The sequence below is a fragment of the Bos indicus x Bos taurus genome, chromosome 8 (assembly GCF_003369695.1).
Source record: "Bos indicus x Bos taurus breed Angus x Brahman F1 hybrid chromosome 8, Bos_hybrid_MaternalHap_v2.0, whole genome shotgun sequence".
In the NCBI taxonomy this organism is placed as follows: Eukaryota; Metazoa; Chordata; class Mammalia; order Artiodactyla; family Bovidae; genus Bos; species Bos indicus x Bos taurus.
Genome location: NC_040083.1, coordinates 63,035,916 through 63,092,881, shown reverse-complemented (window position 1 = coordinate 63,092,881; position 56,966 = coordinate 63,035,916). Strand labels below are relative to the sequence as shown.

Below are 56,966 nucleotides of genomic sequence, written 5' to 3'. Positions count from 1 at the left end.
AATGTAATATGACTCAGGAATAAAAAAGAATGAAACAATTTCATTTGCAGCAACATGAATGGACCTAGAAATTACCCTGTTAAGCCAAGTCAGTCAGAAAGACAAATACCATTTGATATCACTTATATGTGGAATCTAAACTACCACACAAATGAACATATCTATGAAACAGAAACAGACATTCATAGAGAACAGACTTGTGATTCCCAAGGGAAGGGAGGTGGCGGAAGGAAGGATTTGGAGTTTGAGATTATTAACAGCAGATGCAAACTAGTAGTACATATAGGATGGATAAACAAGGTCCTACTGTATAGCATAAGGAAGTATATTCAATATCCTGTGATAAACCAGAATGAAAAAGAATATGAAAAAGAACATATGCTGCTACTGTTGCTGCTAAGTCACTTCAGTTGTGTCTGACTCTGTGGGACCCCATGGACTGCAGCCCACCAGGCTTCTCCGTCCATGGGATTCTCCAGGCAAGAACACTGGAGTGGGTTGCCATTTCCTTCTCCAATGCATGAAAGTGAAAAGTGAAAGTGAAGTCGCTCAGTCGTGTCCGACTCTTAGCGACCCCATGGACTGCAGCCTACCAGACTCCTCCGTCCATGGGATTTTTTGGGCAACAGTACTGGAGTGGGGTGCCATTGCCTTCTCCCAAAAGAACATATATATATATATGTATAAAACTGAGTCACTCTGCTATACAGCAGAAGTTAATTCAATACTAAATCAACTATACTTCAAAAAAGTTTTTTTAAAAAGAGGAAACCCATGCATTGAACCCCTTCCCTCTCACAACTTCATGCTACAATGGCTCACCCAATAGGGGGAAATCCATATAACAATTCTACCTAGACCATTTCTTGAAACTAGAGAAAGTGTCTCATGCACATTTATCAAAACTCAAGCAGTCTGCACTGTATGGGAAGAACCCGGGGAAGGGAGAAAATCCAGGCCACCCTCTTCCCACTGTTTGCAGAGGTTACTTCAAAGTAACTTCTAACTTAGCACTGGGAAAGCATGGTGGAATGCTACCAGCATTTCTGGATTTGATTTTAGAGCCTCCATTCCGAGTTCAAAGGGCCACCAGATGTGAGGCTGTTATCTTAATGCAGGGCCTATACGGAGTTGTGATTTCATGTGATTTCTGCAGAGCAGGCCCAACATGCACGTTCACTCACTAATCACTTCTGACCCCATACATACAGCCTGAAGGATGGTGGAGTGCAGACTGGTGGTCAAAAGTAGAGGAAGTAAAAAGTGTAGAGTTCATGGAGCAACAGCCATCGCTTTCCCATGCCCTAGGGAGCAGGGTGGGCATTAGACATGTTCTCCTACCCCTGTAAGACTAGGGGCACCCGAAGTATTTGTACATACCTTCTCCCCTTCAGCAATAAAGGACTGGCAACACTTTTTACCTTCAATTTCAGAACCATTGGACTGCCCAATGCCTAGAGCTGGTGCTGCTAGAGTGTGGAGAAAGGGGCTAGAAAAGATGGCCCAGCCTGAGGGGAGGAGGAGGGCCAAGGTAGCCAGTAGCATTCCCATAAAGTGGATTAAAATAGGATATAGGTTTCCCATGGGCTGAATGGACACTGAGGAAGGTTCTGGGGGTTTCAGCTATCTTAAGAGGCTGAGGAAAGAGGAGAAGGCTGAACTTCCAGAGTAGGCTTCTGTATCTCCTTCTGTTCTGAGCATCTCAGGGTCCCAGGGTAAACACCTATCAACTTCAAAGAAACTCCTTTCTCAGTAAAACCCCTCCACTTTTCCAGATGGCTTTGCAAAAGTGAGATCTTTCTTTCCCCATTCTCTGATGGACCCAAAATATGTCAAAGGAGGAAGACAGGACTTGGCAGGACAGATGTCCCTATTTGCTTGGCCTCTTAGAGATCAAAGTTCCAAAGTGTGTACAAGGGCTGCCTTACCCTTATACCTACAGTTCTCATCATGAGGCTTCTGGACAAGCAGCTCTGGAGGACAGGAACCAGAGAGTGAGGCCCAGAAACCATGTCATGTCACAGCTGAAGAAAGACGGGGGGAGCGGGGAAGCCCAGCATGACAACTATTACCTCCTGTGGGAAGTCATCATCTAGCAAAGATGTGTCTTACTCCTCATCTCTACAAAGGGACAAAGGAGGACAACCTGCAGCCAGTTCAAAGAGACAGTTTCGGTTCAGCAGAGAGCCTCATGAGGAAGTGGCCACTCTCCGGAAGTGTTCAAATAGGGAGGCTAGACAGGGAATCCCTATATCAGGTGAGAAGTTGGAATGCGTAAGCCCAAAGACCTTTGTTTGGAGGTTGCAAACTGGTGACATGCATGTCATATGGGGCAAACAGATGCACTTGCTCTTATTTGTACACTGTTTGCCTTCAGAGTGTTTTGTTGTTGCTATTGGAAACAGAGCTGAGCAGAGATGCCCCTTTCCACAGGTCTTATGTTCTTTAGCTCATGGCCAGCACCACTCCCCACTCTACCCAATAGCACAGCCAAGTGTCCACTGACATTTATTACTCTGCCTGCACTACAGGGTTTTCCCCTTGTACTCAACCCACTTAACCCATGTATATTATTACTTGCCTTTTCTCTGCAGGTGAGTGATCAAGTGACTTTGGCTGTATTCTACTCTCAATCTTCACTTGAAACAGTAGGATAGAGCTATGTTATCTCAATTCTCCCTCTCCCCCTGTGCTCCCAAAGATTTGCAGTGCATGTGAACAGCAGAGAAAATCACCAAATCGCTGTTTGCACTCAGCCCTGGAGCGAGATTCCCAATAACCCAATGGAAAGGAGAAAGGCAGCTCCTGAAACGTGCATGGACTAACGGGTCATGCGCCCATCACCATGCACACCACCTCCAGGACAATGACCACTTTATGTTTTTCAGTTCAGTTCAGTTGCTCAGTTGTGTCCGACTCTTTGTGACCTCAGGACTGTAGCACGCCAGGCTTCCCTGTCCCTCACCAACTCCCAGAGCCTGCTCAAATTCATGTCCATCAAGTCGGTGATGCCATCCAACCATCTCATCCTCTGTTGTCCCCTTCTCCTCCTGTCTTCAATCTTGCCCAGCATCAGGGTCTTTTCCAATGAGTCAGTTCTTCACATCAAGTGGCCAAAATATTGGAGCTTCAGCATCAGCCCTTCCAATAATATTCAGGACCGATTTCCTTTAGGATTGACTGGTTTGATCTCGTGCAGTCCAAAGGACTCTCAAGAGTCTTCTCCAACACCACAGTTCAAAAGCATTTACATTTTTAAAGAAACATTATTCCTCCTTGAAGGGAGATTACCATCTAATTGACTACCTTTTAAAAGAGTTCAGAGCACCCTGTTAATGACCTGCAATAAATAGAAAAACTATCTTATCTGCTAGACTGGAATAAAAATTAGAGATTTTGGACAATGATCTGGATCAAATGAATGTTGAGAGTCCTACTAGCTCAAAAAACCTATGATTCCTAAAACTCATACTAATAATAGTAGCCAACACTTACTACATGCTTTCTATAGGCCAGACACTGTGTAAGCACTTTAGGTGGTTTATCTCACATGTAAAAACACTACAGAAGAGGTATTAAGATTATCCTTAGTTATAACTGAATCATTTTGCTGTATACTTGAAACTAACTCAACATTGTAAATTAACTGTGAAAAGTGAAGTCGCTCAGTCGTGTCCGACTCTTTGCGACCCCATGGACCCTCTGTCCATGGGATTTTCCAGGCAATAGTCCTGGAGTGGATTGCCATTTCCTTCTCCAGTGGATCTTCCCGACCCAGGGATGGAACCCAGGTCTCCTGCATTGTAGAGAGACACTTTACTGTCTGAGCCACCAGGGAAGCCAAATGGGACTCAGATGGGCTCAGACGGTAAAGTGTCTATCTACAATCCGGGAGACCCAGGTTCGATCCCTGGGTTGGGAAGATCCCCTGGAGAAGGAAATAGCAATCCACTCCAGGACTATTGCCTGGAAAATCCCATGGACAGAGGAGCCTGGTAGGCTACAGTCCATGGGGTCACAAAGAGTCAGATAGGACTGAGCAAATTAACTGTACTTCAAACAAAAAAATATACTTTTTAATTTCTTAAAAAAGATTATCCTCAGATATACAGAAGAAGAAACTCAGGCACAGAGAGGTTAAGTAACTTGTCCAAAGTCACACATCTAGTGATGATAGGGCCAGAATTTAAATCCAGACAGTCTAACTCCAGAGACACTAGAGAAGAAATGATGACAGTGCCAGATTTGATAGTTTCCCATAGGAATTTCTTTTCCCTGCCCATTAACTGATGTGGCTACATTTCTGGCCAAGCCCACCAATAACACAAAATACAAGAGGTTCGGATTTTCATTTCTCTGGTTTACAAATCTGTGAAAATTAAACAAAAAATACTCTCCCACATTATTTGATTCTTTAAAATATAAAACAATTAAAAAGGAAAGTTTCCTTGGAACTGAAGTTGCTTTTCCAGAATCTGGTTTACATTCAGAATTCGAAAGGGAATATAAAATAAAACTGTTCAATGTCAGGTCATTTCTTTCAAGAGTCTACAACTAAATGCTGTGCAGTGTGGGCTGGACACATGGAACTGAGTTTCCATTATGTTCAATCATGCAAAATTTGATCAATGTAGTGGACATTTGTTATGTTACAGTGACCCTGCCAGGTAGCTGGGAAGCCTATCTTAACTTCTGAGATCATGTGACATTATGAAGTATACATCCAAAACTAAACATTGTTTCTCTGTCTGCCTACTTCAATATTTTAATAGGAAAACTGTCAGTGAGAATCTTATTTGCAAATGATTTGTGTGTTTAAATAAAACTAAAAAATAAATTTAAATAAAATTCCCTTAAAATTATGTATTTGGGAAAACTAGACAGCTACATGCAAAAATAACCAAACTGGAATACTTTCTCACACCATGCACAAGAATAAACTCAAAATGGATTAAAGACTTAAAAAAACATAGGCAGTATGCTCTTTGACATCAATCTTAGCAGCATTTGTTTCTTTTTTTGGACGTTTCCTTAGGCAAGGGAAACAAAACCAAAGTAAACAAATGAGACTACTTCAAACCAAGAAACTTTTGCACAGTGAAGGACACTATCAACAAAACAAAAAGGGTGCCAACTGAATGAAAGAAAATATTTACAAGCAACTTATATGATAAGGGGTTAAGATTCAAAATACACAAATAACTCATACAACCCAACATTTAAAAAACAAGCAATCCAATTAATAAATGGGCAGCAGAGATCTGAACAGACATTTTTCCAAATAAGACATACAGATGGCCAACAAGCATATGAAAAGATGCCCAATATCATAATCATCAGGGAAATGCAAATTAAAATTACAATGAGCTATCACCTCACCCATAGGAATGGCTATTATAAAAAAGATAACAAATAGTAAGTGTTGGTAAAGTTGTGCAAAAGAGAGAACCCTCATGCACTGTTGGTGAGAATGTAAATTGGTGCAGCCACTAGGAGATTCCTCAAAAAATTAAAAATAGAACTACCATACAATCCAGCAAACACTAATTTGAAAACAATACGTGCACCTCTATGTTCACTGCAGCATTATTTATAATAGCTAAGATATGAAACCAAGCTAAGTGCCCATCAACAGATGAATGGATAAAGATCTGGCATATATACACAATGGAATATTACATAGCCACAAAAAAGAATGAAATCTTGCCATTAGTGACAACACAGATAAAGCTAGGCCATTATGCTAAGTAAAAACAAAATCAGACAGAGAAAAGTAAACACTGTATGATTTCACTTACATGCAGAATCTAAAAAAAGAAAAGTGGGACTTCCCTGACAATCCAGTGGTTAAGTCTCCTAGCTTCCACTACAGGGGGCACAGGTTTGATCCATGGTTGGGGAACTAAGATCCTTCATGCCAGGTGGTGTGGCAAAAAAAATAAACTAAATAAAACAAATTAACAAATATAACAAAAGAGAAACAGGGTTTTTGAAACAGATGCAAAAAACAAACAGGTGGTTGCGAGAGAAGAGGGGGTTGAGGGGGGGAGAGAAATAGGTGAGGGAGATTTAAGAGGTACAAGCTTCCAGTTGCAAAATAAATGAGTCACAAGAATGCAATGTACAGTCTGGGGGATATAATCAATAATTATTTAATCTTTGTATGGGGACAGAGTATAAATAGATTTACTGCAGTGATCATTTTGAAATGTACTGAAATATCAAATCACTATGTTGTGTATAAGAAACTAACAGTTTCTTAAGTCAATTATACTTCAAAAACAAACAAACTCATAAAAAGAGATTAGATTTATGGTTGTCAGAAGTAGGGTATGGGGGGGAATGGACGAAGGAAGTCAAAGGTACAAAATTCCAGTTATAAGATAAATAGGTACTAGGAATAAAATGTCCATGATACAGATAATTAATACTGCTGTATGTATGTTATATATGAAAGTTAAGAGAGTAAATCCTGAATTCTCTTTACAAGGAAAAAATATTTTTCCATTAAATTTTCTATTTAATTCTGTAACTACATGAGATAATGGATGTTCCTAAACTTATTATAATAATAATTTCATGATGTATGTAACTCAAATTATTATGCTATACACCTTAAATTTATTCAGTGCTATAAGTCAATTATATCTCAGTAAAAGGAGAAGGCAATGGCACCCCACTCCAGTACTCTTGCCTGGCAAATCCCATGGATAGAGGAGCCTGGTAGGCCGTAGTCCATGGGGTTGCTAGGAGTCAGACATGACTGAGCAACTTCACTTTCACTTTCATGCACTGGAGAAGGAAATGGCAACCCGCTCCAGTGTTCTTGCCTGGAGAATCCCAGGGACGGGGGATCCTGGTGGGCTGCCGTCTCTGGGGTCGAACAGAGTCGGACATGACTGAAGCAACTTAGCAGCAGCAACAGCAACACTGAAAGAACAAAATCATAAATATATTTAAAAATAAAAACTGTCAAATAAACATTAATTCTCTGGGCTTATTATCAATTGAAAATATTACTCAAAAATAAATGTTAGACATTATATGATGACATTTTCCTGACCAGAAAGCCTAAAATTTTTAAATCATATTTTAAATAAGACTACTCCTTCCTTAATAAGAGAACTGAAATTGTCCCAAAGTATTAATAAATAAAAAAACTCAATATTGAAGGCAACTCCAAATTACTTAATAAAAAATGTTCATTAGTGCATGTAATAAACTCTTATATTGAATACAAAGAAATACATGATTTCGTTAAAAGAAAATGTTTCACTACTCTTCACTAAAAAACAGGCTGAAGGAATATGTAAAGTATATATGTTTTAAAGATGTCAAATTATTAACCTTCCTCTTTACAATATATTGTGGGGAAAGGGAACATGATTTGGTGCCTCTTTTAAGCCCTTTGAGGCTTCCCTTGTGGCTCAGCTGGTAAAGAATCTGCCTGCAATGCGGGAGACCTGGGTTGGATCCCTGGGTTGGGAAGATCCCCTCGAGCAGGGAAAGTCTACCCACCCCAGTATTCTGGCCTGGAGAATTCCATGGACTGTACAGTCCATGGGGTCACAAAGAGTTGGACACCACTGAGCGACTTTTACTTTACTTTAAGCCCTTTAGCAAATGACCCTGTTTAGTTCAGTTGCTCAGTCGTGCCCAACTCTTTGCAATCCTATGGACTGCAGCACGCCAGGCCTCCCTATCCATCACCAACTCCGGGAGTTTACTCAAATTCATGTCCATTGAGCCGGTGATGCCATCCAACCATCTCATCCTCTGTCATCCCTTTCTCCTCCTGCCTTCAATCTTTCCCAGCATCAGGGTCTTTTCAAATGAGTCAGCTCTTCGCATCAGATGGCCAAAGTATTGGAGTTTCAGCTTCAGCATCAGTCCTTCCAATGAATATTCAGGACTGATTTCCTTTAGGATGGACTGGTTGGATCTCCTTGCAGTCCAAGGGACTCTCAAGAGTCTTCTCCAACACCACAGTTCAAAAGCATCAATTCTTCGGCGCTCAGCTTTCTTCACAGTCTAACTCTCACATCCATACATGACCACTGGAAAAACCATAGCCTTGACTAGATGGACCTTTGTTGGCAAAATAATGTCTCTGCTTTTTAATATGCTGTCTAGGTTGGTCATAACTTTTCTTTCAAGGAGCAAGTGTCTTTTAGTTTCATGGCTGCAGTCACCATCTGCAGTGATTTTGAAGCACCAAAAGATAAAAATCTGTCACTGTTTCCACTGTTTCCCCATCTATTTGCCATGAAGTGATGGAACCAGATGCCATGATCTTCATTCTCTGAATGTTGAGTTTTAAGCCACCTTTTTCAGAGCCTGGGAACGCCCAATATACCCCAGGATAGTACACCACAGAGGCCACAAGGTGTCGCTTTCTGACAACCTCTAGCTTTGCAGCATACACTATTCTTCAAGGGGAAGGATGTTATTAAATTTTGAAGGGGAAGAAGAGGAAGGATGTTACTATATTTTGATGCAATAACCAGAAGTGCATCCACTAGAACACACAGCAATTAATGCATCCAGATTAACAGAAGTTTCCCTCTAACATCCCTAAACCTAAAACTTAAATCTATTTTTACCGTCTTCATCTTCTTTTCCCCTGGAGCAACCCAGAGCATGTTTTTCTGTTTTTTGCAACTTGAGGGATCCAAGTTCCTTGACTGGGGATGGAACTCGTGCCCACTGCTGTGGAAGCACAGAGGCCCAACCACTGGCCCACCACGGAATTCCCACCATGAGCATGTTAACATTACTGCAGATTAGGGATACCAACCCCTAAATTTTCCATAGTTACTTTTTAGTCTTCACAAACACTCAATGGGATGCCCTGAGGAGGAATTGTTATCCTTATTTTACTGATGAGGAAACCAAAGCCCAGAGAGGTTATAACGGGCCAATGAAAATTCCAGTGACCAGGTTTCCCGACACATAGCACCCCAGCTGGGGCCTGTAACCCTGCCTCTCCTCCATCCCTCGGCGTGGAAGTGGTTGGGAGTAGGGTTCCACTGTTCAGCTTTTTAGAAATTAATGTAAAATACTTTATATTAAACTGATATGAATTTGCAGGTATTTATGTTTATAAAATAAAGTTTCAGAGGGTTTTCATGGCTGCTCTAATTCATTATGAACTGTGCTGTGATGGGTTTCCAAGGAAGCTCTCTGTTGTTCAGGGGATGTATTAGTTTGCTAGGATTGCCCTAAAGAAACACTGGGCTTTAAACAACAGAAATTAATTTTCTCACAATTGTGGAGGCTAGAAATCCATCATCAAGGTGTCAACAGGGCTATTTCTTTTGAGGCCACTCTTCTTGGTTGGTAGATGGCTGTCTTCCCCAGATCTTAGCACCCATGCATGTGTGGGTGTGTATGTGTGTGTCAATCTCTTATAAAGACATGAGTCAAACTGGAGTAGGGCCCACCTTACTGACTTCATTTTACCTTAATTACCTCTTTAAAGGTCCTATCTCCAAACACTGTCACATTCTGAGATACTGGGGTTGGAACTTCAACATACGAATTTAAGGGTGACAATTCAACCTGTAACAGGATGAAAAAGTTGAGAAACGTGCAATACCCCTTCCAACTCTTTACCCACAAGAATGGCAGTGTTCTAGTCTATGTCCCAAGATCACACGATTAATAATCATTGGTGCTAGAATTCAAGTACTGGAGGTCCATATGACACCAGTGACTAAGCATTCAAGCTGAATATTGATAAGCACAGCTTTTACTGCCTTTAACTTCCTCCACCAAATAGTTCATAATGGCAGCTACTTTCCTTTTTACCCAATAGCTATTTAGAAAATTTGTTTTTACTTCCAAGAGATTAGATTGGTTAACTTTGTTATTATTTTCAAATTTTCATGACAAAGTATTTGCTGGCACGAAATCTTTCTAGATAACAAAAATGTCTCCATGTCAAAATGACATGGAGCATAATATAAAAAAACTAAGTAATCCCTATTTAATTGATTCAACCTTATCATTGCATTCTGATCTCTGTATCTTTGTTTTTTGTGGCTGTCTTCCAGCAAATCTCACAAAGGCTAAAAGTGGTGCTAAAATCTCCAGTTGTAATTGTAGTATTTCCAAGTTTTAAATGGTGTGAATTCTACTATATAATCTAACATCCTGTCTGTGGTTTACTGCCTTTTGCCTAGAGGTCTTCTTTACTGAGTTTTAATTATAGTTAACATTTACTGTGTCCCACCCTCTGTGCTTGTAGTTTCACACAAATTACTTTAAAACCAAAGTAACTCTAGCAAATATTGATCATGTGGATCCAGATTTATGGAAATTGGAATTTATACAGTATTGAAGAAAAATATGGTAATCCAAATCCTGAAGGATGACGCTGTGAAAGTGCTGCACTCAATATGCCAACAAATTTGGAAAACTCAGCAGTGGCCACAAGACTGGAAAAGGTCAGTTTGTATTCCAATCCCAAAGAAAGGCAATGCCAAAGAATGCTCAAACTACCACACAATTGCACTCATCTCACACGCTAGGAAAGTAACGCTCAAAATTCTCCAAGCCAGGCTTCAGCAATACGTGAACCGTGAACTTCCAGATATTCAAGCTGGTTTTAGAAAAGACAGAGGAACCAGAGATCAAATTGCCAACATTCGCTGGATCATGGAAAAAGCAAGAAAGTTCCAGAAAAACATCTATTTCTGCTTTGTTGACTATGCCAAAGCCTTTGACTGTGTGGATCACAATAAACTGTGGAAAATTCTGAAAGAGGAATACCAGACCACTTGACCTGCCTCTTGTGAAACCTGTATGCAGGTCAGGAAGCAACATTTAGAACTGGACATGGAACAACAGACTGGTTCCAAATAGGAAAAGGAGTACGTCAAGGCTGTATATTGTCACCCTGCTTATTTAACTTATACGCAGAGTACATCATGAGAAACGCTGGGCTAGAGGAAGCACAAGCTGGAATCAAGATTGCCGGGAGTAATATCAATAACCTCAGATATGCAAATGACACCACCCCTTATGGCAGAAAGTGAAGAAGAACTACAGAGCCTCTTGATGAAAGTGAAAGAGGAGAGTGAAAAAGTTGGTTTAAAACTCAACATTCAGAAAACTAAGACCATGGCATTCGGTCCCATCACTTCATGGCAAATAGATGGGGTAACAGTGGAAACAGAGGCAGATTTTATTTTTCTGGGCTCCAAAATCACTGCAGATGGTGACTACAGCCATGAAATTAAAAGACGCTTACTCCTTGGAAGGAAAGTTATGACCAACCTAGATAGCATATTAAAAAGCAGAGACGTTGCTTTGCCAACAAAGGTCTGTCTAGTCAAGGTTATGGTTTTTCCAGTAGTCATGTATGGATATGAGAGTTGGACTATAAAGAAAACAGAGTGCCGAAGAATTGATGCTTTTGAACTGTGGTGTTGGAGAAGACTCTTGAGAGTCCCTTGGACAGCAAGGAGATCCAACCAGTCCATCTAAAGGAAATCAGTCCTGGGTGTTTATTGGAAGGACTGATGTTGAAGCTGAAACTCCAATACCTTGGCCACCTGATGCGAAGAGTTGACCCATTGGAAAAGACTCTGATGCTGGGAGGGATTGGGGGCAGGAGGAGAAGGGCACGACAGAGGATGAGACAGTTGGATAGCATCACCGACTCGATGGACATGAGTTTGGGTGAATTCCAGGAGTTGGTGATGGACAGGGAGGCCTGCCGTGCTGCAGTTCATGGAGTCACAAAGAGTCAGAAACAACTGAGCATCTAAACTGAACTGAATTCAGAAAAGAAGGGAGATCTGTTCCTAACCTGGCAGTGCTAGTCCTTGTAGGCAGGGGCACAAGCCATGTAAGGGTCCCTGGAGGAATAACCTCGGGAGCAACCTCTACCAACATTGGTAATAGGTCCTAACCCTGATACCCAACTGGAAGGAATGACTGACTATACCAGGAACCAACTCATAGAAAGGTACACCTGAACTAAATTTGGATTTTATTGCTTTCAAACCCCCCTTTGGCTGGAACAACAGTATAATTAACATATCACTGATTTTGTAACTGAAAATTCAGTCCTCCTTCCCAATACAGACTGAAGATAATGGGAAGGTTCTAAGGATAAAGGAAAACGAAATTTATTGATTTGACAGCAAATGAGGACAGTAGCAGACTAACTTCCTGAAAATTACCGTCCTGCTTTCTGGGAGAAACCAGGAGTATTTAAGGAAAGTCTTGAGACTGGGGTTAAAAGGAACAAGCAAAACTAGCAAGAAGGCCCGCCAGCATTAATCAGTAACAAAGAATGCAAATTTAGTTCCCAGCAACACAAGGGGAAGATAGGAAAAACAGTTTTAGAAATCATCTATCAAAACAGTTTTAACCTTGTGGCCCTTTTACAGTTGGGAGGATGTTACTTCTTTTCATTTGCTTATTAAGAGACATTATCCCGTATACTAGGAACTTGGGAAATACTGTTACTATAAATTATAATTTCTGCAGTGAACCTGTATTTAAAAAATTACTGTACTGGCAAATTTCTGCAGTGAACCTGTATTTAAAAAATTACTGTACTGGCAAAATTACAGTCTCAGTCTCTGGGCATAATTTACCCGGAAACGAGAATTTTGTTAAGGATTGGAGAAGGCAATGGCAACCCACTCCAGTATTCTTGCCTGGAAAATCCCATGGATGGAGGAGCCTGGTAGGCTGCAGTCCATGGGGTCGCTAAGAGTCGAGGACGACTGAGCGACTTCACTTTCACTTTTCACTTTCATGCATTGGAGAAGGAAATGGCAACCCACTCCAGTATTCTTGCCAGGAGAATCCCAGGGACAGAGGAGCCTGGTGGGCACAAAGTCGGACACGACTGAAGCGACTTAGCAGCAGCAGCAGCAGAGAAAGAGAAGCTAAAGGGAGAGGAGCTAAGAAAGGGCTAGGGCACCGTGATGCCTCGAAAGAGGTGGACAGAAATGGGTTCTACAGCCTAAGAGAAGAGATGGCGCCTGACAGGAGGGAAGGGGAAAAACTTTAGGTCAAGTGGTAGAATGAGACATGAGGTTGAACGAGTTAATCAGGGCCTATTTGTCTGTGTACACAATTTGCTGAGTCCAGCCCCAGTCAGGCACCGGGTTCCGTCAGGGTAGCAGCCGGACCAGGCGCCCCAGGTAACGCAAGCAGCCAGAAAAGGAGGCTGGGACGGAGGGCGGAGAGGCCGCCGCGGTCAGGGGTGAATCACGAATAAACAGCCGCGGGTACTGAGCCAACAAGCCCCACAAGCCGAGAGCAGTGCCGGATGTGGCGACACTGAGCAGGGCGTCCCTTTCAGCCAATAGCCGCGCGGTCCGCCGTCCGACGGTGACCGGAGCGGTACCTGGGGAGAAAAGGCGGGAGGCCCATGAGGCGCGAGAAAGGACCACCCTTCCACGCCATTACGCGAGTTACCAGAGCAGTGTACCGGAGGACCCGCGTCTCTTTCAGCTTCCCTTCCGCAGGTTAACTAATTCAGAGACACCACGCCTTCAACCTGTGGACTGCCTCATGCCGGAAGCTGCCCCCAGTAAAGATGGCGCAGAGGCAACGAGGAAAAGCCTGAAGTAGGCGGGAAAGGAGGAGCCGGCAGAGGGCGTGCCGGGGCGTGTCCTGGCGGCCGAGGCCTGAATGGGCGTGGCCATCCGCCCCTACTGGGCTTTCGATCTATGAGGCTCACAAGCTGCAGCCAACCGAGTTCCTCCGTCGTCTCCTGGAGGCGGGTCGCCACTGGCCCCGCCCCCGCCGGATCACTCCCTTTTGGAAGGTTATCACCTGAGTTTTCAAGATTTGAGTGAGGTTGGGCCACTAACCTCCAGTCCCTCTGCGATGGAGGGCGCGCAGGAGAGCCCCGCGGAGTCTGGTTCCTCCGTCCCGTGGTCCGAAGAGCCTGCTGGCTCGGCCAAGGTTCCCGAGGTGTCGCTTTCGGAGGAGTCGGAGGGCTGTACCCGGCCCCTGGAGGCGACCCCCCCAAAGCTTTGTGGATATTTAAGTAAGTTTGGTGGCAAGGGGCCCATCCGGGGCTGGAAATCCCGCTGGTTCTTCTTCGACGAGAGGAAATGTCACCTGTATTATTCGCGGACCGCGCAGGATGCGAATCCGTTGGACAGCATCGACCTCTCCAGTGCGGTGTTTGATTGCAAGGCGGACGCCGAGGAGGGGACTTTCGAAATCAAGACTCCCAACCGGATAATTACCTTGAAGGTAAATGGAGCGCTGTTTTCCCTTTTTGGCCGGGATGGGATCCCAGGGCACCGCCGAGCACAGGTGGGTGGTCACAATAAACTTATCATAATCACCGACCCCGATCACCTCAGTGAACCCTGGGTGCCCAGGGTTTTGTGTTTTTCAAAGCGCATTCACACCCATTTCCTCATTAGATTCCTGCAGTAAAGGCCGGGATGATGGACCTATATTACGGATCAAAAAACTGAGTCATAAAGGGGTAAAGGGACTGGTTTGAGTCACACCACTAAAAAGTAGTGTAGCCCACACTTGGAATCTCATAGCTTCCCTACTTCTCAGTACCTTATCAAAATTTTTAGGATACAGTCCATTGGGTTGCAAAACAGTCAGACAAAACTTAACCAGCTTAACAACAAAAAACTAGGCAGTTACCATAACTTTCTTACTTAGGGCTGAAGTATAGTCAAGATATGAGCTTTACAATCCTCTTTCAAGGCCTGGATTCTGAATTACTTTTCTTGATGTTGTAGCCAAGGGGAGTGAATGCTGAGAAAACATTGGCAGAGATTGGGAGATAAACACTTAGGTTTCACTGATCAACCTACATTGTTCATTGAAGCATAGCCAAACCTGTTTTCTCATCAGTAAGTTCTGTTTTATTATCATATTTAACTGGAAAAGCCTGAAGCATTGCAAAGGCCATGCGCTTTGAAATCAGACAGGCTTGGATTCAAATTCTGCATCAGCTACTTACTAACTGTGTGACTCTGGGCAAGTTAACCTCTTAGTACCGAGGTAGTTTGTGAGACTAAAACAAGGTATGTAAGCACCTGGCACATCACAAGTTGCGGAATTAATCTCAGCCTAGACTACTGCTGGCATCTAGTGGGTGCACAATACGTATTTGTTGACTGAGCACACATAGTAACAGAACCCAAGGTCAGAAACTTCTTGTCCAGTGAAAGTGCCTAGAACTTAACTGGAAAGAAAGATTGGTGTGGGCTAGGAGTTCTGGAATTCACACTCAGAGAGGAGTGTGCCAGTAGACTGCTTCCCTCCCACCTCTACTTCCAGCCAATGGAGAATCTATTGAGCCCCCTGGATAGAGCTCACAGCTTTTAGTTGCACTTTAATGACTAGGCCAGTCTTGTGACCAGGCTGCAGTGGGGGGTGGGTGACAGTCCATCAGGAGAAAATGATGGCTGAGCTGTAGCATTGGGGAAGGAGACATATGCAGGTGGCTATGGATATGAGAGAGGAGTCAAGGATGGCTTGTGTAACTGGCTGACTGCCTGGTTGGGCCAGTCACTGACAGGAGGGAACCCCAATTGAGGAAACAAAGGACATGCAGTCATATGTCCCCTTGGTAGATTCTTAAGTTTCAAGAGGAGAGGGGCCATGTGGGCTCACCAGTGTCTCCACTGCCTACCACAGTCCCTGACACATACCATAGATGCTCAATATACACATGTCCAGAGAATTAATAAAATGGGATGTTTGGGTATGAGTGGGAGTTTGTGAGCACAAGGTCATGGTGAAGCCCTGGAAGAAGCTGAGGTCTCTCAGGGAAAGCTTTGATATATAGAAAGAGAATGGTGGACAGCATTTTATCTGATTTGATCCCTCCATGGCAGGCTGAGGGCCCCTCTCATGGAGCCTCCTGCCTTCTGCATACCTCACCCCTGGCCCTCTTGAGAAGAGGGCTTGCCCTGGTTGCTTGCTTATATTCTCACACGGCCTTGACTGTGCTCATCTCTGTGAGGCTTACCTTCCAATCCTAGCGAGCTGCCCAGCTTCTGCAGCCCATCTGATCCCAGGCCTTCTCTCTGTAAGTCACACTCTCCTGGCCATAAATTATAACAGGTCTCTGGCTTAGAAGTGGGAGACCTGGGTTCTGGGACCAGCTCTACCACCACCTGCCTGGGCCACCTCACAGCCTTAGTTTCTCCAAGTTTCTCCATCTATAGCAGGGGCCAAGCACTCCTGCCCTGCTTCCCCAGTGGAGGATCAGGCAACGTAATGGATGTGAGAGTAGGTGTGTGGACCATCCAGTACCGGGGGACTGATGACCAGTGTCAGGTGTACCTTGTGTGGGCTGCCTGGAGGTGTCACTGAATTGTTGTTGAGCGCATGTGACTTTCCAGGTCCCAGTCGTATCATCCTCAGAAAGGGGGGGATTCTCCTCACTCCACAAAGTTGACTAGGACACTGAGATGTCACACAAGAAGGTAGTGATGCTACCTGGGCCCCAGCCAAGTCAGAATTTCAAAGCTCTCTCCCTCTCTCTCTATGTCTCCAAACTCTTTTATCCAGTGAGCACATTTGGAGCTCCTGCTGCATGTCAGGAACTCTGCTGGACACTTTCCTTCCCTCATTTCACCCTCATAACCACCTTATGGACCGAGTGTTATCATCACCATAGTACAGATGAAAACACTGAGGCCCAGAAAGGTTAAGATATCTCTGAGTGGAAGATCAGAGCCTGGTTATCTTCTATGACTGAGGAGCATGTGGTGTTTCAAAGATGGGCACCTATCCACAGTGGCAGTGTTTTGTTTTGTTTTTTGTTTTCTCAGGAAGGAGAGAGTTGCCAAACTTCCCATGACCTTCTCACATCCCTCACCCAGTCCCACCGTGTGGGCACAGGGCCTTGCCAACTAACCCTTGTGCTTCTCAGGCTGCCACCAAGCAAGCGATGCTGTACTGGCTGCAGCAGCTGCAGATGAAGCGCTGGGAGTTCCACAACAGCCTGCCTGCACTTCCTGCTGCCCACGACGCTGCCCTGGCTGGGAATGGGCCTGCCCTGCGCCTTGAGCTAGGTACCCAACAGGCTTGCCTTCTATTCATACACCCAGGGCTTTTGGTGACCAATCCTCTACCCTCCTGTTGGGAGTAAGTGGGAGGAGTCCTCTGCTAAAGAAGCAGAGAGCCAGGGATGTGGCTCAGGATCAGCTAGGGCAACAGTATAGCATCCATGGCAAGAACACAGGCTCTGAGGCCATGCTGGCTGGCTTTAGATCCTCATCCTGTGCAATCTTAGGCAAGTTGCTTAACCTTTCTGAGCTTCAATTTCCTTCCCTGTAAAATGAGGTTAATAAACTATACCTACTTCTTAGGGTTATTATAAGGATTAAATGAATCTACACAGCTTAAGTGGTTGGAATGATGTCTGAGCATTGTCAGAGTTCAGTAGACGTCAGCTAATATTATGATGATAGCAATTATGCAAAGATTTCAAGAACTTTCACAACCTGTGAGGAAGGTTAATGAGAAAATGCAGTTATTGTTGTTGCTTCTGACATAAATGCTTTTGTGCTGTGAGTCGAGTAGATGTGTGATCTTATCCCATGTTTCTGTAGGGCAGAACCTTCACCCCCAGGTGACCCATAAGAACCCAAATCCTAAAACGTCTCAGCATGGAGGAGTCCTGGAGCTCATACCCTCCCACACCCATATTGCAGCCAGGACTGTGACTGGCAGGTTTTAGAACTGAGACAGAAAACCACCCACAGGGCTGTAGCGTGTCTAACATGCTTCACCATTAGTTGACAGGGACCCCCGTGGGCGAGGGCGGGACCTGTGACCAGCCGCCTCCTAGACCCTAGTACCCAGATGCATTACAGACCGAGCTCATCTGCCTTTATCCTTCTCCCCACTTTTCCTTCCCTCAGCCAATGGCCTTCATTTACCATTTGCCCCTTCCTGAATCTCAGCCAGTCCAGTCAGTCGCCTGGGCCGGCGATGTCTGCTTTCTGGCGTGCACGTCAGATCCAGGTGCTCACTGCTATTGTCTTGGGTCAGGCCTCCACTCTTAGCTGGACAACCACAGCAGCCTCCTCTCCAGTGTCTGCGTGTCCCAGCCTGCCACCGCAGACCCCACCTCTTCACTGTAGCCCAAGCGAGCTTTCTCAAATGAGAACCTGAGCCACACCCCCTTCCATGGCCGCCCTCCATGTCCCAGGCCCAGCTTTTTAGCACCAGATTCAGGCCTTGTCCTTCCTGGTCTCACCTCTGCCTGTGCGCCCAGTGCCTACCTTGTGCTGTGCACTTCAGCAGCACCAGAGGCGTCCCTGCCTACTTTTGTCCACGTGACACATTCCTGCTTACACTCTCCGGCCACACTCCACTGTCACCTCCTTGCTAACTTCCTCTTGGCAGCCTTCCAGGACTTTGCCAGCTGGATTCTGTGAGCCCTCAACGCTTTTTGCAGACAGTTAACGTTATGTTCTAATCACAGTGTGCTTGTCAGTCTCTGCCCCCTACCCTCCAAAGGTGGGTTCCATGTCTCTGTCACCTGTATCCTCAGTACCTGATGCCCTGCCGGGCACATTGGGTATCTACTGAATGAATGTGTCAGTAAGTATATTGAATTTTATCATTAAGTGAGAAAAGGAATATATAGCCCTTAGCATAAAGCCGGATACATAGTGAATGCTCAGTGCTTGAGAACTGCCCTAATAATGCAGTTACTGAATGTGTCTGTACACTGTCATGGTAAATACTTCTTTTTAATGGTTTATGATAATCATTAAAAATTTCCGCAGAGAACCTTCTGTGTGTTTTATGCTGCTAAGCACTTTCTTTGGGGAAGGGTGTGTTTGCTTTTGCTTCTGCGCTTCTCACCCTCCTCTCCCATCTCTGGGAGAGCCAATAGCCCTGACTACGCCAGAACCTGTGGCTGAATGACACAGTTGCCAGATCAACCTCAGACTAGGAGTACCAAGGAAGCCTTCCATTGACAGGATTCCCAAGTGTCCAAAGAACCAGGTTATCAGAAGAATGCCTTTGGTTCAACACACTCAGTGGGCCTCTTCTGGGCCTGCCCCTGCAGTGGATGTCGGGGGAGGGGAGTTGCCTTAATGACCAGGCACCAGTCTCCTTCGGGGGTCTGGGGGTGGGGCGTGGGGAGGGGGTGGGTTGGGGAATAGGGTGGGGGTAAGATGCAGGAAGCCAGGATGTAGACTTCTCCTCTGAAGCCTTTCTCATCCCACAGCAGCCTCCACCCTCCTGGACACAGGGGCCCTGAGGAACCTTCCCTAGAAAGACATTTCCGGAGTCTTGAGCAAGTTGGCAGACCCCGCTAGAGCAGACTGCCCCACCTCTCCAGCCTCCACCCTTCCTGGGAGGAAGCAGAGGCATGCTCCTAGGGGAGCAAAAACCAACAGACTTGCATCTGACTTTGAGTCACGGACACTTCATCTTCTTCAAAAGTGTTTAATCATGTCCTTGAGCAATCTGCAAGGCATGTTCTCTGCGGCCTTTAAGTGTTTATTTTATACACCTTTATTTTAAACACCGTTATTTTATAGTTGCCGTAAACACTGGTCTCTATAAGAGCCATGGAGGATCAAGGGGGAGTCAGCAGATCTATAATAATAATAATAACACTTTGCCACAGTAGGACACAGTTTACGAAGGACTTTTATGTATATCATCATAGAAATACATATACCACTTACTGACTCTGTTCTCACACTTTACGTGCCTCAAGTTCCCTAATCCTCACAGAGATCTTAGGTAGGTAGTTATTCCCGTTTTGCAGAAGAGGAAACTGAGGCTCGAAGGGGTCAAGAGACCTGTCCAAGGTCACACAGCAAGAAAATGTCAGCACTGAAATTTGAACCCTAGTCTTCAGATTCACATGCACACCCCCCCGACACCCCTCAGGCTGTGGGGGCAACTGGTCATCTGTTCAGGGCCCTTTGGGGAAGCAGCGACCTTCTGGCTAGGCAATTTCATTGTGCTGATTTCTTCAGACTGATGATGTGGCAGTCCCTACAGTTCAGGCAAAAGGAGAATTACAAGTAAATGCTGCTGAAAGCTTTTTGTGTGGGCACCTCCCTGAGGGCATGTACACCTCCCTCTCTAGGCTGGAGAGGGGCCCAGAGACCCCAGACCAGAGCCTTGGGTCATATCAGTTCTATTTTCTATGGGGGCATCTGTCTGGAACTGAACCCATAAAACAGTCCATGCCAAGCCCTCAGCCCTTCAGAGGTGTGCTTGTGTTTTTTATGTTTTTGCACCCATGCCCTCTGTGTAGATGTAGTGCAAAAATAAATTTCCTCTACCCCTGCAATCTTTTACTCTCTCAGTGAGAGGGCTCCAAACAAAGAGTGTCTGCTATCCTGTCATCCTCAGGGGCTGCCTGATCAGGGTCATGCCACCCCTCCAGTGGCCTGAGTTCTCTCCCACTTTTTGTAACACTCAAAACTGACCTCGAAATATTTTGCCTCCCTCTCTCTCATACTTCAAATAATGCTTCCTTAGCCTTGAAACCTTCCTTACTATTAAACATTTTGGAGGAAGCAGAACGTATTGGAAACATAGAATACTAGAAGAAAAAGTAACCATAAGCCTATCACCCAGAGACAGCCAATGTTAATGTTATGTCATGGACTCCTGCCTGCCTTTTATTTAAACATATCTCTGATCATATAATAATACAAAAGGCCCTACTTAGCTTTTTTGGCACTCAGTATTGTGTCCCTAAAATTTCCCTGTGTTATAAAATCTCGTTATTAACATCTGCTTTTGATAAATGTATATTTTCTGTTTATAAAAGAATCCATGTTTACTGTAGAAAATTTTGGGGTGGGGGGAGAAGTAAACTATAATGAGCATAACCTGCCCACTTCTAACTCCATCATGCAGTTCTGACCTCTGTTAAGATTGCAGAGTGTACTTCTTTGAGACTTTTTCTGGACAGTTGAGATCATACTAGAATCTCAACTTTTTCCACTTTATATCCTGTGGATATTTCCCATATTCCTAAGCATTCTTCATTAGCATTGTTCTCAATGGTTGAGTGACAGTCCATTGCCTGAAGGCATCATGATGTGTTTAACCTCTCCCCAGACCCTTAATGTTATTTCTAGTGTGAGGCCAAACAGTGCCAGGATGAACCTCCTGGCTCATAAAGCTTTGTCTGCATCTCCTAGAACTTCTTTGGGATGGATTCTCAGATGTAGAAATATCCACAGTTCTGCAGATTTTTAAGGGGGTTTCCAGGAAGGTTGTCCCAGCAAAACCTTTGGTGAAAAGCCTGCCTCTGGCTGCTGTTAACCTAAAGGGAAGCCTTGCTCTGCAGCTCACAGACTCTCACTTGCTCCCAATCATAACACTGCCCGGCTTGTCTTCCTAAGTGCAGTGACTTAGAGCATGGATGATTTCCCTTTTCTTTGTTCCTCAGAGCAAGAGGAGGAGGAGGAGGAGGCGTTCCTGTGTCCCGTGAAAACGCCCACTGATCTTGTGGGTGTGGCAGCTGCCTGGCAGCCAGTCCATGCCAGGCCTTCGGCCCTTCAGAATATTTCCCTCAAGCACCTGGGAACTGAAATACAGTAAGTGCCATGCAGCTGAGAGGCCTGCCAAGCTGCAGGCAGCCCCTCCTTCAGAGCTTACAGCAATCTGGTATGACTCCCCTGCGGGGAGGTGGACCTGGGTTGGGGGTTAGGCTCTTTATTTTCAATTCATGCCATCATTACTTTAAAATACTACCTTTGTTCTGATTTTTAAAATAGTACACGTTGTCTGTAAGAAATTAGGAACACCCAGAAAGGTATAAATTTTGGAATTACCCGTAGTCCTTTTACCCAGGCAAGCGTTCTTAGCACCTCCTTCCTCACATTTTCCGTATACACATGCGCGTTGTTGTTGTTTAGTTCTCAGTCGTGTCCAGCGCTCTTGCGACCCCTGTATACTGTAGCCCACCAGGCTTCTCTGTCCATGGGATTTTTTCAGGCAAGAATACTGGAGTGGGTTGCCATGCCCTTCCCCAGGGGATCTTCCCAACCCAGGGACACAACTCTTATCTCCTATATTGGCAGGCAGATTCTTTGCCACTGAGCTCCAGGGAAACCCATACATATGCGCATAATTGAGATCTATTCAGTGTAACGGAGTGATGGCTTCACAGTTTTCTACAAATGTCAAATGCATCATTATTCACTTTTCGCATGTGTAATTTACTGTATTTCGATTATGTCTCAGCTTCTTTTTCATTTACTCATGTGTGGTATATATAATTTATATTTCCTACTGGCAGGCTTTGTTTTAAACAGCTTATAAGAAGACAGCACTATAGCCTGGCTCTCAGACCACACTGCCTGCATTTGTATCCTGGCCCCACCAGTCATAGGCTATTCCACCCTTGGCAAGATGTTTGAATTCTCTGTGCTTCACTCAGATTGTTAGTAAATGTAAATGCAGTAATGTTTGCCTCATGTGTGTTTGGGGCAAGAAGTTTAAAGGTAAACTGCTTTAGAATTGTGCTTGGGTATCAGTGAGCACTTAAATATTGAATATTATCTGCTGCTTTTATTGTTGCTCTAACTGAAGGGGTGGAAGCTTTGGGGAATTCAGACGATACCCACTACTGATCCTGTTTGGGTGCTTGTTTTCTCTGTGGACATCAGATGAGCTGGGGCCTCTTAGAAAGCAGAATAGATTGTTTGCTGGACTTGAATTAGAGACCTTGGTTCTGTGTGACTCAAATATAGCATTCCTCTCTGTCGGCTTCAGTGTTTGAATTTGCTTGGGTAACTAGTAGAGGAGTGGTGCTATTCCCAGGAGAGAAACAGATTTTAGGGAAAATAATGATGAGTGTCCTTTAGGGCCTACTGGCTAGAGATGAAACTACCACCACAGGCATTTGGATGGAAAGGCCTAGAACTCAGGAGAGAGATCTGATCTGGAGACAGAGACTTGGGGGTATGCGGCATGATTGAGCCCCCCAGGATGAGTGGACAAGGAGGGCACCCTGCAGAGGATCTTCCCTTGGGTGAAGCAGGAGGGAGCTGGGTACAGGGGGAGAGTGTGCTGTGGGGAGAGGGAGCCTGAGGAACCCAAACACCCAGCCAGTGTGTGTCCAGAGTGGTCTCACGAAGATCAAACCAGGATCATACCTACTGACGGCCACCAAACAAGAGAAGCGGAACCAAGAACATGCAAAAAAGGAAGTTTCTGAGGATCACTGTTACTTGAAATAACCCACAGAAAATGTGAGATGGTGTTGCAAGTGCCCTGTCTGCCCCACAGCCCTGGAAAGACCCTTGTCTCCTGCACGCCCTTGCCTGACTGGGCTTGGTATTTGCTCTTGGCAATGCCATGAGCCCCGGTCATACTCAAGGAAGGACACTGTGCTCAGTGCTTTATGCTCTCACTGAGATGTCCGGACAAACTTGAAAAGTAGCATCTAATGGTTAAGTTCTCAGACATGGGTTAGACATCCACATCTGTGGCTCAGTTCCACCACTTGCTCGCTCTGTGGCTTTGATTCCTTAACCTTTCCAAGTCTCAATTCTTCCTGTCTAGTGGAGGTTATAACAGGACTTACCTCCTTGGGTTCCTGTGGGGAGTAAATGAGTTGAGTGTGTGTAGGTGAGGATGAGATGAGTGAATTCCTAGTGTTTCTCTTGGACCTGGCCCATGCAAGGGCCAGGTCATTGTTGGTTGTGGATATATCCCTCATCTCATTGCACATGAGAAAACCCAGGCTCAGAGAGGATAAATGACCTGCCCAAGGTTATCTGTCCTTCCAGAACAAGGCTTTATGACCACTGCTCCCATGCTGAACCAGGCCTTTCAGACCTAGTTAAACCTACACAGAAAATGATCCATGAACTGCTTTAAGCAAAGTCAATACAGTGGAGATGCCTCTTCCAAGCACAGTAGTTTGGGTGGGTTGTGGCCACCTGGTCTGTGACAGCAGTTAGTGAGCCTCCTGTCCCCAGCAGAGACATATACAAGGGCTTAGAACGATCTTTACTGAACAAAGTTGGGGTTTTTATGCCTTCGCATACCCCAGGAGTGACTACTTGTGAGACCCTGGACATGGTGGGGAGGCTGCAGTCCCTGGGCAAGGCAAAGTGCAGTCATCCCACCAGACCGTACCTCTGGCTACAGGATGTTCCCCAGGGTCTTCGCCAAATCATGTGTGAGATTCATGTCATGGGGCTCAGTACAAGACCAGCACAGAGTGATAATCGGTAATAGTGCTCCTCTAGGATCAATCCCTGGGTTGCAAAGATCCCTTGGAGAAGGGAATGGCTATCCACTCCAGTATTCTTGCCTGCAGAATTCCATGGACAGAAGAGCCTGACGGGCTGTATAATCCATGGGGTTGCAAAGAGTCGGACACAAGTGAGCAACTAATACTTTCATAGTAAGAACTAGGAGGAGGAAATGTCTAGCCCAGGGAGTCAAGGGTACCTTATTCAAGTTCAGGTGTTAGGAGTGCTGAGTTCTAATTTCTTCTCTGTTCTTAATTTAATTGATTAATTTTACCTTCTATCAGTCAGCTGTACTCGCCATAAGAGAACAATCTCATTCTTTTCCTATTCTGGACTCATCTATACCAAAAAGCTGGATTTTGTTTTTTTGGTTTTTTTTTAAATTTTTTAATTTTTTTTAAATTTTATTTTATTTTTAAACTTTGGATTTTGTTTTAAAAACAAGTTTAAGATCAAATGATAGTCCTTTGAAAAGGTTAACAAAATTGACATACATTTAGCTAGAAAGACCAAGAAAATAAAAGACTCAAATGACTAAAGTCAAAAACGAGAGGGGTACATTACTACCAACCTTACAAAAATAAAAAGATTTATTCAGTTTCAGTGTCAGTTCAGTTCAGTCACTCAGTCGTGTCCGACTCTTTGCGACCCCCATGAATCGCAGCACACCAGGCCTCCCTGTCCATCACCACCTCCCGGAGTTCACTCAGACTCACGTCCATCGAGTCAGTGATGCCATCCAGCCATCTCATCCTCTGTCGTCCCCTTCTCCTCCTGCCCCCAATCCCTCCCAGCATCAGAGTCTTTTCCAATGAGTCAACTCTTCGCATGAGGTGGCCAAAGTACTGGAGTTTCAGCTTTAGCATCATTCCTTCCAAAGAAATCCCAGGGCTGATCTCCTTCAGAATGGACTGGTTGGATCTCCCTGCAGTCCAAGGGACTCTCAAGAGTATTCTCCAATACCACAGTTCAAAAGCATCAATTCTCTGGCGCTCAGCCTTCTTCACAGTCCAACTCTCACATACATACATGACCACAGGAAAAACCATAGCCTTGACTAGATGGACCTTTGTTGGCAAAGTAATGTCTCTGCTTTTCAATATGCTATCTAGGTTGGTCATAACTTTCCTTCCAGGAATACCATAAACAATTATATGGTAACAAATTAGATAACTCAGATGAAATGGACAAATACCAAGTAAAACAAATGACTGAAACTGACTCAAAAATAGAAAATCTAAGTAGACCTATAACAAGTAAAGAGATTGAATTAGTTATCAAAAACTTACACACACAGAGGACCATCTTATTTTATAGCTCAGTATGCATATATGTAATTCACAAAAGAAAACCCTTTCTAAGTTTTTCTTAGATATTCTCTATTCCATTTTTTAGATGTTTATCTATCTATCTATCTCTATTCCATTTTTTAGATGTTTATCATGATAGCAAACTGATTTTTCAGTCTACCATGGGCTTCTCTGGTGCTCAAATGGTAAAGAATCTGCCAGTGATGCAGGAAACCCGGGTTTGATCCCTGGGTCGGGAAGATCCCCTGGAGAAGGAAATGGTAATCCCACTCCAATATTCCAGTATTCTTGTCCCATGGACAGAGGAGCCTGGAGAGCTACAGTGCCTGGGATCGCAAAGAGTCAGACACAAGTGAGCAGCTTGTACAATGGTTCATATCCTGTTTAAAAAACATGGACGTAGTGAACTCTTCATTTTTTTCTTCCTTGTTTATATTTTGGAATATATCTGCTTTTATCGCTTTGCAGAGGGAAAATAAACTCAGTTAAACTGCCTTTTCATCCATTTCAACTCACTGTGAATTTCTCTGTGGTCTGTAGTGCCTGGTCAGCTTTTGGTGATACCGAGTTCCTTCCTGCAGAGCAAACACTGATGAGGGAACTTCCCTGGTTAAGACTGCTCCTTCCAACGCAGGGAGTGTAGGTTTGATGCCTGGTGGGGGAGCCAAGATCCCACATGCCTAGTGGCCAAAAAAACAAAACATAAAGCAGAAGCAATATTGTAACAAATTGAATAAAGACTTTTTAAAAAATAGCCCACGTTGGAAAAAAAAAATCTGTTGAGTCTACACTCTGGGCACATGTGACCCAGTGCCAGGTACCCACAGGCATGCAGGTAGGTTAGTGCCCAGTTCTTGAAGAAAAGACACCATTACTTAGCCTAGGCAAGTGCTTGGTCAAAGGGAGGCCCATCCCTGAAGTACAGTAAGCACCTTGGAGGCTGTGAGGTGATCAGTGAAGGCTGCCGAGAGAACAGGTCTGAGCAGGGAAAGAAAGCAAAGGGAGCAGGAGGCTGGAAGTTGTTTGGAACTTCTCTCAGCAGAAGTCAGGAGCCACTAGTGCTTTTTAAGCCAAGTCGTTCTAAGACCAGGGGAAGGTTTCAGGAAAGTTAATCCGACAAGTCTATTTCAGTGAACAAAGCAGACAAACACCCCTGCCCTCATGGAGCTTACATTCCAGCAGTGGAGTTGGAGGCAGAGGAGTCAAGCTTGTATTGCTTACAAGGAATGTTATGTACGGAAGGTGACGTGTATGATGAAAAAGCGGAAGGAGAAGGATGAGGGTATTGGGAGAGGCTCAGATGGGGTGCATCCTGCACGGAACCTGGAGTCAGGCAGGCTGATCAGGCCGTGATTGGGGTTGGGGACGTAGCCTGAGCACCAGCAGTGGCAGCGGGGAGGGCAGCAGGCAGCACAGCAAGGCCATCAGCCTCGTGACCCTCTATTTTCCTTTCAGAAACACAATGTGTAACATCCGGGGCAACAAGCAGACCCAAGGAGCAAACCACAGACCCCCCGGAGAAGATTCTCCACTGAGCGAGGAGACGCAGAGAGAGGAGCAGCCCTCTCCCCCTGGCCCTGGCGCCCCAGGTGAGCTCTGCCCAGGCCCGAGCTGCCTTCAGAGACTAAGTTGGTGTCCTCTGTCTTCCCCTAAACCAGCGTCCCTGCTTTTGTGTCAAAGATGGAACGATCCAGATCAGTCCTCCTGGGCTTCCATGGGTCTAGCAGCAGTAACGATTCTTTTTTTTTTCTTAATTGAATTTATTTAGCTGTGCTGAATCTCCTTTGCAACAGGCAGGATCTTTAGGTGCGGCATGCAAACCATTAGTTGCGACATGTGGGATCTAGTTCCCCAACCAGCGATTGAACCTGGGTCCCCTGTATTGGGAATGCAGGGCCTTGGCCACTGGACCACCAGGGAAGTCCCCCCACCCACTTTTATTTTTAAATTGTGGTAAAAATACATAACAAAATTTACCACTTTAACCAATTTTAAGTGTAGGGTACTTGCACATTTCTTGTGCTACCATCACTTTCCATCACTACCATCCATTTCCAGAACACCTTTCATTTTCCCAAACTGAAACACCAAGAAATGATTCTTGAAGTAATAAAGGAAAATATCTCTCACTTTTTCTCCCTTCCTTTTTTTTTTTCAATTTGTAAAGAAAGGATATGAAAATGCTTTTCTGGGATGATTAAAATCAGATCAGCCTGAAGAAGCAGAACAAGTGACTTCAAAGTATTCTTTCCTACCATGATATGGCACTTTATTATTTGTTTTTCAAAATATGAGTGACCCATCAGGGTGGGTTGGCATCTTTGAATGGGCATTCATACCTTAGGACATATTTTAACTTGGAAATAATTGGGAAAAAACTAGCTAAGTCTTATGGTAGAGAGAACCCCTGGGCTGCCCAGAAGTGACTTTAGTGTGGAGCACTGTCTGGTAAACCAACAGCCCAAGAGAAAATCAGTACTATATCGAATCAATAGCAGGTTCTTTGTACCAGGGCTACTCTAAACGGTTTTCCTTTTTTTGCTGGGTCGGGGGGCAGTGGTCACAGTTTCGTTAAGATATCCAAGAACTTTCAGGTGTACCAGCTGAATTTAGAAAAGACAGAAGAACCAGAGATCAAATTGCCAGTAATTCACATACCATGCAATTCACTCCTTTGAAGCATACAATTCAGTGGCTTTCAGTATGTTCACAGAGTTGTGCAACCCATCACCATAATCTATTTTAAAACTTTTCTTTTTTCTTATTTTATTTACTTGGCTGTGCCAGTTGCAGCATGCAGACTCTTTTAGTTGCAGCTTATGAATTCTTGAGTTGTGGCATGTGGAATATGGTTCCCCAACCAGGGATTGAACCCAAGGCCCCTGAACTGAGAAATCCTTAAAACATTTTTATTACCCTCAGCAGGAACCCTATACTGCTCAGTCATCAGTCTCAGTCTCCATCTTCCTCCAGCTCTAGGCAAACATTAATCTTCTTTCTGCCTCTATAGATTTACTTTTTCTGGACATTACATAGAAATGGAATCTACCACATATAGTCCTTTGTGATGGGTGTCTTTTACTAAAGCAGGATCTTTTCAAGTTTCATCCACATGCACGAAAGGCTTTACACTCCATTAATCCATTTAGTCTTTACAACGACCTGAGCAGTAAATACTGTTGTTCTCATTTAATAACCAAGTGGACTGGGGACCGTTGTGTGGAGTGACTGGCTCATGGCTGCACAGTGAGTACAGAATAAGATTCAGGCCCAACAATCTGGCCCCATACTGCTGCCTGAAGCCTCATTTCTAAGTCTTGCCTTTGAAATCTACCTCTTTATTGTCATGAAACCTTGTCCGCACAAGCAAAATCTGATACACAAAGCAGATAAAAGCAGAACTGGGAGTCTAGGCTCTTTCAAAGCCTCTCCCTAGTCAGCCTTTGAGGCACTCCCGTGAAATCCTAGGGCACTGATTGAAAACCACTGCCTTAGGCCTACTTTTCCTCAACTGTAAGATAGGCACAGTGATGCTACCCTGCCTGCCCTCAGGGCTGCTGGACAGCAGTGTTATTAGAGGGTAGCAGGGCTCCAGGGAGCCTCCCTGCTCTCTTAGACCCCATGGCAAGAGAGAGAAGCATTGCATTCATCTGAGCACTGCAGGCTGCTTTGTAACTGGCCCAACCAGATTTCTTTTGGGCTGCCGTGGCAACCCTGGCTTCCCTGGTGGCTCAGTGGTAAAGAATCAGCCTACAAAGCAGGAGATGAGGGTTCGATCTCTGAGTTGGGAAGATCCCCCGGAGAAAGAAATGGCAGCCCACTCCAGTATTCTTGCCTGGGAAATCCCTGGACAGAGGAGCCTGGCAAGCTACAATCCATGGGTTCACAAAGAGTCGAACACAACCACGCAACTCAACAACAACAATCAGGTTTCTTTTAAGTCTGGAAAAAGACCATTTTGTTCCTACCTTCAACAAGACCAAGGAGTTGTTTTTTATCTGTTCCAGACTATCTGGTTGTCCCTTGGCCTGGTCCCTGAAGAAAGTTGCTAAAGTCATCGGGCTCATTTTGCGAGTCCTATCTGTCCTCTCCCCTGGGATCTCATACCTCATCCTTAGTTTTAACATCATAGTCCTAAAAGGACTAGGTATGACTCCTTAAGATGTACTATTGGGGGAAGATAAATGAGTAAATTGAGTTAGAAAATTAAGATGGCTCAAGAAAAAAATCCTACACTGTACCAAAGTAGGCAGCAAATGTGGCTCTGAACTTTTCAGCAGCCAAGGCAAAGAGGGAAATGTAAGCAGTTAGATTATTTTTCAGTGTCCATAAAACTATAAACACATATTTTCTTGAAAGAAGCAAAGATTTTTCTGGCACTGAGAGCTGAGAAGAATTTCTGTTGGGCCCTCATAACAGACATGGTGTATGCCATGCAGTCAAAATTCTGAAGATCTCTTGACCTTGAGACCATTGCATGGCCCTACATGCAGGCTGATGGCAGAGCTCTAAAGCACGGCTGGGAGTAGGGTGGGACAAGTGATTTTTCAAACACTAGATTTAAGAATAAAATTTAGCATGGATCAGCAAACATTTTCTGCAAAGAGCCAGAATAGCAAATATTTGAGTCTTTGTAGGCCATGCAGTCTCTATGGCAAGTACTCAACTCTGCCTTTGTGGTGTGAGAGCAGTGCAGACAATGCACACATAAATGAGCAGGGCTGGGTTCCAATAAAACTTTATTTACAAAAGCAGGCCAGGGCCTGATTTGGCCTATGGGCCATTGGTTGCTGACCCAGGCCCTAGAGGAAATAAAAGGATATAGCCTTGAGACATTCAGCTATGGAAAGTATGACTCTCCTAATTTAGCTTGTAATTAGAATCAAATGAAGGTTTCCATTACTCACTGGGACGAGAAGGCAGAGTATGGATCTTCTGTGCTCCTGTCAGTGGACAGATCTGTGTGCTTTGAAAATCGCCCGGAGTGTAGAGGAGGAATCCTGAAATAAGAAAAAGTACATCCAGCCTGGACCTGTGGCTGAGGAGATGGCCACCTGGCAGACACCAGCAGGGTCATAGGAGGTAGCACCTGCAGGGTGAAATCAGAGAGTAGGGAACAGGCACGGTTTGGAGGATGGGCTGGATGAGCCAGCCAGCACAGTGTAAACAATGTTGATTTAGTTTCTTGATTCTCAGAATGTGATCCCTGCACAAGTTATATCAGTATCCCCTAGGAACGGTTAAAAATGCAAATTCTCAAGCCCCTCCCCAGGCCTATTGATGGAAAAACTCTGGGAGGTGGGTCCCCAGTCTACATTTTACCAGGCCTTCCAGGGCTTCTGCAGCAACCCCAAGGTTGAGAACTACTGAGGCCGCTGATCACAACCTCTGTGTTCTCCTTTTGAGCAGGGAAGGATCCAGCAAATTCTCCGAAGTCCTCTCTGACCACCAGTCTCATTCGGAAAGCCAAAAGCCAGAGCAACACCTTCCCGCTCTTCAGTGAAGGGCTCATGCGGAACCGAACTGCCCAGGAGAAAGTACTGGCCTTGGAGCAGCAGGTTCTGATGCTCACCAAGGAGCTAAAGGCTCAGAAGGTGAGCTCTGGCCCCAAAGAGGCCCCAGGCTCTGGTGCTCTCCTCTGGGCCTGGTGCCCCTGGACAAATCAGATATGATGTGTTCGCTAGTCTAGGTCCTTAAACAGCCAAACTGCATGTGGCTGGGAATACTGTGCTGTTGATCAGTCAGGGACATGCTGTTACTCGGACTAGGTGACCGAAGGCCACCAAGGACAGGGTCTCTCAGATCTCCCCTGGGAGACTGTCCATGACCTGACCCCACACCTGAAGAGGGACAGTGTTTGGAGGAGAGTGATCTGCATGCAAGGTCCTGGGAGGGGCCACTGAAGGAACTGGGGGATCTTTGAGCTGGCAGCTGGTAACTGGGTATAGATTTCTGAAGGACTGTCACAGGGCAGAAAAAGCGGACAGGTCTCTGTGTGCGGCCCAAGGGCTAAGCACAGAGGACAGTGACAGGGAGAAAGATTCAAGTGTTGTAGAGACAGAAGTTAATTCTAGCAGTTAAAAGAAAGAGCTACATGGTCGCTGTAGAAAACAGGTCACACACACACACAGATGTGCAAATCCTTCAAAAATTCTACCAGCCAGAGAGTAAATCAGGTTCACATCTGGCAGTGACCTCATGAAGTAGTCAGGGTCACGTGGCAGAGCAGCAGTGGGGAATGCCGCAGAGGCAGTAGGTTCTCTTTAGCACAATAAGAGTGATTACACCAGCACAGTTGCTACCGAAAATCCTGAGCTCAGGGCCCGTGGTGCTGTAGAGATGGGCCCGGCTGAGGTCCCAGGCTCCTTCTCCTCTGAGAGGAAGGTGTACACTCTCATGCTTGAGCCTTGGCTAAGAAAACCCAACACAAAAGTTATTATGAAACCCTGAGTCTCTTTCTGCATTACTTCTGCTCTTGCTCCTGGGGAGGTAAAGAATATATTGTATTTGCTTCTAAATAGTCTCTCCTTTGTTCGTTTCTTCTTTTCCGTTCTGTTCTGTCTTTGGAGAACACAGTCCAGAAAAGCACTCTCCCTACCTTGTTTTGGCCCTTTCTCTGCCTTTCTCAGCCTAAATAGTTATTTTGGGAACCAGCAGAGCCTTCATACCTGGCAGGTCAGGGGTTACATTTAATGAAGCAGCAGGTGACTTTAGTCCTCAAAGGAGGAAACTCATCCATTCCTGGGTTCTCTGCTCATTTGTTTATTCACCCAGCCTTCTCTGAGGCCCTGTTACAGACACACGGTGTTCTAGGCACTGGAGAACAAACGGTGAGAAAAGACACAGCCCTTACAGCACCCAAATATATCCTTACAGCAAATGAAGTCTCCTCTGATGACACCTAGCACCCCAGCCATCACTCTTGTCTCCCGTTACCTTTGTGTTCCTGTCGTGAGGGTGTGTTCCCGTCGTGAGTGTCATGAGGCCGCTCCTGAGAACCAAGGGCATTAAGCTGAGCTGTAGCAGTTTCCTGATTCCTGGACCAGGACAATGAAAGTCCCAAACCTGACCTGGAAAGGAAGAGAAATGTAGAATGCAGACACTTCCTCTCCTTTCTGTGCATCTTCTCCCTTCTTTCTAGGAAGTGTGGGTGGCCTTTCCTCTTAGGGTGTTGTTGCTGCTGCTGCTGCTAAGTCGCTTCAGTCGTGTCCGATTCTGTGCGACCCCATAGACGGCAGCCCACCAGGCTCCCCCGTCCCTGGGATTCTCCAGGCAAGAACACTGAAGTGGGTTGCCACTTCCTCCTCCAATGCATGAAAGTGAAAAGTGAAAGTGAAGTCGCTCAGTCCTGTCCGACTCTTAGAGACCCCATGGACTGCAGCCCACCAGGCTCCTCTGTCCATGGGATTCTCCAGGCAAGAGTACTGGAGTGGGGTGCCATCGCCTTCTTGTCAAGTGAAGAAGCCCTGGGAGACCTAGTGGTTGCCCCTAGTGGTTGTGCAACCCTGGAGGATTCTTCGTTCTTCACTAAATGAGGCCAGCTCTTGGACATTAGTAAGGGCCACCTAGGCTGTTGACAGCTCCCCTACAGTCAGCCTGAAAACATCAGGGAGAAGTTGTTCAAGCATTAGAGAATCTGGACTTTCTTACTCGTGCACTTTCTTGGGACAGAGAGTGGGAAGAGACTGTCTTGGGACTGAGCTTTTGCCTCAGGGAATGAGTGAATTGCCTGCTCTCTGACCCATCATTTCCCAAATGCACTTCAGTCTAGAGGGCAATTCAACGCACAGACCTTTAAATAAGACGGTCCTGGCCCTGAGCAAGTTCCCTAACCTCTCTCAGTCTCCACTTCCTCCTCTATAAATGGAGCTATCATCAAATAGGGCTATCATCATGTTTTACTGAAAAGGTCTGTGTCAAGACTCACAAAACTCAGTACCTGGCAGCCAGCAGCTGCCCCAGACATGCAGGTGTGGTCATCTTGGCTGTGACTTCGGCATTCTGTGCCCTCCCTGTTGACTCCTTCCCGCACACACCCCGAGGGCCTCTGAGAATTCTGCTCGTGGGCCAGAGGCAGTCCTTACCTTTATTCCACATTTGGAACAGGGACCCCAGTTTTACCAACTGGGGTTTTGCCCGCAACCCAAATACCAAAACCAAAGAGAGGAAGGAGAAGAGGTAGACTCTTGACCCAGAGATGAGACAGAGGAGGTTGGCACCATCTTGGGGTGCCCAGTGGTACCCTAGGCACTCAGAAATGCTGGTCAGAGAGCAGCTCTCCATCTGAGACCATCTAAGTCTAATGCTTCAGCTGCAGAAAGAGTCCACTGGACTTCTGGGCCTGGCGCCAACAGATACCTGCTTGTGTCTCTTCAGTGGGAAGATACACCTTCCTGCCTTAGGCTGTAAAAGGACCCAGGAACTGGGGGTCTTGTCCTGGCTCAATCAGCCAGGCAGACACTGCCAATAGTAAAGAGCTTGTATCTCAAGCTCTGTTGGCTGCTCTGGAGGGCACAGAGGCACTCTGGGGACTCCACTGCCCGGAACATGGAGAAAACGTGAGCACAGGTCACTGCTGGCGTGCAGGCTGGTGCCCTCCATGCGCTGTCCTCCTTAACTTACAGCAGTTATCCTCGCCTTTCCTGACAGACACCAGAGTCCTGGGAGGTTCTGCATGCCCGTGCCCTCCTGGGCAGCAAACCAGGGATCAGGCTCTGGAGTCTGCCTCCAGAGCTTCTGCCCTTTTCACTGCACCCTGTTCAAGGGGCTCGGAGGAGGTGGGTGACTTGCTCATGGTCACACAGCTGGAAGAGCCAGGCCTTGGGCACTGGTATCCTTCCCCAAGTCCAGGACTCCTCACAGCCCAGCCACCTCCTCTCTAGTCTCACAGGATAGCCCCATGTCAGTCACAAACACCACAACTGCTCTTCAGGAGAAATGAATGCACTTCCTGTGATTCCAATACCCATGAGGCCATTACCCATCCTAGGCCCCTGCAGTGCTGGCCCCAGAGGAGATCTGGACTCTGGGAGGTGTCCAGAGTTTACCAGGCAGCTTTGGTCCAGTGAATCAGGCTTTTAGAGTCGACAGCCTTGCACCCAACCTGAAGGCTGTCTGCTCCAGCAGATGGAAGGCTGGCCTTTGTGGTAGTGTTGGCCATCTGTTGGCTTCTAAGCAGGATGAACTCCTCCTGGGCCCTGCCTGTGGCCAGCTTAGTGCACTCAGGATTACTTGGTGAAGGTGTGTAACTCGCTTAGGACACTTGGTTGGAGCAAAGTGCAAGCTCTCACTTCCCAGAACTGCAGACAGAGACTTAAGAATACAGGTCCTGGGGTCACAGAGGGAGGGTTGAGAGGGCGCCCTCAGCACTGAAAGATTGAAAGGGGTATTTCAGCATGGGGAAGGACGCTTGCCACACTTTCTCTGTCATCCTTTTGGTGCCTCTTGGTGGCATAGGACCATTATCTATTTTACACACGAGAAAGCTGAGGTTCCATTTTCTGAAACACGCACATTAGGTCCACCTTCATGGATCTGGAATGGGAACCCAGGGCTCCTTCACCTGCTCACAGCTGGCCCTGAGCCCCTTAGGGGTAAGAGGATGCCCAGTCCAGTGCTCTTCCCACAAGCACTGTTGGGCCCACCCACCTTGATTTTAGTGAGTGGTGAAGATATCAACTCGTTCATAAGATAAATGATTTATTGACTTTTAAAATACTTACTAAAATGACAACTTGTTACCCATTGTTAAAATCTAAGGTGGGCCAAACAATGATTCGATTAAGAAATATTAGAAGTATCACTGAGCCAGCTCTTCTAAGCCTCAGTCCTAAGGCCTTGCTGGGGATTGTGGGAACTGGAAACAAGCCAGGTGTCCATCCTCGGGGATGGGATGAAGGGTATCGTGTGCTCCATACAAGGAATACTCTTGAACTGTTGCAAATGCGTGTTGTTCGATAATGACTGACCTGGAGAGCTGCTTTCACATGTTGTAAGGACAAAAGCAGCTTCAAAATGGGATGTTCTAGCTTTGCTTTTTGTTTTTGTATTTCTATTTGATGTATATATGTGTTTTGGTGACTGCCTTGTTTCACCTGGCATAAAGTCCTCAAAGGTCATCCATGTTGTAACATGTAATAGGATTTCCTTCATTTTTAAGAGCGAACAATATTCCATCGTATGCCACATTTCATTTATCCATGCACCATCAATAGACACTTGGGTTGTTTCCACCTCTTGGGTTTTGTGAATAATGCTGCTATGAATATGGGTTATTTCTATTTTTAAAGAAATCAAAAGAAGCATTTCTATGCAAAATCCATTAATTACACATCATGGAGAAGTCAAAGGTCTTAGGACTGGAGTTGGGAGCCCTCTGCTCTAGCTGCAGTTTCCCAACTCGGGATCCACCAGGTCCCTTTAGTTCTCTGCTTCCTTGAGCTTCAGTCTCCCCATGGGACAGTGGGGTGACTGGCCCAGGTGGTCTCCCGGGGCCGGCCAGCCTCCAGGTTTCCCAAATCCATGATCCATTCCTGCTTCTCCTTTCACTTGCTGCTCTGGCTCCACTATCTCCGGGTCCCTTTCTTCCTGTCTCATTCTGGTGCCCAGATCCTGGGACGAGAGGACAGACTCCTGGCCTGGTGTTTTGGTCTTGGATTTTGAGAGCCAGATGTGGGAAGGGGGAGACAGCTGATGGAATGAAATGGGCCTCAGAGTTGACTCTGCCACCCTGGGGGACAGATACCCACCCAATTCTGAGGCTAGGGCAAGTCCAAACAGTGGCCTGTGTGGGGTTAATTCACCAGGCAGTTAGCCAGGGTAGCCTCCAAATCTCCGCTGAAGCAGAAAATGGTCTGGGCTTCTCAGTCACCGGCAGCCACAGGAATGCTAATCTCTCTTTGCACAGCCCTGCGGAGCTGAGTTCTAAAAATTCCTGACATTCCGGTTTGGTTTTCAACCGCCCTCCCCACCCACCTCCCCTCCACACCCAGGACCTACCTGCAGCTGCATACCTGTCCTTTCACTCCACTGAGCCTTTGCGTAAGCAGTTGGCTCAGCCCCATCTGCAAAGTCCTCCCAATCCTCAGCTCCCTCCATCTGCCCCACGTCTCCCACCTGCTGCTTGACCATCTCTGGCCCTCCTCATTCTTCAGGATCAGTTTAAGCTGCTCCATCTTTCTATGAAGTGTACTGGTCGCCCCGCCCCCTGGCACCCCTGCCTCCACCCCAAACGAAAGTCATTGCCCACTGCCCTGTGCCCCGACAGACACCCCTGCTTCCGTCTCTCGCAGTAATTCACTCCACAGCAGTGGTTCACCTTTGCTTCCACCAGCCTCTGTGGCCCTTGAGGGTGGGAATGGTGACTGGTCCCTCTCTGGGTCCCAGGGCCTGGCATGGGGCCTGGCACTGAGTGAGCACTTGATACAGGTTAGATGGATGGATAGAAGAGAAAGAACCAGAAAAGGGACAGTCACTAGTACCAGGGTTTCAGAAGTTGTATGCTAACTTGGTCTTATCATTAGCTTCTCAAATGAAGTAATGATTTGGGGCAGTTCTCCTCCAAAATGGAATTGTTCTTAGCAAACCACCCTATCCAGCCAATCATTTATTTAAATGCTTTGGCATACATACAGTTAAGGTGTCTCCAGGGAACCACATTTTTCCAGATGAGACTGGCATGGAGCATGGCAGTGTGACCTAAAGACCCCACCTGCAGGTCTGAGGTTCACATGAGACTGGCTGCTGAGCTCCCTGATTTCTGATACCCTGGTCCTGGCCCCAGATGAATTCATATCCCTGCTTTGGGGCAGAACAGGTCCCCAGTGCTGGGAAGGTTGGAAGCTCAAAGGCACAGGGAATCAAACCTTGAATGCTCAGTGTACTTGAATGAATCAGGTGGCCCTGCGAAGAACTAAATCGAGGTCTGTTGCTTCTGAACTCCCTGCTGCTTCCTTGCACCAGCCTCACAGGCATCGTTTGGTAGGCAGAGGCGTGGACACAGATGGATTGAATGAAGCCCCAGGTGTTGTGGCTTGGTGTGAGGATTGCCAGCATGTTTTCTCTCTAATGCCGCCTCAACTCGATTGGTAGTGACTGCATGGATGCCATGTTCAGAAGGATTCTGAGGCCTCAGCTAGGGTTAGCAGGAAGGAATACTGAGATTGATTATGAACGTCTGGCTCAGGAGTGAGAGGGAAGAGCCATGCCACACCGCTGCCACTCCACCTTCAATACTGACCAAGCACAGGCAGCTCAGTGGCTGAATGACTTGGGATTAAATTCCACTCTGCTGGGCCTCCGTTTGTTCATTTCTGAAACAGACATGTATAGGGTACGGGCAGAAGCCTTAAAGTATTATAAAGCTTAAAGCCTTAAAGCCTATAACATATTGGAAGTTAATTTCTCTCTGACATTGAAGAATCCAGAGTGAAGTGCACAGTTCTGAGCTGGCAGGACAACTGTGTCATCTTCAATATGCAAGTTCTGCTTGTGAGCCCAACGTGGCTACTTCAGTTCTTGCCATTTCCCAGGCAGAAGGAAAGGGAACTGGGCCAGGGCAGTGTGTGTGCAGTGGTTTGGAAGGTATGACCCAGAAGCTACCCACAGCATTTCTCATATCCCATTTAGGCAGAATAATCACTTGACCACATCTAGCTGTGAGCTTGGCTGGGCGATGTAATCCTTTGCTGGGGATCCATGTGTCTAACTAAAACTCTCTTTTTTTTTAATATTTATTAATTTTTTTGATGGCTTCCCTGGTGGCTCAGACGGTAAAGAATATGCCTTCAGTGTGGGAGACTCAGGTTTGATCCCTGGGTTGGGAAGATCTCCTGGAGAAGGGAATGGCAACCCACTCCAGTATTCCTACCTGGGGTTGCAAAAAGTCGGACATGACTGAGCGCACACACACACACAAACACACACACGTACGTTAATTTTTTTCACTTGGCTGTGCCAGATCGTAGTTGCAGCTTGCAGGATCTTGGATCTTTGTTGTGGCTTGCTGGATCTTTAGCTGCAGCTTGCAGGATCTAGTTCCCTGACCAGGGATCAAACCTGCATTGGGAGCTCAGAGTCTTGGCCACTGCACCAGCAGGGAAGTCCCTAAAGCTCTTTTAAACAGAAAGAGAGAATGTGGGTGCTAGAATGAGATATCCCAGGAGATGATGGTCTTCTCAGGTGGTTCTAGTAGTAAAGAACCCGCCTGCCAGTGCAGGAGATATAAAAGACACAGGTTCGATCCCTGTGTCGGGATGATCCCCTGGAGGAGGGCACGGCAACCCACTCCAGTACTCTTGCCTGGAGAATCCCATGGACCAAGGAGCCTGGCAGGCTACAGTCCAGAGTCAGACATGACTGAAGCGACTTGGCATGCATGCAGGAGATGATACCCACCACCTCCCAGGGCTTGTAGGAGAACTGATGACAGCATTCGCCTTGCCTCTGGCACCTCACAGGCCTTCCCTGAGTTTCTGGGCGCTTCTCCTTTCCCACGCAGGAGCTGGTGAAGATCCTGCACAAGGCGCTAGAGGCAGCCCAGCAGGAGAAGAGGGTGTCCAGCGCATACCTGGCAGCGGCCCAGGACAAGGACCGGCTGGAGCTGGTGCGTCACAAAGTGCGGCAGATTGCGGAGCTGGGCCGGCGGGTGGAGGCCCTGGAGCGGGAGCGGGAGAGCCTGGCGCAGACAGCAAGCCTGCAGGAGCAGGAAATACGGGAACTGCAGCAGCACGTGCAGCTGCTCCTGGACAAGAATCAGGCCAAGCAGCAGGTCATCTGCAAGCTCTCTGAGAAGGTCACCCAGGACTTCATGAAGGCCCCAGAGGAGGCTGACAGGGACTTCCTGAGCCAACAGGAGAAGATGGAGCACCTAAAGGTAGGTAGGAAAAAAAAAAAAGGTAGGTAGGGGCCCTGGGCCCTTGGGGAGGACACTGGTCTTGACCCCAGGGGTTTTCTGGGTAGAACTGGGGTGATCCTTAATCTGGAGAATTCATATTTGAAACAGATGTTGGTGGAAGCATTGCTGCACACTCCCTCACTTTCTTATCCAGAGGACCCAATGCAGCTTGACGTTTTCATGATACCCTAAGCTGAAAAGTGAACGTATCTCTAAATTATCAGAGTAGAGATGGAAAAGCCCAAGTTGGAGTCAGAACTCCTAAGCACTCTGGGGCCGGCCTGGTCAGCTTCCTTCAGTGCTACATTGATGTCCTTGGAAGCCACCGAGGTGCCCAGTGGCCCTCTTCAGCAGTCCTGCACACAAGTGGTGACCTGTGCTGCTGTGACTTGGTCTTGATGACGATAATAATCGGTACCCCTACATACAGATTGTTGATGGTGAGGTGTCCACCATCCTAGGTGCCCTTTCTACATCACTTTATTTAGTCCTCGCACCAGCCCTGGAAGGCAGCCACTTATGTGCTCCCCACTACAGAGGAGGATGCCAGGGCTGTGAAAGGTGAAGTTGCTTGCCCAGGGCTGTGTGTGGAGGAAGTGAGGGAAGCCCTGGGCTCCAGCTCCCTTCTCTGACCATTCTGTCTGCTTTGCTGCCTTCCCAGTGCTTCTAGCCACCACTGTCATCCCTTTCTCACCCTCGTGCAGGCTGTGGCTCTCACCCATCTCCCAGGGACCAGTTACCGCTCAGGAGGTGAGGACTTTATTAAAGGTGTGATGCCTGCCACAGGCTGCAACCTCCTCCCTGGAGGGTGGTGACAGGAGCTGGGAACAGGTGCTTTCAGCCCCCACCGTCCCTACAGGCAGCCATATAGCCCCAGTCAGTCCTGCCCCAACCCTGGCACTCACAGCCACATAAATATACTTCGGATTACTGTGGGAATCCCAAACCGCTATATCAAAGAACTGCTATTGGTGGGGGTCATGGGGGCGGGGGAAAGGAAAAAAAAGATAAAGAAATGCAGGAGCTTTTGAGAAACCAGTGGGCAGTGTGGTGCAATAGCCACTCCCCAAGCTCTGAAGTCAGGCAGACTGCCTCTTGCTAGCTGTGTGACCTTGGGCAAATTATCTCGCCTTTATATTACACGGCCTACCCAGTCCTAGTTGTTAGAAGGATAAAAGATGACACGAAACCCAAATTTCTTTCCCTTTCTTTTTCAGCAGTAAAAAGCACATAACTAGTCTCTGAACCTTTTCCCTTATTTGGTCTAAAATCAGAAATTCTTTTGAGTTCAAAAGGAAAACAAAATCTTTCAAATGCAGATGCAGCTAGGTTGTTAGAAAGCTCTGAAGTGAAAGTTGCTTAGTCGTGTCCAACTCTTTTTGCCCCATGGACTATACAGTCCATGGAATTCTCCAGGCCAGAATATTGGGGTGGGTAGCCTTTCCCTTCTCCAGGGCATCTTCCCAAACCAAGGATCAAACCCAGGTCTCCCGACCTGCAGGTGGATTCTTTACCAGCTGAGCCATAAGGGAAGCCCTGAGTCCCTCATAAAGCGGTGAAGATTGCTTCCATCAGATTGCTTTCCTATTCTGCTCCGCCTGCTAAGTGTCTTTCTCCTTTCTGTGCCATTCTGCTGGAACCCACTGTTGAAGACCCAGTGAAGCAGCATGGGGGTGAGAGAAATGGACTTGCACAAGCATGGACTCACCTAGGAGACTGAATGTGCCCCTGAATTTGCATGTCCAGGAGTTTGTCAGTGAGCTCAGAGATGAAGAGACTCTGGGTACGATTCACATCACCCATGCTTACATTGACAGCTGCTCCCCCGAGGTTGTTAGAAAGCCATCAGTCCTTCTGCTGACACCGTGGAGGTGTTTTGTGCTAGAAAGAGTTGTACGTACTAGACTCCCTTACTTTTAGCCTTTGGGTCTTTGATCCAGGAGAAAATAGAAAATCCATCAAAACTCCACTGTTTGTAGGTTTGGGGACAGAACGTGTTCACATCTCCTGCTTGCCCTTGTGATTGAGGACACTCAACTTTGAGGAAATTGCCCCTTGTTGTCCAAACTGTCAGTGTGAGAACAGAATCACTGACCTCTTGAATACAGAGCTTGGCTGGCAGGGCCAGCCACATCCTGGAGAGGAGGAAGCACTGATCCAGGGTCACACAGCAGAAGTGGCAGCCAGACCCTGGCTCTCCCCATGTCCCATCTGCTCCCTCCCCACTAGCACCAGGGCCGCTCTACATGCCGTTTTCCAAAGAGGGTTCCCGGCTCCCTCGTCCCTGTGAGAGCAGGCAGGCAGACGCTTCTTCCCTGTCCCCTCTCTCCAGTTGTGTTTTCCTCATTTACTTTCCTGGTGACAGTCACGTGGCTTTTCTCTTCTCTGAGGTTTCTCTTTTTCCTTCCTACAGTTCTGAGCCAAGAAGAACACTCAGGGTAGGGCAGTGAGTGGACGGGAAGGCACTGCCCGGACGCCACCCCTGGACGCCACCAGGCCCACAGCTGCTCCACGGGGCACTTGTCCCTGCCCTCCTTGTCTGGGCTGCAAGCAGGGCACCCTGTGCAACACGTCCCAAGCCTTGGAGAGCCCCTGGATGTGAACTGGAGCTTCTGGGCTGGGAGGGATCTAATGGAGAGGGTCAGGATGGCCTGTCAGCTGTGTGCAAGTGACCCATCCCCGTTGTTGAAGTGCCACAGGCAAGGTGTGCTTAACCAGGGCCTGTTCTTAACCAGGGCCTGAAAGAGATGGGTGGCATTTCAGGGGGTTCTGAGGAGCTCCAGTACCATAGTCTTTTATGTCTCAGCACAGAAAGAATTCAACGAGACGCATAGTGATAGATAAGGAGTGATCTATTGAAATAGGACGTTTGTGAGGCTTACAAGAGGCCAGGTGAGAGAGTGCCATGCTCGAGCTTACTGGGCTACAGTTTTATAATCAAAAGAAAAGTAGGGACAGGGAGAAGACCTTCTTTGTCTTTCTTGAGTAGACATCCTGCTTCCATCATCAGCTTCTCCAAGTTGAGCAGGGGAGTTTTCTTGTCCTTCCATGGTCAAGCTAGGGCCACAAATTATTGTTTTTTATGTGTGCAGAGAACTGTCCTAACTTACTGAGCTCACTGGGCAGGATGTGGTCTCAGGCCACCATTGTTTTATTACCTGGGGGCGTGTCTAGTGCTTCTAGTGCATGGGTTGGTTGCTAAGCAAGCCGGCTTGCTTTTGTGGTTAAGCAAACCTTCTTTTTCAAGTAATCATTAACTGACAAGGGTCTGCTATGATTTTTCTATTTATAATCCCCTAGTGGGGTTTGCTATTTTTTTGATTTATTTATTTTTAATTGAAGGATGATTGTTTTACAATATTGGTTTGATTTCTGCCATACATCAGTATGAATCAGCCATAGGTGTACATATGTCCCCTCCTTGTTAAAGCTCCCACCCTTTCCCACCTCTCTAGGTTGTTACAGAGCCCCAGTGTGAGTTCCCTGAGTTATGAATTATTTAATCACCTACTTTGTCCCTTCACTCTGCCCCTATCAGTCTGATCTAGTCACACCTGCAGCAGTCTCTCACACTCACCTACAGCCAGCCCAATACAATTTTTTGAATGCAAGAGAAAGGGATTGAGTTTCAGCTAGTAAATGCCCTGGAATCACGTGAGCATGTGTTGTCCACTGCTTCTGCAGAGTCCTTCCAAGCAGAATAAAGATGGAGCCATGGCTGTGGTGGCTGTGGTCACTCTTTCAGGCTCCTGCTTGACCCTCCTCAGGGGGGGGTCAGCTTCTCCTTGCCCCAGACAGGAGGATTCATGCTCCCTCCACTGGACAGCTTGCAAAAAGGAGAACTCTAGGCTTAGAGATAGGCCTCACAGATTTATTCATAAGAGAGACAAACCAAAAACATCTAGGGCCCAAATGAAAAAACAGCAACAGGAGAAGGATTATATCTAAGTTATGGTAAATTCATAGAATAGTCATCTATGACTATCAGATCATGTCATCTATGACTTCATAGAATAGTCATCAGACGTCAAAAATCATCTTTAAGAAGCTTCTGTAGAAACAGAGAAAAATATTTACAAAGTGACACTAAGTAAAAAATTTTCACCCCAAATTGCTCAATATGATCACCAATGTGTGACAAAATATGTTTATTTAAAAAACAAACACTACTGGAATGGTTGCTGTTTTGCTCCTTGTAGCTCACTTAGTCTCCAGCTGCCAAGTGAGTTTGTTGAAACTTGCCCCTTTTACAGAAGAGGAAGCAGAGTCAGAGTGACTCAGTGGGCCTCCCGTCCAGGAAATCAGAGCCAGGATTTGAACTCTAGGCTTAATGCTTTCTCTAACATATCACACTGGTATCAAGATTAGAGAAGGGGACTATCAATATTTTTTTTTTTTTCAGAGTTCCTTTTCTGTTTGCCAATAGTGGGAATTATTGGAAATTTCTGAAGGAAGTGTTGGCAGCACATCTGAAAGTGAGGACCAGGGAGATGGTTCTGGTGCAGCCCATTAAATGCTTTGCTCTCTTCTTCAGGATGACATGGAAGCATACCGGACCCAGAACCGCTTTCTCAACTCTGAGATCCACCAGGTCACAAAAATCTGGAGGAAAGTGGCTGAGAAGGAGAAGGCCCTCCTGATGAAGGTGAGGGCCAGGAGCCCAGGTCTGGCCATCTCTGTCTCTAGCCACCCTTCCAGTCCACTCACCCTCTCACCACTGTCTCACTCTCTCCTCTTGACCTGACTGCTCACCCTCCAGACTGTGCCCTTTGTGAACTTCATCCACATGTCAGAGATCTGTGCTCTGCTGACTGCGGCTTCTGATCACAGGGGTGAGAGGAAGAGGCAGGCAGCCACTGTTGTCCTACCTCCCCACTTTGTAGCAAGCCCTGGCCCCCCTCTAAAGTAACTGCCCAGGGATTTAAAGGGCCAGCACCCTCCCCCCCAACCCCCTGCCAACTTCATACTTCTCTTTTCCCCCTTTTGGGAGCCAGGTATTAACTATATATTCCAAAACAACTGCAGATGGGGGGGAAATTAGAAAGTGACCACACATGCCCAGGGAAAGGTGCAGAAAAGACCTAAGAACTTAAGTTTATACCTTATTGTTTATCCTTGAGGTATAAACAATCAAAAACAGCAAACCCTAGAGTAAGAGGGAGAACCTGATTCCCCGAGTTACCACTGTCAGTTCTAATAATACAGCGGCTAGTTATTTTACAAGCAAAAGCAAGTTTATTCGGGACTAACCAGAGGAATTACAACTTGGGATCCATGAACTGTGGTGAACCGCAGGCAAATTCAAGGAACAGGGAAGGGAAACTTGCTTTTTATAGGGAAAAGGGAAGGGTTAGGAAGGACTGTGATAACCAGAAAGTCCACTAGCGGTGTGGAGGCTTCTCATTGTTTGGACTGCTGAAGTCTCTGCTTTTCCTGCTGGAGAATGAAGTGGAGGCACCTTCGCATCAGAGATGTAGGTGTACACTTCTTCCTGCTTGGAGCAGTTAGTGTTGCAGGGGACAGGACCTGAGAGGTCCCCAAACAGGCCTGACTGGACTCTTTTCTTCGCTGAGCTTTCTTTAATTAATTCCACCCCACCTTATTAGGTTCAGATGTTCCATTTTCAACAAAATATCATGAGGCATACAAAGAAACAGGAAGATATGGGGGCAGGCAGATGGGGGATGTGCAGTGTGTGCCCCACGAGGTGGGAGAGACGTGGTGTGCTGGAGGAACAGGAAAAGCCCCCCAGGTGACATTAGAAGGCACAAGGGCAGTGTCCAGAGCTCCATGTCCATCCCCTGGGCACTGCTCGGGTATATCCCCTACAGGGAGCTTGCTATGGGCCAAGTGCCCTGCAAGGGCTTTGGCTCATCTGAGTCACACAAGAATTCTGAGGCAGACACTATTATCCCCAATGTTCAGATGAAGACATTAAAGCACAGAGAGGTTAAGAAATTTTGCTGTAGGTCACCCAGCCTGTAGTGGCTGAACAGGATGGGACTGCAGGCCACGCAAGAGCCTGTGCTGCCCCTGCCCACTTCGCCCCTCTTGTTTCTGAATCTAGCTCCAGCCCTGGGCCTGGTTCTCTAGCCTGGAGCCCTTTCTGCCTTACTGTAAACTCTTGCATTCGGGGCTCCTCTCCTTTTCTTCATATGAATGGCTGGGGTCGGGGGAATGGAAGATGAGAGCTGGAAGGGCTGGACTGCCTAAAGCTGTTCAGGCCTCTGGCCCAAGCCCAACCAGGTGGCCTGACCACCCCCGACCTCTGCCTCCCACAGTGCGCCTACCTCCAAGCCCAGAACTGTCGGGTGGAGAGCAAGTACCTGGCAGGGCTGCGGAGGCTGCAGGAGGCCTTGGGGGTGGAGGCCGGCGAGTGCTCGGAGCTCCTGAGGCAGCTCATCCAGGAGGCACTGCAGTGGGAAGCCAGCGAGGCCTCGGCCGACAGCGTCGTGCTCAGCCCCAGCACCATCAGGTGAGCCCGGAGCAGGGCTGGGTCTGCAGGCCCCGGGTGCTGCCAGCCACCCTGCTGCCAGTGCTGCTGACCGTGTGAGCGCTGCCCATCCCTTACCTCCTTGTACCTTCAGACGGATGAGCATGTGGTTGGGACGAACCCCATTTTATAGCCAAGAGGTGCGGCCGGCCCCTGCCCAAGGCCACACGCACACTAGTGTAGCCGCCATGGGCCTGCCTCCCGAGTTCTGTTTTTTCCCGCTGCCCCAGACTGTCTCCCAGAGGTGTTTGTCAGAGAGGGGAGGAGGGGACACAAGCCACCTGCCTCCTCTGAGCCAAGCCTTTGCTGAGGACGGTGGACCCGGGCAGTTAAATAAAACAGAATGGGCTGTGGCTGGGGTCAAAGGTCCCTAGAGGCTGGGTAGTCCAGTGGCCAGCAACTAGGCTTTGGAGCCGGACTTGACTTTTTTACTGTGTAACCTTGGACAAGTCACTTTACCTTTCTGAGCCTCCTACTCAGCCTCCCTAAGACGTAGGCTGAGATCACCAGCTTCGCAGGATCATGAGGATTAAATGAGATAGCACAGGCAGAGCATATAATAGGGGCAAATGAATGCTGACTGCTGAAAGGCTGTGCGGAATGGGTCTCCACTGCTCAGTCCTGCATGTTGTTGGTGCTGCCTGCTCCCCATCTGGCCTTGGGCTTCCTGGCTGCGGAAGTGTGGCTGTCCAATGGTAGTACAGGCCTCCTAGGGCCTAAGGCTTCATGGAGTAATAAGAGGGTTCTTTTTTCTTTTTTTAATACTTATTTGTTTGGCTGCATCAGGTCTTACTTGCAGCATGCAGGATCTTTGTTGCGTTATGCAGGATCTTGCATTGTGTCGCACAGACTCTAGTTGTAACACACATGCCCCAGAGGGCACAGGCTTCATTAGCCACAGCGTATAGGCTTAGTTGTTCCACAGCCTGTGGGATCTTAGTTTCCCAAGCAGGGATTGAACCCACGTCCCCTGCATTATAAGGCATGTTCTTAACCACTGGACCACCAGGGAAGTCCCGAGGGTCCTTTATATTTGCGCAGAATGAATGAGCATATCTCTTTTAGCACTTGCTATGTACCAGGCACTGTCTAGTCTAGCCCCTAGCAGTTTACATCTGAGGATCTCACTGGGTCTTCATGAGGCAGTGCAAGAGCCCCTGTACCCACTGTACAGAGCAAACTGAGGTCCAGAGCACTGAAGTGACCTGCCCGGAGCCACATGGCCAACCTACAGTAAAGCCCCGCAGGCTCCCTGCCCAGGCCCCACCCTCTCCTCACTGCCCCTTATCTTGGGAAGGGCCTTGCAAAGTGTTGCTGACACGGACTTTTGCTGGCAGTGAGTATGATGAGTACGGCTTCCTGACGGTGCCCAACTACGAGGTGGAGGACCTGAGGCTGCTGGCCAAGATCCAGGCACTGGAAGTGCACTCCCACCACCTGCTGGCCCACGAGGCCGTGGAGCGGCCACTGCGGGAGCGCTGGGCCACCCTGGGCGAGCTGGCCCCCTCGGCAGAACTGAAGCAGCTGCTGCGGGCGGGCGTGCCCCACGAGCACCGGCCGCGTGTTTGGAGGTGGCTGATCCGCCTCCGAGTCCAGCACCTGCAGGCCCCCGGCTGCTACCAGGCGCTGCTGAGCCGGGGCCAGGCCTGCAAGCACTCTGCTGCCCGCCAGATTGAGCTGGATCTGAACCGGACCTTCCCCAATAACAAGCACTTCACCTGTCCCACCTCCAGCTTCCCTGACAAGCTCCGCCGGGTGCTGCTGGCCTTCTCCTGGCAGAACCCCACCATTGGCTACTGCCAGGGCCTAAACAGGTAAGCTATGCAGCCTCGACCTTCCAGGGCACCTCTCTGTCCCTTTGGAGCCACCCAAGAAGCCAGGGAGGTCAACCAGATGAGCACAAGCAGGTGAAAGATCACACTGAAAACAGAGTTGGGTCAGAGCCCCGGCTCCTCGTCCCATGCCCTCCCCTGTGACGTGTCCACAGGGTGGTGCCGCTCCCGCAGAGAGCACACGAGAGGGCCACTGGGGTCGTGTAGCCCACTGCCTGGGTCAGGGATCATTGCTTTAAACAAAATCCACTTGGAGGAGCCCAAGGAAAAGAGAATTTGTAAATGTGACAGAGGAGGCTCCCGAAAGTTGGGAAAGGAAGTAGGGCTGGGGGCAGACGGTCATTGCAAGCCGAGGCAACTGCTGTCTCTAGTGGGGCCACAGCACAACCCCAGGGGGTCCCATTCGTGCCATATTCCAAGGAGATGCTGTTCCCTGAGACTGTACAGCCCTCTGTGGAGGTCTCTGACCTCTCATAATACATGGCTGCTTCCTTCTCTCTCAGCAGACCAATCTCACTGTCATTCTGTGGATATTTCCGGCCCATCAGGACTGTCAGAATAGCGATCTTAGCCCCTGAGTCAAGGCTTTCAGCAACCCACTTGTTGACACCCTCATGTTGTAGGCCTAAATTCCCAAAGGAAGGAGTCTGGCCCAGCCTGGATTCATTTTTACTTCTGGTTCAACAGCAGGAGACAAGGGATGGTAGGGGGGAGCTGGGATGGGGTGACTTGGTAGGGCTGGGACTCTGGCCCAACTCTGTCTTCAACATGTCTTTTCGACTGCTTGTCCCCATCTGTTTGACCTCTCTGACTTCTTGGGAGGCTCGAAAGAGACAGAGAAGTGCCTTTCCAGTACTATGGGGAGCTCTCAAGGCTGCCCCCATAGAGGTGGCCTAATCTCAAATATATCCCAAAGCAAGTTTTGGTTCAACTTAATTTAAACACATATATACTCAGACAAAATTTACATAAGCCATTCATATAGAAGCTCTTTTTTCAGAATAGGAAGTATATGGCATTTACTTAACACAGAATAAGTATTCAGAGTGTCCCTACTCAAATTGGAATGGTTCCCAAACGTAGCTGTTTTTAATACCTTTTCCCAGCTCAAACTGGGTGAAACTGAGCATTTGTTGTTTAGTTGCTAAGTCACGTCCCACTCTTTGCGACCCAGTGGACTGTAGCCCACCAGGCTCCTCTGTGCATGGGATTTCCCAGGCAAGAATACTGGAATGGGTTGCCATTTCCTTTTCCATGGGATCTTCTCGACCCAGGAATTGAACCTACATTTCCTGCATTGGCAAGCGAATTCTTTACCACTGAGCCATCAGGGAAGCCCTATACATGTACAGTTTCTGGGAATTCAGAGTTAAACCTGAACAGTAATGCCTCTCAGTCTATGCCTCTTTGGAAACTTGTTCAGATTTCACACTACTCTAAACATCTGCTATAGAGGGTGTCCGTAGAAATTTATACATTTATTCATTCAGCAGCTGAGCAGAAACGTGCACACTTATCTGTTTGAACATGTTAAAATTCAGAAAGGACAAAACTTCTGAATCCTCTTTAAGATGAGATTTGAAGGGAACTGAAAGCTATGAGATTAGTATGAATGGTTTGTACATTTCACGCAAAGATCAGGTAGGAGCTAAGACTTAAGGAGAGCCTCCTGGATGCCAGGTACATACCTGATGTCATCTAATCCTCAGGAAAGCCCAGCTGACACAACAGAGTGTCTGAGAAGCTAAGGAACCTGACCTGGGCCTCACTATGCATAGGGGCTAAGCCAACTGCTAACCCTGGTCTCCAGCCCCCAGACCTGCTCCTTCCTACCGTGTGCCCACACACTCACAATGGGAGCTATGGTGGAGAGTGTGCTGAGAGCACTCAGAAACTTTTTTCCCTGATCAGATATAACTTTTTTGAGAGCAAGAATGGGGTTAGCCACCTATGAGCTTTGGAGTCTAATCTATGCTGAAGGAGCAGGGGGAAATTCCCATAGCAAGACAGTGTCTGGAGGTAAGCCTTGTGGAAGGCTTGTAGAAGGAAAGAAGCTTCTCCCGGAGTGGGAAGAGGCTGCACAAAGGCTGCTGAGGGCTGTAGAGGAGCAGCTGAGGTATTTCTTTACTTCTTTCTTTGAATGCTGTATTTATTGGCATTTAGGCAGATATTCATACTATTGCTTTAAATAGAAGGTTATTTGTACAGTCCATGGGATCCCAAAGAGTCAGGCATGACTGAGCACGTGCGCACACGCACACACACATGCACACACACGCGCGCACACACACACATTTGTAATACAGCCTGTTGAAATGTGGAGAGTGCACTGTATTCTTTCAAAGGCCCTTCAAACCCAGCCCCTTTCACTTGTCTGAGTGCTGCCGTCCAGTGGCAGCCATTAGAACTGCATGTGTGGTGTCTCAAGAGGACAGAACCTGCTTTTATGCAGCAAACCCAGCCTGTTTAGAGCAAGGCAGATATCATAGTAATGATTTAATACTAATTCAGAGCAAAATTTTAAAATTCATTTCTCTCTAACATATAAGTAGAGTTATTTAAAGTATTAATAGTTTTTTCTTTCCCACATCACCCTCCTTTGCAGACCTTCTCAAGCCTGAATGTATTCAGCCTGGAGTCTGGCTGTAGCCCCAAGAGGTTGATAGGCCCCTAGTGAATGCCAGCAGCCTCTCATCACTGACCATTTTTTCCCCACCGGTTTTAAGTGTACAACTCAATGATCTGGAGTAAATTCACGGAGTTGTATAGCTATCACCACAATTCAACTTTAGAGCATTTCCATCACCCCTAAAAGACATCTTGTACCAATTCTCAGTCACTCTCCATTCCCACTTGCAGCCCTGGACAACGACAAATCTTCCTTCTGTTTCTGTGGGCGCTCTTGTGGACATTTCATATACCAGTCATATGCTGTGTGGTCATTTGCATCAAGCTTCTTCCCCTTAGCCTGTTCTTGAGGTTCATCCTTGTCAGAGCATATGTTTTGTTCTTTTTTTACTGAGCTACATCCCACTGCATGGATGTGCCATACTTTGAGTATCCACTAACCAGCTGATGGGCATTTGGATTGTTTCTACCTTTTGGCTATTATGAATAATGCCATGAACATTCCTGGGCAATGTATTCTCAGATTCACCCTGGGGACTTCCCTGGTGATCCAGTGGTTAAGACTCTGTGCTTCCACCGCAGGGGACACAGTTTCAGTCCCTGGTCAGGAACTAAAATCCTGAATGCTGTTTGGCACAGCCAAAAAGAAAAAAAAAGGATGCACCCTGGATGAAATCTGCCAGGGAAGGAGAGAAAATAGTGCTTCTTCCAGGCAGACATCCCTGCTCAGCCCTGTGGGGTTTTCTTCTTTTTTATCCATGATCTCTAGAGCGTCGTGGTAAGTCTGGGGGAGAGGGGAAGCAAAGGAGAAAAGGAACTCTGAGTACTGAGCGCCTGGTAGGTGCCAGACAGTGAGCAAGATGCTGTGTGTCTGTCTCCTTCACGTCTCACAGGCCTGGGAGGGGAATATTGTTAACCCCACTTGACAGGTAATGAGAATGAGGCTGAGAGAGACTAACACACTTGCCAAGGTCTCAAAGCCCGTGAATATTAAGATGAGGGCAGCTAAACTTTATAAAGAGATCTCACTGCATGTTAGCCACCGTGCATGCATGCTAAGTCACTTCAGTTGCGTCAGACTCTTCACAACCCCATGGACTACAGCCCGCCAGGCTCCTCTGTCCACGGAATTCTCCAGGCAAGAATACTGGGGTGGGTTGCTATGCCCTCCTCCAGGGGATCTTCCCAACCCAAGGATCGAACCCGCGTCTCATGTCTGCCACGTTGGCAGGTGGGTTCTTTACCACTAGCGCCACTTGGGAAGCCCATTAGGCACTGTGCTAGGCAGTTAGCGTGTATTTACTCCGTTCATCCTTGAAACAGTCCTGTGATTATTATGAGGCTGAGGCTCAGAGAGGTTAAGGACCTTGCTCACAGTCACCCAGCAAGGAAGCTACAGGACCGGCATTCATACCCAGGCAACAGGACTCCAGAGGCCCTGCTCTAAGATGATCCCCATCACTCCATAAATCCCCTAGGTAGTCCTCTTCAAAAGCACGTTCATCTCGCCCCAGTTTCCAGGAACACCAGCCTGGTTAGGGAGTGTGGTGGGGAGGACACGCCCCAGGGAGCCACACCTGCCTCGGGCTGCCTGGTTGTAACTGCCGTGGGTCACTCCAGGCCTCCTTTCCTCCCACTCCAGACTGGCGGCCATCGCTCTGCTGGTCCTGGATGAGGAGGAGAGTGCCTTCTGGTGTCTGGTGGCCATTGTGGAGACCATCATGCCAGCTGACTACTACAGCAAGACGCTCTTGGCATCCCAGGTGAGCCAGTCAGGGAGAGGACTGGGGGCCATGCAGGTTGGTGCCACTGAATTGTTCCTAGGAGCCAATGAGTCTCTGAAAAGCCAATGAATCTCTGAATCTCCATTTCTCCCTCTGTACAGTGGGCCAGTAAACCCTGCTCTGGGACTGCTGTGATATTCCAGTGAGCTGACGGCCTTGAGAATTGTCAGGGCCCTGCCCACACCATAGGTGGTTGTTACTCCAGGGAGGACATTATGTTATGAGATATCCTAGGGAAGGGAGGACATTATGTTATGAGATATCCTAGGGAAGGGAGGAGGAGGAAATCTAGTGTCACTTGGTGTTTGCCAGCTAAGAGTTTCAAAAGAGAGGTCAGGTAACAAGGAAGCTGGGACTTGGGAGGGCGGGATGACTGGGATGCTTCACACGCTCCCATAATCGCCCACTGAGAAGCACAGCTGCCTGTCTTCTCACAGCCCCTCCGCTGCCCTCTGAGCGCAGGCCAGCCCTGGGGTCAGGCAGAGCTAGGGTCAGAGCCAGCCCCTCGGAAAACAGCCTTGTGCCCTTGGCAGGTGGCATCACCTCTCTGAACCTCAGGCCTGCCTGCTTCCCAATGGGCGTAGCACTGCTTCCTGGGATTGTTGAGAGGTGTAAATGTGAGACCATCTCACACCTCCTCCCTCCAGCCTCTCCCTCCTCACCCCTTGTCCTATTCTCGCTGCATCGGTGCATCTGCCTGATGAAGAGAGGGATGCTACTCAGCGGGAACCTTCTCACTCCCCATCGAAACCTACCGAGCCATTACCTGCACCACCCCCACCCCCCATCCTGTTCCCCTTTCCTCCTTCAAGCACCCGGCACTGTTTTCTCCTCCTGGGTGGAGAGGTGAGGAGAGAGGTCAGGGATGGAGAGGAAGACTTGGGAGTCATCAGGAAATAGGTGGTGAACCAGGTGAGGACTGTGCTCTGCTGTGTGGCAGGGAGGCCCAACTTAGTAGTGCCTTTTTTGGTAGGTTCCAGGGATTCTTTTGATGATGGCTGTTCAGCAGTTGTGATTTTGTTGTTTTCATAAGAAGGGGTGAGTTCACTTCCTTCTACTCCTCCAACTTGAGCTAATCTCTCCTAATAGTGGCTTAAATGGAGGATTATTTTTCACAGATAATGAGAAAGCTAAAGGCTCCTTCTGGCTATCTGTTCTGATCACAGGATGGCCACACCATCTCTGGTCATGTATTTTCTGAAATACAGAAAATTTCAAATGTACAAAAGCAGAGAGAAAGTGTAATGAACCTCCATGTATTCATTAACCTAGCTTCAATAATTACCAACACAGGGAGGCTAGTACTATTCTCACCTATACTCACACCATTCCCCCTGCTTTGATGACCTTGCAGTAAATCTCAGACATCATCAGTCCATCCATGCATCCTTCAGCGGGTTCAGTGGCATCTTAGATTTAGTGGGTTACCCTAGGCTTTGAGCGCCACAGCGGACCTGGAGTTCAGGGTGAGGAAGGAGGGAAGAGGGTGTTCACCACAGCTGAGAGCTAAGTCTGGAAGAAGACTGAAATGGGGAGAGGGCTGAGAAACCAGCAATTCCAAGAAAGAAAGAGCAAGAGGACCCTAAAATGAGCTCATCACTGAGATAGGAGCAGCCACAGAACAACCATATCCTAGGGCAGGGAAGGAGCCAGTGCTGGGAGTGATCAACCAGGTCCAGTGAAACAAGGACGGAGGCATGACAGTGACCACGCTCAGCACCATCACCTCTGGGCCCCACGACCTTGCCCTGAGCATCTTGTGCATCAGACCCAAAATAGGTGCAAAGTCGAGGCTGTGGTATCAACCGATCCAAGCCTCAGCTCCATCTTGGCTTGAGGTTCAGGACAAAGGGGCCCAAACTCCACGGGCTAAGAACTTCTGATCTACAGAGACCTCTGCATCAGAGCTCCCAACCTGGAGGGCTACTCACCTATGGAGTGACGTGTCTCCCTGTCAGGCTGGGCACCAGCTCCTCCGGACACTCTGTGCCCCCAGACGGGGCAGGACCCACTGGGAGCAGCCCCAGGGCTGTGTGTGGACCGGCTGGGTGTGAGGGGTAGATGGGAAGCAGACAGCCCCTCCTGCAGGGTAGCACAACAGGTCCTCTCTTGGCTGCAGGTGGACCAGCGGGTGCTACAGGACCTCCTCTTGGAGAAGCTGCCCAGGCTGATGGCCCACCTGGGACAGCGCCACGTGGACCTATCCTTCATCACCTTCAACTGGTTCCTTGTGGTCTTTGCAGACAGTCTCATCAGCAACATCCTCCTCCAGGTCTGGGACGCCTTCCTCTACGAGGGCATCAAGGTAGGGCACCGCAGAGGGTGAGCGGGAGGGTCTTGAGCAAGTCCCTGCCTCCTCTGGGTCTTGATTCTGCCCCTGGATAAAGGGAGGATGGAGCCCACCCAGCGGGGCCCTGGGGGACCTCTCTAGGGAGCCTGGCTTCATCAGCTCAAGTGCTCTGCATCCCTGAGAGGAAGTGGTGCTTCTGCCTCTGAAGACCATCCTAGAGCTGGGAGGATTCCCTTCCTCCGAACAGGGGGCTTCAGCCTGCCCAGAAGGCACATCACTGCTGCCTCCTCCTCCTGTTCAGACCGAGCCCTAGACGGGGCGGCTTCTCCCAGCTCTGCCCTTTTCCTTGCGAGGAGATCCTGGGCAGGCCCTCCCCTGGCCTCCGCCACGTTTCCCCATGATGGTAGTCCTCACAGTTCACCAAGCACCCTCGGATCCATCTCTCCATGCAACTCCTGCTAGCACGCCATGTAAAGACAGGGTTACCCTCATTAGATCCAAAAGGGGCAACACTTTGCCCCGGCTCCCAGGACAGTCAGGCTCCCAATCCCCAGATTGCCAGCTGAGCTCCCCGTGCAGTTTCCAGCCACCCCTGCCTTGGCTTTGCCCCACATGTTTCTTCCAAGCCTCCTGTCTCTGCAGCCTGTCCAGGGCCGTCCACACCGCCTGGGGGTGTAGGTTCTGGGGCTTCCCTGCCCTGGCTCCCTATCCCCACCCTGCACCCCACTCTGCCCCCCAGGTGGTGTTCCGCTATGCCCTGGCCATCTTCAAGTACAACGAGGAGGCACTCCTGAGGCTACAGGATAGCCTGGAAATCTACCAGTACCTGCATTTCTTCACCAAGACCATCTGTGACAGCCGGTGAGACCCGCTCCTCCCCCGCCCCTCCACCACCCCCATGAGCGCGACCCCAGGACACAGAACAGAGCACTGACCCTCCATCACAGCTTAGAAATCTTTAGGGACATCCCACTGCCTCAGAATCTGTCCCCTTAACATGGCACTCAAGGACCCCACGCAGTTTTGTTCTCCTGCCCCCAACACCCATGCCCTAGGATCCTGCCCAACAGAGCTGTCTGAGTTCCCAGGACAGCCTCCGTCTCTGGGCTTCTGGCCCGGCAGGCTCTTCTGCTTAGAATGCCTCCCTGCACTCCCACCAGCACCGTGCTTGTCTCGCCCACCTGTGCTTTTTCCTCAAAACTCAGCTCACAGTCCCCTCCTCCAGGAAGCCTTCCCTGACCAACTTGTTCTTCCAAGGTTAGAGGTCCCTCAGCCCTAAGTTTCTTCCTGCCTCAGTACTTATCACTTCGGGTGGAAACTGTCTTCTCAGTCACTGTTTCCTCTCAGGAAGGGGCCTCGGCTGCCTGAGTGGAGTGAACGCAGGGGTGCCCAGGATGCCCGCTGACTCTGACTCTGCTTTCTCCCCAGGAAGCTGATGCACATTGCCTTCAACGACATGAACCCCTTTCCCATGAAACAGCTGCGCCAGCTGCGGGCAGCCCACCGGGAGCGGCTGGAGGCTGAGCTGAACGAACTGGAGCAGCTCAAGGCCGAGTACCTGGAGACCCGGGCAGCCCAGGGCCCCGCGGTGCCCGAGGGTTCCCCGAGTGAGGATGAGGGGGAGGCAGAGCCCTGACATGGCTGCCTGCCCACCCCAAGCCCTTTCTCACCCTGGGCTGGCAGGCCCAGAGAAGGACGGCCATGCAGCGATATGTGACCCTCAAGTCCCTTCTCCTCTGTGGGACTCAGTCTCCCCATTGAAACGTTGGCTTCTGAAGCCACTGATTGGGTTTTCTCCTCATGAGCACCCCTTCTCACTTCCTCCGCAGAGCACTGTAGCACCCAGACAAGCAAGAGTGCTGTCTTTATAGGGTTAACCTTGAACATTCTCTAAGTTTTATCTGTGTATAACAGTGTAAATACTGGAAATAGTTCACAAGCTCTGGAACCTAAACAGTTCTCAGTAACTGGTTGTTCCTGGGTGGGCCTGGGGCTCCAGGATGTCGCACCACCAGGGCCTTCTCAGCCTAGGATGTCTCTGGCTGCTGTTTCTCATGGTGTCTCTGCAGGGCCAATCCTGGTTCCCGGAGGAGCTGAGTCCATATGCATTTACAGCTCCCGTCTTTGTGGGCGACAGTGTCTCTCAAATACTGGTTGGCCTTTTGATCCAGGCCCAGCTCCCACCTACCCGTTTCCTGGGCCTTGCACCTGCCCTCTCCTTTCTCCTCACAGCCCATCTTGGGTGTTGGGGGGTTTCTAGGGAAACCCCTGTCCACCACCAAGAAAAACTTGGTGCGGGGATTGAACAGAGAGCCCTGGTTAGCTGGCCAAAGTCTGATCTCCCACCACCAACTTCATAGTCAGGGGCAAGAAGGGTCACCTCTTTGAAAACTGGGTGGTTGGGAGAGAGAGAAAAAGGTGGTGAGACAGACAGAGCCTGCAGCCAGGTCAGGGCTAGCTTGTGCAGAACTCAGCTCCAGTTCTTCTGGGCTCTTCCAGGCCCTTCCTCAGCAG

At 47.9% G+C, this 56,966-nt stretch overlaps 1 protein-coding gene across 4 annotated transcripts; it reads left to right on the top strand.

Annotated features, from left to right (window-relative positions):
• The first annotated feature begins 13,768 nt into the window (after positions 1–13,768).
• On the top strand, positions 13,769–56,406 carry TBC1D2 (TBC1 domain family member 2). 4 transcript variants are annotated; one of them, XM_027549736.1, is made up of 13 exons: positions 13,769–14,232; positions 16,892–17,033; positions 21,404–21,551; positions 26,987–27,120; positions 30,941–31,125; positions 39,030–39,404; positions 43,960–44,070; positions 45,707–45,900; positions 47,256–47,732; positions 52,021–52,141; positions 54,282–54,467; positions 55,192–55,313; positions 55,881–56,406. In XM_027549736.1, exons 1-13 carry the CDS (start codon positions 13,858–13,860, stop codon positions 56,086–56,088), a joined length of 2,778 nt encoding a protein of 925 aa, XP_027405537.1. In that variant the 5' UTR covers positions 13,769–13,857; the 3' UTR covers positions 56,089–56,406. The 4 variants fall into 4 exon arrangements, with proteins under 4 accessions (XP_027405537.1, XP_027405540.1, XP_027405538.1 ...); XM_027549739.1 differs by having other exon boundaries at positions 13,818–14,232; positions 39,030–42,129; XM_027549737.1 differs by lacking the exon at positions 16,892–17,033 and having other exon boundaries at positions 14,145–14,232.
• Positions 56,407–56,966: the final 560 nt, after the last annotated feature.

Excerpts from the sequence above, each read along its gene's own strand:
- TBC1D2 (XM_027549736.1), top strand. The coding sequence starts at position 13,858 with ATGGAGGGCGCGCAGGAGAGCCCCGCGGAGTCTGGTTCCTCCGTCCCG. Across the intron at positions 14,233-16,891 it reads ACCGGATAATTACCTTGAAG|GCTGCCACCAAGCAAGCGAT; the intron begins GTAAATGGAGCG and ends TGTGCTTCTCAG. Across the intron at positions 27,121-30,940 it reads CCCTGGCCCTGGCGCCCCAG|GGAAGGATCCAGCAAATTCT; the intron begins GTGAGCTCTGCC and ends CCTTTTGAGCAG.